Raw genomic sequence first — 72,089 nt, 5'->3', positions numbered from 1 at the left:
GTGGCAGGCTATAATGACTTTGGCTTCATCACTGTCATTTCGTATCATCTCTGGGTAGGGCTATAAAATACTTCTGGTTGGAGTCAGCATACTGTACAAACCAATTGGTAAACCAGGACCCTACTTTCTTTCCTTCTGTTCACTCCTCATAAGGCCATATGTGTGGACTGAGGGAAAGCCAGTGCAGAAGGAGCAGGTATGAGAGAATGCTGGGCTACTTGCTTATATGTTTTAATTATGCCTTCAAGACCTGCGTGGACTAGTAATGTACATACTATTTTCACTTAACTGTGAAATGCTGCTGCACCAGTCCAATCATGGAGCTTTGTGAATCAGATAACACAGTACTCCTGGGCAGCTCAGGTTGCATAGTCAATTCGAGTCCTCAGAACACGGCCCAGTAGCAACCTAGGAGCTTCTTCTCTAATGGAGAACACGTGTTAGCAAAGGAGGACATGGTGCTAGGGGCTTTGCTAGGATTCTCCTAAAAGATGTTTGTGAGAGGCTACAGACAGCACTGAAACTCCCTGTATCACTGGGCTTGCAGGGCCACTAGGCCCGAGGGGCAGGGCAGCTTGCACCACAGCCTGGGCCTGCTGGGGAACTTTCTCTTGCCTGGGGCCTCACAGAGATCTGGAGTCCTGTGAGTTATGATATAAACTGCTTAGGACAGCACATCCAGAGACCTATCAAATATCATGCCTCTTTGTGGTGGTGTCCAAGCTCATACTGCTTGCTGCATGACAGGCCAATAAATTGAGAGATGAGGTGTTGGGGCAAGGAATAGCAACTTTATTTAGAAAGCCAGCAGACTGAGAAGATGGTGAACTACAGTCCCAAAGAAACATCTTACCCGAGTTAGAATTCAGACTTCTTTTATATTAAAAGGGGAGGGAGTATGGCTGGTTGTTGCAGACTTCTTGGTGCAGACCAGACCCCGGAAGGGACGTGATAATCCTTTGTTCTTGCAGCTATCCACATAGGTCTGGTCACCATGTTCCTGTAAACCTCCAACAAGACAAATGTTATTCTGTTCTGCAACTTTTTATCTCCATATGAATGAAAAGTATTATACCTTTAAAGGTCAAGCCTGGGAGGCAGAGTCTTGAAAATGGGCTATCATGTACATTTCAGGTTATAAGCAACATTCTTTTAGACAAAGGTGCAGAGCCAGCATGACTAAGCACAGGCAACAGAGCACAAAAGTTAGAGGTAAAGGAACAGATCCAGTATGGAGTCAGGTTTGTTCTTCTCTGTAACTTGTGCAATTTGCACCAGACTACTACCAGGCCCTCAAAACGTAACTAATATGGCTGGCCCTTGAATTTTTTAAAAGGTTTATTTCACATCCTCTGGTGTGCATGTGCTTTATTAAGTCTTAGAGAATGCTTATTATTTTCTACTTGTCAGGTCCAATTAACATATCATCAAGAAAATGGACCAGTGTTCTCTAGGATGTCAATATGACAAATTTCACTCTATAACAGAAAGCAAAACACTTGAAAGCAGATGTGTAAGCTACTACCAAGTATACACATTGTTACTGGTCGATGTCATAGAAGTTGAAAGAATTAAGATCAGGAGGCTAGAGGGAAGCCAGGTGCTCAGTTAGCCCACAAGGGAACCTAGATAAGGCCTCAGACAGGCTATACTAGGTCTTATGCCTGTCTGGCAAAAGCCTGTGGGGATCCTGACTGAGAGATACACTTGGAATTTTCCACCCATCCTATAACACTATACTATCCAGTAAGGAACATATGGCCAAATAGCCACATGAACTATTTAAGTTTAAATTAAAGAGTTAAAAATTCAGTTCCTCAATAGATATATGTGGCTAGCACCTACACTGTCAGTCAGATACAGAACTACTGAACAGTACTGCTATAAAGTCAGAGTTGGAGTAGCCAGTGATATCTCCCTAATTAGCTAACCGACAAGGTTCCTATAGGCCTATCAAAACAACCCATGCACCTATGGGCAATTAATCTATGACAAAGGAGGCAAGAATGTACAATGGAGAAAAGACAGTCTCTTCAATAAGTAGTGCTGGGAAAACTGGACAGCTTCATGTAAAAGAATAAAATTAGAACATTCTCTAATACCATATACAAAAATAAACTCAAAATGGATCAAAGGCCTGGATATAAGGCCGGACATAGAACACTCTTTGACATAAATTGCAGCAATAGATTCTTTGATCCACCTCCTAGAGTAATAAAAACAAAAATAAACAAATGAGACCTAATTAAACTTAAAAGCCTCTGCACAGCAAAGGAAACCATAAACAAAATGAAAAGACAACCCACAGAATGGGAGAAAATATTTTCAAATGAAGCGACCAACAAGGGATTAATCTCCAAAATATACAGACAGCTCATGCAGCTTTTTGTCAAAAAAAAAAAAAAAAAAGCAAAAACCAGGCAGAAGATCTAAATAGACATTTCTCCAAAGAAGACATACTGATGGCCAAAAAGCACATGAAAAGATGCTCAATATCACTAATTATCAGAGAAATGCAAATCAAAACTACAGTGAGGTATCACCTCACACCAGTCAGAATGGCCATCATCAAAAAGTCTACAAACAATAAATGCTGGAGAGGGTGTGAAGAAAAGGGAACATTCCTACACTGCTGGTGGGAACGTAAACTGGTACAACCACTATGGAGAACAGTAAGGCGAGTCCTTGAAAAACTAAAAATAGAAATACCATATGACTCAGCAATCCCATTCCTGGGCATACATCCAGAGAAAACCGTAATTCAAGAAGATACACACATCCCTGGGACTTCCCTGGTGGTCCAGTGAACAAGACTCCGTGCTCCCAGGGCAGGGGCACAGGTTTGATCTGTGGTTGGGGAACTAGATTCCACATGCACGCCGCAACTAAAAAAAGATCCCATGTGCCACAACTAAAGATCCTGCATGCCACAACTAAGACCCAGTTCAGCCAAAATAAATAAATAAATAAACATACATTACACAAAGAGATAAATGCACCCCAATGTTCACTGCAGCATTATTTACAATAGCCAAGACATGGAAGCAACCTAAATGTCCAGTGATAGAGGAAGAGAAAAAGAAAATGTGGTACATATATACAATAGAATAATACTCAGCCATAAAAAAGAACTCTTCCAAAAAACTGCAGAGGAAGGAACACTCCCAAACTTGTTCTATGAGGCCACCATCACCCTGGTACCAAAACCAAATAAAGATATTACAAAAATAGAAAATTACAGACCAATATCACTGATGAACATAGATGCAAAAATCCTCAACAAAATACTACCAAACAGAATCCAACAACACATTAAAAGGATCATACACCATGATCAAGTAGGATTTATCCCAAGGATACAAGGATTCTTCAATATATGCAAATCCATCAATGTGATACACCATATTAACAAACTGAAGAATAAAAACCATATGAACATCTAGACAGAAGCAGAAAAAGCTTTTGACAAAATTCAACACCTATTTACGATAAAAACTCTCCAGAAAGTGGGCATAGAGGGAATATACCTCAACATCATAAAGGCCATATATGACAAACCCACAACAAACATTATTCTCAATGGTGAAAACTGAAAGCATTTCCTCTAAGATCAGGAACAAAACAAGGATGTCCACTCTTGCCACCATTATTCAACATAGTTTTCAAGGTCTTAGCCACAGCAATCAGAGAAGAAAAAATAAAAGGAATCCAAATAGGAAAAGAAGTAAAACTGTCACTGTTTGCAGATGACATGATACTATACATAGAAAATCCTAAAGATGCCACCAGAAAACTACTAGAACTAATCAATTAATTTGGTAAGGTTGCAGGATACAAAATTAATGCACAGAAATCTCTTGCATTCCTATACACTAACAGCAAAAGATCAGAAAGAGAAATTAAGGAAACAATCCCATTCACCACTGCAACAAAAAGAATAAAATACCTTGGAATAAATCTACCCAAGGAGGTAAAAGACCTGTACTCAGAAAACTATAAGACACTGATGAAAGGTATCAAAGATGACACCAACAGATGGAAAGATACATCATGTTGCTGGACTGGAAGAATCAATGATGTGAAAATGACTGTACTACACAAGGCAATCTACAGATTCAATGCAATCCCTATCAAATTACCAATGGCATTTTTCACTGAACTAGAACAAAAAATCTTAAAATTTGTATAAAGACACAAAAGACCCTGAATAGCCAAAGCAATCTTGAGAAAAAAAACAAAACAAAACTGGAGCTGGAGGAATCAGGCTCCTTGACTTCAGATTATACTACAAAGCTACAGTAATCAAGATAATATGGTACTGGCACAAAAACAGAAATATAGATCAATGGAACAGGATAGAAAGCCCAGAGATAAACCTATGCACCTATGGTCAACTAATCTATGACAAAGGAGTCAAGAATATACAGTGGAGTAAAGACAGTCTCATCAATAAGTGGTGCTGAGAAAACTGGACAGCTACACATAAAAGAGTGAAATCAGAACACTTCCTAACACCATACACAAAACTCCAAATGGATTAAAGACCTAAATGTAAGACCGGACACTATAAAACTCTTAGAGGAAAACAGGAAGAACACTCTTTGACATAAATCACAGCAAGATATTTATTGACCCACCTCCTAGAGTAAATAAAATAAAAACAAAAATAAACAAATGGGACCTAATGAAACTTAAAAGCTTTTGCACAGCAAAGGAAAGCATAAACAAGACAAAAAGACAACCCTCAGAAAGGGAGAAAATATTTGCAAAAGAATCAACAGACAAAGGATTAATCTCCAGAATATACAAACAGCACATGCAGCTCAATATCAAAAAAACAAACAACCCAATCCAAAAATGGGCAGAAGACCTAGACATTTCACCAAAGAAGACATACAGATGGCCAAGAGGCACATGAAAAGATGCTCAACTACTAATTATTAGAGAAATGCAAATCAAACCCACAATGAGGTATCACCTCACACCAGTTAGAATGGGCATCATCATAAAATCTACAAACAATAAACGCTTGACAGGGTGTGGAGAAAAGGGAACCCTCTTGCACTGTTGGTGGGAATGTAAATTCCCCCAAGCCACTATGGAAAACAGTATGGAGGTTCCTTAAAAAACTAAAAATAGAATTACCATATGACCCAGCAATCCCACTACTGGGCATATAGCCAGAGAAAACCATAATTCGAAAGACACATGCACCCCAATGTTCACTGCAGCACTATTTACAATAGCTAGGTCATAGAACCAACCTAAATGACCATGGACAGATGAATGGATAAAGAAGATGTGGTACATATACACAAAGGAATATTACTCAGCTATAAAAAGGAACAAAACTGGGTCATTTACAGAGACGTGGGTGGACCTAGAGACTGTCGTACAGAGTGAAGTAAGTCAGAAGAAAAACAAATATCATATATTAACGCATATATATGGAATCTAGAAAAATGGTACAGATGAGCCGGTTTGCAAGGCAGAAATAGAGACAAAGATGTAGAGAACAAACGCATGGACACCAAGGGGGAAAGGGGTGGGGTGGGATGAATTGGGAGATTGGGATTGACATATATACACTAATATGTATAAAATAGATGACTAATGAGAACCTGCTGTATAGCACAGGGAACTCCACTTCGTTGTACAGTAGAAATGAACACAACATTGTAAAACAACTATACCCTAATTAAAAAAAAAAAAATGAAATAATGCCACTTGCAGCCACATGGATGGAACTAGAGATTATCACACTGAATGAAGTCAGACAAAGAATGACAAATATCATATGATATCACTCATACGTGGAATCTAATTTTAAAAAAATGATAACAATGAACTTATTTATAAAACATTAACACACTCAGATTTTGAAAACAAACTTATGGTTACTAAAGGTGAAACATTGCGGGGGAGGGGATAAAGTAGGAGTTTGGGATTAACATATATACACTACTATATATAAAATGGGTAATCAAAAAGGACCTACTGTACAGCACAGGGAACTCTACTCAACATTCTGAAATAATCTGTATGGGAAAAGAAAGGATATATGTATATGTATAACTGAATCTCTTTGCTGTACACCTGAAACTAACACAACGTTGTAAATCAACTATATTCCAATAAAATTATTTTTTGAGAAAGTTAAAGTAGAAAAAGGTTTATCGGGCTTCCCTGGTGGCGCAGTGGTTGAGAATCTGCCTGCTAACGCAGGGACACAGGTTCGAGCCCTGGTCTGGGAGGATCCCACATGCTGCGGAGCAACTAGGCCCATGAGCCACAAGTACTGAGCCTGCGCGTCTGGAGCCTGTGCTCCACAACAAGAGAGACCGCGATAGTGAGAGGCCCGCACACCGTGATGAAGAGTGGCCCCCGCTTGCCACGACTAGAGAAAGCCCTCGCACAGAAACGAAGACCCAACACAGCAAAATTTAATTAATTAATTAATAAACTCCTACCCCCAACATCTAAAAAAACATTAGGTGAATCATTATTCAGACATGCTGATTTCTTAAAAAAAAAAAAAAAAGGCGTATCAAAGCAGATAGGCAATCCCTACACAGTTTCTGCTGGTAACTTAGTCTTGGTTTTGGCTGTCCAGATTATGCCTGTTTGTAGCTGCTACACAGGTGAATGAACCAGCCCTCTCTCTCTCTGCTTCATATTTAATTACACTCAAGAATTTATTTTGCTCATAAAAGTGCTGTGGGGTTTTGCACTATTAGTAACTCAAAGGCTATTTAAAAGAGTTATTCTCTTTCTAGTGGTAGGATATAATGAGGTTGGTTGCAATAAGAATTCAGTTTTTACTAGTCACATGCCATACCACAAGTACCTCTTAATATTTATTTTTGAATAACCTCACTTTTAAACATGTTCTGACGCTTAAACATTTTCTGATTCAACAAGCGCTTCACATAAGTGCTACATGATGGATTCTTATATTTGTGGCTGTATTTCATGTCCTTGTTAATGTGCTAGTTTTTAATTAACATATCAGTTCTTTCATCTGTCTGTAGAGGAAGCAGAGAGGAGAGTGAAGAGCTCTGGAGTCAAGTCAGAGCTGGGCTTGAATCCTGGTTCTATTACTCACTTAACACAAGTTATCTAACCTTTTTAAGCCCAAATGTTCACTCCTCAATAGTCATTTACTTAGTCATAAAATAAATAATTACTAAGAAAATAGGGATTTCCCTGGTGAAGCAGTGGTTAAGAATCTGCCTACCAATGCAGGGGACACAGGTTCAAGCCCTTGTCCAGGAAGATCCCACATGCCACAGAGCAAGTAAGCCTGTGTGTCACAGCTACTGAGCCTGTGCTCTAGAATCCGCGAGCCACAACTACTGAACCTGCATGCCACAACTACTGAAGCCTGCGCACCTAGAGCCCATGCTCTGCAACAAGAGAAGCCACCGCAACGAGAAGCCCGTGCACTGCAACAAAGAGTAGCTTCCGCTCGCTGCAACTAGAGAAAGCCCGTGTGCAGCAACGAAGACCCAAGGCATCCAAAAATAAAAATAAATTAAAAAAATAAGCTAGGAATTGGGTACACAATGATGAAGAAAACAAGTGTTTTCCGGTTTCACACTGGGGATAATGATACCTGCATCTCTAGGTGGTGTGTGTATTAAATAAGATAATATGAGCGATCGATCGGCAGAGCACTTGACAAATCCTCAAAACGTGAGGACCTCCTATGTACCTACAGACACTTGAGCAACTTTTATGTGCTGGCCTGTGCTGTCCAATTAGTGGCCACAAGTGGCTATTAAGAATCTGAAATGCGGCTTCCTTGGTGGTGCAGTGGTTAAGAACCCGCCTGCCAATGCAGGGGACATGGGTTCTAGTCCTGGCCCAGGAAGACCCTACATGCCGCGGAGCAACTAAGTCTGTGTGCCACAACTACTGAGTCTGCACTCTAGAGCTCGCATGCCACAACCACTGAGCCCACGTGCCACACTACTGAAGCCAGCGTGCCTAGAGCCTGCGCTCCGCAACAAGAGAAGCCACTGCAATGAGAAGCCCATGCACCACAACGAAGAGTAGCCCCTGCTCTCCACAACCAGAGAAAGCCCATGCACAGCAACAAAGACCCAACACAGCCCCCCCAAAAAAAAAGAACCTGAAATGCTAATCTAAAATAGGATGCGCTGTACATGTAAAATACACACCAGAATTCAAAATCTCAGTACCAAGAAGAGAAAAAAAAAAGATGTAAAATATCTCATTAATAATTTTTATATCAATACATGATGACAATATCTTTTTTTTTTTTTGGCTACGCCATGCAGCATGTGGGATCTTCATTACCTGACCAGGGATCAAACCCATGCCCTCTGCATTGGAAGTATGGAGTCTTAACCACTGGACCACCAGGGAAGTCCCCTGACAATACATTTTAAATATACTGACTTAGATAAAATATATTATTAAAATTAATTTCACCAATTTCTTTTTAATGTGATAACTAGAAAAAAATTTTAAATTTTTAAAATTTATTTATTTATTATTATTATATATTTTTTTGCAGTACGCAGGCCTCTCACTGTTGTGGCCTCTCCCGTTGCGGAGCACAGGCTCCAGACGCGCAGGCTCAGCGGCCATGGCTCACTGGCCCAGCCGCTCCACGGCATGTGGGATCTTCCCGGACCGGGGCATGAACCCGTGTCCCCTGCATCGGCAGGCGGACTCTCAACCACTGCGCCACCAGGGAAGCCCTATTTTTATTTTTGGCTGCGTTGGGTCTTCGTTGCTGTGTGCAGGCTTTCTCTAGTTGTGGAGAGCAGGGGCTACTCTTCATCGCGGTGTGTGGGCTTCTCATTGCGGTGGCTTGTCTTGTTGCGGAGCACGGGCTCTCAGGGAAGGGGCTCCAGTCGTTGTGGCATGCAGGCTCAGCGGTGGTGGCTCGTGGGCTCTAGAGTGCAGGCTGAGTAGTTGTGGCGCACGGGCTTTGTTGCTCCATGGCATGTGGGATATTCCCGGACCATGGATCGAACCCGTGTCCCCAGCACTGGCAGGCAGATTCTTAACCACTGCACCACCAGGGAAGTCCCAACAACTAGAAAATTTAACATTACATATGTGGCTCACATTTCATTTCTACTGGACAGCACTGTGCTAGACAATAGGCACTATAAGACAAATATAACTAATTCAGGGTCCCTGCACTCAAGGAGCTCCTAATTTCTCCAGGAATTGAGAGTAATTGTAATATAATACAATAAGCACTCCTACAGCAGTAGAAAACTCAGCAAGCTGGTACTGTACAAAGAAAGAAGCAATGGGAGAGAATGGCATGGAAAGCAGTGCAGAAAGAGGTCTAACCCTAAAAGAAAACTGACTTTAGGGAACGGCATTTAATGAGGTTCTTTGCAGCCCCATGGATGATTTGACTGATGCTAGCAGAGTTTCCAAAGCCCCTTCAATACCAGTGGAATTTAGACACAGTGGCTATATGCGAAGTGCACACAGTGTGGTAATAGTACTGCCCAACTGCAGCAATTCCATGCGACTGGATCATTCAAAGGGTTCCTGTGACTTCGCAGGATATTCTTAAGTAATTTTAAAATAAATGTATGTAGTACAGCATAAGAAAAAAAGCATAGACAGCCATAGAGAAATCTGAGGCTTCTGGACACAGCTCCCAGGGCCCTTTCTTAGTCTTTGGACTATGAACCACCAAGACAGGAGTGAGATACTGCAATATCAGGGATGCCGAGGCACAAGTCTACCCAGGGGTCTTTTATACTCTGCACCAGGTAGCTAAAACCTGTCTAGGCAACTGGTTAACCAGGTGTATCACTGTCTATCCTTATCTTGGCCAAGGAGCCTGACTTCCAGGCTTCCCTAGAATAAGCATAGAGCTACTCGAATCAAACAAAGTTCACATGTCCATTCAGGCCTTCCATTCCCATATGAAGAAGGAACAATTTAGGATTTAATTTAGGAAAAGACTGTTAGGCAGCTTCCAGGATGGTCCCTAGTGATCCCTACCCCTTCATATTTATACCCTCGGATTACCCCCTCACCTTGAGTGTAGGCTGGACCTTTGTGACTCACTGCTAACAAACAGAATATAGCACAAATGATAGGATGTCACTTCTGAGATCGTCACAGAAAGATTGTGACTTTCATCCTGCCTCTTTCTCACACTCATGTTCTATCGCTTTGAGGAAAGTCAGCTGCCTTATGAAGAGACCTGCACCGCAAAGAACTGAAAGAGCCTCCAGGCCAATGCCTATAAGGAAATGAAGCCCTCAGTCTAACAGTTTGAGAAGCCTGAATCCTGCCAAGAATCACATGAGTGAACTTGGAAGTGGATCCTTCCAAGTCAAGCCTTCAGATGAGAACACGATCCCAGCCAATGACAGACTTATGACAGACCTTGAAGAGGAGCACCCAGTTAAGCCATATCAGACTTCTGACCCACAGAAACTGTGACATAGTAAATGCTTGTTGTTTCAAGCCCTAAACTATGACAGTAACAGATACAGGGAGCTAACAATGAGCTTCATTCTGCAACAGGAGAAGCACATGATAGTATATTCCAAATATACGAAGTTGGTAGGTGGTACTAAGTCAGAAATGAAGAAAAGGGAGGCAGTTAGCAAAGTTAAGGTCACACTGACACAGGAAGAAGTTACGACAGAAAAAGCACAAGGCCACTAGAAATTTTAAGTGCAAAGCCAAATACAAGTGGAAGCTGAAGGGCAGTCTGTGTGAGTCCTATGCTGGGATTACTTAGAACACATATTCTGGCAAATTATTCCAGTACTTCTATTCATGGAGAAAGGGCAGGTGTTGATATGCATCATGTAATGGAAATGCTCCTTGGTAACTGTACTGTAATTGTTGATTTTAGTATTTGGGGTCAAATTATAAGTTGTTTGATGATTATATTAATTCTTAGGTAAGCTTAAAAGCTGTTTGACCTTAAGTTAATTTTCTGTAGCTCAATGTTCTCCTATGTATAAAACAAGGACAATGTAACTTCCTGGTTTACTGTGAATATTAACTTATCATTAATGAGAGGAAATGAGTAAGGGTTCATTAATAAAGGGTGTACTTGAATCTGAAGAGAAAAATTAACTATCCACACATTTTGTTTCCTACAAGATCCTTTGAAGCATCTAAAAGGAACTGAACTGAGTTAAGATAATTCTCACCAAGCCTAACTTGATATTTTGCTCAGGCCACGCAACCATGAGTAAGTATAGGATTTACATTTGATATATTGATGTCTTAAAAATAGAGTTTGGACCCCAGGAAATTATAGTATTACAAGGTAGGAGCCACATTTTGGATATGTAGTTCAAAGCAATCAGAGCATGCAAATTCCCAGTGACCAATGGAATGTAACATACCTAAAATGCAGCTGTGATGGCAGCAGTTCACTGATCACTGGGTCCCCACAATTTCAACAGCCTGGAATCTCAAGCAAATCATCAACTTGGAGTTGATCAACAGAGAGATCAGAGAATAAAAGACAGGAGGAAAGCAACTAAAAGGACTTAGAAGAAAAGGAAAGGCTAAATTTCCTTTCCTTCCCTTCTAACTCTTTCCATTCAGGTCAATAGTCCAGGTTTCTAGCTATTTTTTTTAAAAATTCTATTATCTCATAGACAAATCGATTCTAATTAGGCAAAGCAAAAGTTAGGATAAATTATAAAAATCTCATATTAAACCACAGACATTCCTTCCATTAAAATGTATCCTGAAATACCATCTATGAAAATAATGCTGCTGGGAAGATGGTGCCCCGGGTACAAGTTCATGACTCCATTCCTTTCTAGAATCTATACTGGGTGACTCAACCACAAAGAGGTTAGGGTTAACTCATTTAAGATTGTTGCCTTCCATCATGGCCTGCAAGAAAAGGAGATGGCCATTGCAAAAGCTCCATTGAAACTGGCCACATGCTTAACACAATCAATCCTCAGTCCCAAGACACCTGTTCCCACAGGCAAGGCAGACCTCTCCACCCACTCAGTGGCACCCACACCACGGCACAATCCAGAAACAAGATTCCTCCCTCTTCTTCTCCCTTATCCAATCCACCATCAAGTCCTATTGGCTCTCCCTCCAGAACAATGTCACCGTTCAGATGGATATTTTCACTCTATATTTCTCCTCTAAAATTAGTCTTATTATCACTTTCTTTCTGTGGTCAGTTCTTTACATGGATGTCTACTGATTTGTTTGATCTTTCACTCTTGCATCTCACTTTCTATTTTTTATTCCCTTCTTCCTGAAGGACCTCTTCTTTAATCCTTTCTTTCATTGAGGGTTTGTTTGTCTTTTTCATATTATGCATAAAGGAATATTCTACACACAATTCCCCAGAGCCTCAAACACTTAAAAGATCGAATTTCTTTTTACTAATTTTAAGTCAAAGCAGTCTTCTTTCATTCTCTGCTGAAATTAACCACTGAAATTAGATGTTATAAAATCTTCATTGGTACCTGTAAGGTGCAAGCCTCAACAAGTAAACACCATGCCTAAAGTGAAAACATTAACTATTAAAAAATTAAAGAATAATGATAGCAGCCAATTCAACATTGTTAAATATACATGTGCAACTCTAAATGACTTATCTGATTTAAGTATTTGAAATTTAATGTTGACTTTTTGGTAATAAGGCAAGACTGAACATATCCACCTAATTGTGCTTGTGCCTCAGTGGTTAAGGTGCTTTAATCACCACTTTAACACTGAGATTTTTTTTTACAATCTTAAAAACTGAGGAAACTCAAAAGATACTTATCAAAATTTATTCCATGAGAAATTGAAACACATTTTTAAAGCATTTTTCATTTAAAATTAAACCCATTATGGGACTTCCCTGGCAGTCCAGTGGTTAAGACTCAATGCTTTTAGTGCAGGGGGAGGGGATTCCATCCCTGGTCAGAGAATTAAGATCCCACATGCCATGTGGTGTGGCCAAAAAGAAAAAAAAATTTTTAATGAAAAATAATTATCAAAACATTTGATAAAAGTCTACCATTGTTCTACATTTTTGCAAATTTCTAATATCTAAGTTTATGGTGGACCCCTGAATTCTTTTTGTTACATCTTTATTGGAGTATAATTGCTTTACAATGCTGTATTAGTTTATGCTGTACAACAATGTGAATCAGCTATATGTATACATATATCCCCATATCCCCTCCCTCTTGAGCCTACCCTCCCTATCCTACCCCTCTAGGTCATCACAAAGCACTGAGCTGAATTCTTACTTTTGCCTTCTGTTGTTGAGCTATGTTGTCTTGAAGTATGTCAAAAAAAATCCGATCTCACATAGACATACTTTTTATGTGAACAAAGAGTGTGTTCATAGCCTTTTCAGATAATCATGCATTATTCTTCTTTGATACTGTGCCAAAAGTTGACAAGCAATTGTTTCCTGAAGATTTAGTTGCAATGTAGAAGCTGTCACCACAAAGAAATTTTCAGTTTTATTAAAATCCATTGGTCTACGTGGCATTTTGAAAGGCTCTTATCTCTTCGCACTGGTCATCAGAAATATTGGTTCACTAAGGTATAGAGATCTTCCAAATATTGACACTTCTTACCACACAACATCAAAAATAATTGTGTTCATTAATATTCTCATTGAGTTGACTAGAGATCCAGGTAATGGGATGCTATCAAGCTCAGTGTCTTGGATACAAAATTTCCAAAATCCTAATTTCTCTTCAAAAGCTCAAATTATCATTTGACAACAAGTATTTTTATTCCCCTTGAAATATCAGGATGACATAGTTCAAGACAAACGAGTCCATGATTCCTTCAAGTAAATGTGATGTTCCATGGGACTACTTCTCAATGACCATCACACAACCATTGCTTCTGTATCTCTCTTGGTTCAAATCATTTGGGAATGCATACATTTCTTTATGTGTACCTGCTAGTTCATCACTTAGGATATTTAAAAGATGTATATTCAGGGGTTGAGATTTAACAACCTAAACAACTTTCACCACTTTATCAAAGACATTCTTAAGGGAAACTTTTTTTTTTAATTGAAAGATTCCAGCACTAAAGAACACAATTACCATTTTTCTAAGATGGTGGAGTAGAAGGATGTGTCCTCACCCCTTCTTACAAGAATCACAACTAACTGCTGAACAACCATCAATAAAAAAACGCTGGAACCTACCAAAAAAAGATACCCTACATCCAATGACAACGGAGAGGCCACAACGAGAGGGCAGGAGGGGTGCAATCACGATAAAATCAAATCCCATACGCACCAGGTGGGCGACCCACAAACTGGAAAACAATTATACCACAGAAGATCTCCCACTAGAGTGAAAGTTTTGAGCCCCAAGTCAGGCTTCCCAGCCTCAGGGTCCTGCAACAGGAGGAGGGATACCCAGATAATCTGGCTTTGAAGGCCACTGGGATTTGACTGCAGGACTTCCACAGGACTAGGGGAAACAGAAACTCCATTCTTAAAGGGCACACACAAAGTCTTGCACACATAGGATCCAGGGGAGAAAAAGCAGTGCCAGACTTACCTGCTAGTATTGGAAGGTCTCCTGCAGAGGTGGGGGGTGGCTGTGGCTCACGGAGGGGACAAAGACATTGGCAGCACCAGTTCTGGGAAGTACTAACTGTGTGAGCCCTCCCAGAGGCTACCATTAGTCCCACCAGCCTGTAGGCTCCAATGCTGGGTTGCTCAGACCTAATAACCAAATGGGAGGGAACACAGCCCCACCCATCAGCAGACAAGCAGATTAAAGTTCTACTGAGCACTGCCCAGTCCAGAGGGACAAGACCCAGCTCTATCCAACACCAGTCCCTCCCATCAGGAATCTTGCACAAGTCTCTTAGATAGCCTCATTCACCAGAGGGCGGACAGCAGAAGCAAGAACTTCAGTCCTACAGCCTGTGGAACAAAAACCACAATCACAGAAAGTTTGACAAAATGAAATGGTAGAGGTTTACATCCCAAATGAAGGAACGAGATAAAATCCCAGAACTAAGTGAATGGGAGATAGGCAATCTTCTGGAAAAAGAATTCAGAATGAGAGTGAAGATGATCCAGGACCACAGAAAAGAATGGAGGCAAAGATCGAGAAGATGCAAGAAATGTTTAACAAACACCTAGAAGAACTAAAGAACAAACAAACAGAGAGGAACAATACAATAACTGAAATGAAAAATACACTAGAAGGAATCAAAAGCAGAATAACTGAGACAGAAGAATGGATAAGTGACCTGGAAGACAGAATGCGGGAAATCACTGCCATGGAACAGAATAAAGAAGAAAAGAAATGAAAACAGTCTAAGAGCACTATGGGACAACATTAAATGCACCAACAGGGACTTCCCTGGTGGTCCAGTGGGTAAGACTCTGCGCTCACAATGCAGGGCCCCTGGGTTTGATCCATGGTCAGGGAACTAGATCCCGCATGCACGCCATGCAACTAAGATTTTACATGCCACAACTAAGAAGTCTGCACGCCATAAATATGAAGTCTACATGCCACAACTAAAGATCCCACGTGCTGCAACTAAGACCCGGTGCAACCAAAATAAATGAATAAATATTTTTTAAAAAATGCACCAACATTCTCATTATAGGGGTCCCAGAAGGAGAAGAGAGAAAGAACATGAGAAAATATCTGAAGAGATAATAGATGAAAATTCCCCTAACATGGGAAAGGAAACAGTCACCTAAGTCCAGAAAGCGCAGAGTCCCAGGCAGGATAAACCCAAGGAGGAACACGCTGAGACACATACTAATCAAATTTACAAAAACTAAAGAAAATGAAAAAGTATTAAAAGCAACAGAAAAATGACAAATAACATACAAGGGAACTCCCATAAGGTTATCAGCTGATTTCTCAGCACAGACTCTGCAGGCCAGAAAGAAGGGATTGGCACGATATATTTTAAGTGATGAAAGAGAAGAACCTACAACCAAGAATACTCTACCCAGCAAGGCTCTCATTCAGATATGATGGAGAAATAAAAAACATTATAGACAAGCAAAAGCTAAAGAGAATTCAGCACCACAAGAGCAGCTTTGCAACAAATGCTAAAGGAACTCCTCTAGGTGAGAAAGAGAGACCAGCAACTTAAAACAACCTGAACATATAGACTGCTATATCAAAACCACATGGGAATAGCAAACCCAAGAACTACAATACACACACACACACACACACACACAAGCAACCCAAAGACAACACTAAAGATGGTCATCAAACCACAGAAGAGAACAAAAGATGCAGGGAAGAAAAAAGACCTACAAAAACAAACCCAAAACAATTAAGAAAATGACAATAGGAACATACATATAAATAATTACCTTAAATGTAAATGGATTAAATGCGCCAACCAAAAGACAGACTGGCTGAATGGATACAAAAACAATACCCATATATATATGCTGTCTACAAGAGGCCCACTTCAGACTTACTGACACATACAAACTGAAAGAGAGGGGATGAGAAGGTATTCCATGCAAATGGAAATCAAAAGAAAGTGGGAGTAGCAATACTCATATCAGACAAAATAGATGTTAAAATAAAGACTAAGAGACAAACAAGGACACTACAAAATGATAAAGGGATAATCCAAGAAGATGATACGATTGTAAATATGTATGTACCCAATAGGAGCACTTCAATACATAAGGCAAATACTAACAGCCATAAAGGGAGAAATCAACAGTAACACAATAATATTAGTGGACTTTAACATCCCACTTACACCAATGGACAGACAATCCAGACAGAAAATCAATAAGGAAACACAGGCCTGAAATGACACATTAGATCAGATGGACTTAATTGATATTTATAGAGCATTCCATCCAAATGCAGCAGAATACACATTCTTCTCAAGTGCACATGAACATTCTCCAGGATTGACCACATGCTGGGCCACAAAGCAAGCCTTGGTAAATTTAAGAAAATTAAAATCATATCAAGCATCTTTTCTGACCACAACGCTATGAGATTAGAAATAAACTACAGGAAAAAAACTATAAAAAACACAAACACGTGGAGGCTAAACAATAGGCTACTAAACAACCCATGGATTACTGAAAAAAATCAAAAGGAAAATCAAAAAATACCTACAGACAAATGAAAATGAAAGCACAATGATCCAAAATCTATTGGATGCAGCAAAAGCAGTTCTAAGAGGAAAGTTTATAGCAGTACAACCTTACCTCAGGAAACAAGAAAAATCTCAAATAAATCACCTAACCTTACATCTAAAGCAACAAGAGAAAGAAAAACAAACAAAATCTAGTTACGAGAAGGAAAGAAATCATAAAGATCGGAGAAATAAATGAAATAGAGACAAAAAAAACAACAGCAAATTTCAATGAAACTAAAAAGCAGGTTCTGGGACAAGACTCCATGCTCACAATGCAGGGGGCCCGGGTCCGATCCCTGGTCAGGGAACTAGATCCCACATGCCACAACTAAGAGTTCGCATGCCATAACTAATGAGCCTGCACGCGGCAACAAAAATCCTGCACGTGCCAAGATCCTGCATGCCACAAGTATGACCCGATGCAGTCAAATAATTTTTTTTAACTAACTAAATAAAAGCTGGTTCTTTGAAAAGATAAACAAATTGATAAACCTTTAGCCAGACTCAAGAAAAAAAAGGGAGAGGACTCAAATCAAGAAAAAGGAAAAATTACAACTGACACCATAGAAATACAAAGAATCATAAGAGACTAATACAAGCAACTGTATGCCAATAAAATGGACAACCTGGAAGAAATGGACAAATTCTTTGAAAGGTACAATCTCCCAAGACTGAACCAGGAAAAAATAGAAAATATGAACAGACCAATCACAAACACTGAAATTGAGACTGTGATTAAAAAGCGCCCAATAAACAAGTCAAGGACCTGATGGCTTCACAGGTGAATTCTATCAAACATTTAGAGAAGAGCTAACACCTATCCTTCCGAAACTGTTCCAAAAAATTGCAGAGGAAGGAACACTCCCAAACTCATTCTATGAGGTCACCATCACCCTGATACCAAAACCAGAAAAAGATAACACAAAAAAAGAAAATTACAGGCCAATTATCACTGATGAACATAGATGCAAAAATCCTCAACAAAATACCAGCAATCCAAATCCAACAGTACATTAAAAATATCATACACCATGATTAAGTGGGATTTATCGCAGGGATGCAAGGATTTTTCAATATCCACAAATCAGTGTGATACACCACACCAACAAATTGAAGAATAAAATCCATACGATCATCTTGATAGATGCAAAAAAGCTTTTGACAAAATTCAACACCCATTTATGATAAAAACTCTCCAGAAAGTGAGGGAACCTACCTCAACATAATAAAGTCCATATAAGACAAACCTACAGCTAACACCATACTCAACAGTAAAAAGCTGAAAGCATTTCCTCTAAGATCAGGAACAAGACAAGGATGTCCACTCTTGCCACTTTTATTCAACATAGTTTTGGAAGTCCTAGTGACGGCAATCAGAGAAGAAAAAGAAATAAAAGGAATTCAAATTGCAAAAGAAGGAAAACTGTCACTGTTTGCACGTGACATGACACTATACATAGAGAATCCTAAAGATACTACCAGAAAACTACTAGGGCTCATCAATGAATTTGGTAAAGTTGCCGGTTTCAAAATTAATACACAGAAATCTGTTGCATTTCTATACACTAACAACACCCTATTTACCACTGCATCAAACAGAATAAAATACTGATACCTAGGAATAACCCTACCTAAGGAGACAAAAGACTTGTACTCTGAAAACTATAAGACACTGATGAAAGAAATCAAAGATGACACAGATGGAAAGATATATCATGTTGGACTGGAAGAATCAATAATGTGAAAATGACTATACTACACAAGTCAATCTACAGATTCAAGGCAATCCCTATCAAATGACCAATGGCATTTTTCACCAAACTAGAACAAAAAATCTTTTTTAAAAAATTTATTTATTTTTGGCTGAGTTGGGTCTTCCTTGCTGCACGTGGGCTTTCTCTAGTTGCGGTGAGTGGGGGCTACTCTTCTTTACAGTGGGCGGGCTTCTCTTGTTGCGGAGTATGGGCTCTAGGCACGCGAGCTTCAGTAGTTGTGGCTCACGGGCTCTGGAGTGCAGGCTCAGTAGTTGTGGTGCACAGGCTTAGCTGCTCCACAGCATCTTCTCGGACCAGGGATCAAACCCATGTCCCCTGCATTGGCAGGCAGATTCTCAAGCACTGCACCACCAGGGAAGCCCAGAACAAAAAATCTTAAAATTTGTATGGAGACACAAAAGACCCCAAATAGCCAAAGCGATCTTGAGATAGAAAAATGGAGCTGGAGGAATCAGGTTCCCTGACTTCACGCTATACTACAAAGCTATAGTCATTCAAACAGTATGGTACTGGCACAAAAACAGAAATATAGATTAATGGGTCCATTGATAGAAAGAGATTAGAAAGTCCAGCAATAAACCCAGGCACCTATGGTCAATCTATGACAAAGGAAGCAAGATTATGCAATGGTGGAAAGGCAGCCTCTTCAACAAATGGTGCTGGGAAAACAGGGCAACTACATGTAAAAAAATGAAATTAGAACATTCTTTAACATGATACACAAAAATAAACTCAAAATGGATCAGACCTAAATGTAAGACCAGACACTATAAAACTCTTAGAGGAAAACATACGCAGAACAATCTTTGACATAAATCACAGCAATATTGTCTTTGATCCACCTCCTAGAGTAATGAAAATAAAAATAAACAAATGGGACCGAATTAAAAGCTTCTGCAGAGCAAAGCAAACCATAAACAGAACGAAAAGACAACCTGCAGAATGGACAAAAATATTTGCAAATGAAGTGACCAACAAGGGAATAGTCTCCAAAATTTATAAGCAGCTCATGCAGCTTAATATCATCAAAACAAACAACCCAATCAAAAAATGGGCAGAAGACCTAAATAGACATTTCTCCAAAGAAGACATACAGATGGCCAAGAGGCACATGAAAAGATGTTCAACATTGCTAATTATTAGAGAAATGCAAATCAAAACTACAATGAGACATCACCTCACACCAGTCAAAATGGCTATCATCAAAAAATCTACAAACAATAAATGCTGGAGAGGGTGTGGAGAGAAGGGAACCCTCTTGCACTGTTGGTGGGAATGTGAATTGGTGAAGCCATTATGGAGAACAGTATGGAGGTTCCTTAAAAATCTAAAAATAGAGCTACCGTATGATCCTGCAGTCCCACTCCGGGGCATGTATCTGGAGAAACACATGGTCAGAATGGGTACATGCACGCCAATGTTCATTGCAGCATTGTTTACAATAGCCAAGATATGGAAGCAACCTGAATGTCCATCGACAGAGGAATGGATAAAGGAAAATGTGGTACACATATACAATGGAATATTACTCAGTAATTAAAAAAAATGAAATAATGCCATTTGCAGCAACATGGATGGACCTAGAGATTGTTATGCTGAGTGAAATTAAGTCAGACTGAGTGAAGTAAGAGAAATATCGTATGTTACTGCTTATATGTGGAATTTAAAAAGAACTGATACAAATGAACTTATTTAAAAAACAGACTAACAGACTTAGGGAATGAACTTATGGTTAACCAGGGGGGAAGGGATAGTTAGGGAGTTTGGGATTGGCATGTACACACTGCTATATTTAAAATGGATAACCAAACACAACATTGTAAAGCCACTATACCCCAATAAAAATATGGATAACCAAGGACCTACTGTATAGCACAGGGAACTCTGCTCAATATTATTTAAAAACCTAAATGGGAAAAAAATTTGAAGAAGTATAGATACATGTATAACTGAATCAGTTCATTGTACAACTGAAACTATCACAACACTAATCAACTATACTCCAATGTAAAATAAAGTTAAAAAAAAAAAAAGAACACAATAGCCAATATAATGACCACTAATATTCATAGTTTGGAACCATTGCATTGACTCGACTGGTGCTATGGTGCCAGTTCTACCAGCCATTGCTTTTCTAACTGATCCTTCTACTGACATTGCTCAGGATGAGCACAATGGCTTTTCCTATGGAAGCATGCTATTTAATATTTTGAGAAGCCCAGTCTGCTCAAGTCTTCAGAATGTATTTTTAAAACTTGTGATAAAATATACATAAGAGTTTACTATAGTTTTAATATGTGTGAACTATGTAGCATTAAGATTTTATGAAAACAACACATTTCTACTTCTAGTAGTCATAAAAGCCCAGAAACATCTGAAGAGTTATATTTTGCCTTCCTTGCAATTTCCTGAACCTAGTAAATTTTTGCTCTTCTAATGAATGAACCTGAAAATGTTTACTTGTGACAGCTTAATTAACATTTCTCCTTTTAATAACACCTTTCTAAAATGTGCTCTGTTGTGAGGGCAGGAAATCAAACACAAATCAAACTGTTTCGGATATACTTTTTAAAAAATAAATGTTTATTTCAAGTATGAAAAGTAATGTTTAGATGTTATCCAAAAATTATGTCAGTTTAACAAGTATAAAACAAGACTCCGACAAAAAGTTTACAATTCAGTATAAAATACTTAAGAATATACTTTGACATTCACAGTGAGGATTTCGGAAAAATAAATTTTGCTAATAAGTTTTAGAAACAAAAATACAGTCCCAGAGGAAATAAGTCCTAAGTAATGCACAGGTCTCCCTTAGGATGGATAGTTAGCATTTCAAAACAAGATTTGTGTAATAATTCATTTTAAAATAATGGTAAACTTGGTTCAATAATGTCAGAATTCAATACCTTATGGTTTCCCTGACAAATACCATCTATTTCTTATGTCTGCTACCCACAAATAAGGTTCTCAAGCCAATTTAATTAAGTAACTTCGATGATACATAACCTAAAATGGTAACCAAACTCTGAGAAATTTTATCACGGCAATCTGAGTATTTCCAGAAAAGTAATTTGAACAGAAAGTGACAGAAATTTTCTTGTGGCAATTAGAGAACCATCAGAAGAATTAAAGTCTGAAAATTATTCTAAAGGACTGCTACCAAGACTTCTGCTTCTCTTCTCCATGTACATCTTTTTGTAGGTTTGAAACATTGCTTTTGAATCTTTTACTGGGTTTTGTAGTGTCTCAAATCCATCTGCACTGAAACTTCTCTTGGAGAGTCTTGAATTAGCCAAAACATTATCATCTAAGGAAACAAAAATTGTATTTACTTTATTACTCTTAATGTTAGTGACTAGTATACAATCAATATAAATTGAGACGGAAAACATGCGTTGTTCTCTGGGATAAAAAATTAGGGAAAGAGCTAAGTGTGACAAACTATGGCTCTTTACCTACAGAATTATAAAGTAAATACACAGGACATCTTGCCTCTCCTTTGGGGGCTGTTTTCTAACGTCATCCCCATCTTTACTGCCCAGGGCTATTCTGCTCTACCTGTACGCTTGCCCAATAAAAACTCATTATTTGCATACTATTATGAACGTGACTTTCTTAACAGCCATCTAAACTAGCAATACAAAAAGCACAAATGCAAGCCAGTTCCAAAGAGTAAATGAAAGGTACAGCTTGCATATTCTGGCCTTGTTATGCACTAGGTATTCTAAGAAATATCTGTATTTTTCTGTTTCTTTAGACTATTTCAGTGCTGTTATTAGCCTCACTATCCCTTTTTTGATGGGCCCAGCCAGCCTTTCCTTTTTCTGTATATTTCTAGATGTGCCTCTATATCTCAGAAGCTGTTCCAATTCTGAATTCCCGTACTTCACATTCCTGCTCTAGCCACTCCTTTCTAAGTAAGTTTTCTTGTACCTTTTTCTGCCTGGGTGGGTCAAGCACTCTGTCCTCTTCTTTATTTATTTTTTTTGCTAACAGAGGACGGCTACTCTTAATTCTTTATCTGTTTCAAATTCCTCTCCGTGCACAGCAGCTTTCTGTTATGAATGCTGATACCTGAGGTGCAGCTCTAAGCTGCTTTCCGCTGGATTCTGTCACCTCCTCTTCTTCTACCTCACCCTGATAGCTTCACGACTTGCTCCATCTACACTCCAACCTTTGCCACCAAATTTAGGTGTTGCTTATCTAAAGTGTGCTTTTTATAGCTCTCTGGGAGTTCCAGTTCTTCAGCCTCTTCCTCTTGGTATGTTCTGTCTTTCATGATTTCCCTGAGTCTCATAAGACCTTTTTTTTTAATTATAATTTTATTTTTATTTATTTTTGGCTGCGTTGGGTCTTTGTTGCTGCACGCAGGCTCTCTCCAGTTGCAGCGAGCAGGCTCTAGGCACGTGGGCTTCAGTAGTTATGGCTTACAGGCTCTAGAGTGCAGGCTCAGCAGTTGTGGCACACGGGCTTAGTTGCTCCACAGCACATGGGGTCTTCCCGGATCGGGGCATGAACCCATGTCCCCTGCGTTGGCAGGCAGATTCTGAACCTCTGCGCTACCAGGGAAGCCCTTGTAAGACCCTTGACAGAGCTCTGGACTTGCTTCTTAGCTTTTCTCTCACCCTGCTGCATCTCTCATTGCGCCTGGGCCCTGCTTTGTGTCATTTTCATAGTGATCCTGAGTACTGATGTCCCACCTTCAGTGTTTATTGCTCATCCTGTCCGCAGGTATCTTCACATCTGTCGTTTAGCTCATGCTGCTCCCTGAGCCTCTGGTCAACCTGTGCATATATCTGTCTTCTGAGTATTTTCAGATTCAGATTCCAGTTATGCCTCTCAACTCTCTCTGAGGCAAAACTTATGGCCCTCCCTTTTTCCAAGGAACTTTCTTGCTGCAATCTCCACACCCATTTCCATCTTTCTCATATTTCACTTCCTGTGTTCCAACTTTAGGGGTGTGTTTTCTACTCTCTCACTAATTCATTTTCCCCTCTTTCAGTTGTCTTCCTGTTCTAATTAAGAGTGCACATTTCTTCTTCCTTTGATTCTTTCATTCAGGTTTCTTTTTCCCTTTATGTATCTTCAATGTATAAGACTCCATTTCTACATGCCTGCTTACATATATTCTTTATAAGCTCTTCTCAACCTTTGTCACACTTCTTCTCTTGCTTCTCTTTATTGCTACTCATGGCAAAATTCTGCTTCTCCCAATTTTCAAAAGACTCTTATGAACTCTTCGTATTTAATTAACCCAAACTAAATTTCCTGAACCCTAGGTTCCAGTTCACAATGCAAAACCCTAAAACACAAAATACATTCATTCCACTAATTAAAAATCAGATACTAAAAACTCTGGTTTTCTTGTTGGCCCTCAGCCCAAAACCCTTCCCAGTAAACAAACAAACAAAACCCCAAAAAACCCAAAACCAAACCGAAACAAAAAACTATGAGCATCAGTCTTTCGTCATCAAAATAACTCAAATTCCACACTAAATAAACTTTGAAGACAGGGATGTGGTTCAAGTCCCTATTGAGTTACTGGCTATGTAACTTTAGCCAAATGATCTAACCTCTCATTGATAAATGGGAACATCTTTGTCTCCCTGGTTTTGAGAATTTAATTAACTAACTTGCAAATAATCTAATCTACGGGTTGGCTAACAGGGTATGCCTGTGGGCCAAGCCCAGCCTCTAGCAAGTTTTGGTAAAGTTTAATTGGAACATAGCCCATGCTCATTCATATTCTACAGCCATTTCTCACTGCAATGTTAGAGTATTTAGGAGAGACATTATGATTTGCAAAACCTATCTACACAGAAGAAGCATGCCAACCCCTTGTCTTAAGTCACTGTGATGAGAATTCCCTTGTTAAAAGGAAATAGATCACTACTTCTCTGTCCACAGCATGACAGAAAAAATAGGAGAATGTCTTCCTACCACTCATACAGACACTGAACTATCTTTTAAAAGAATATGGATAAAAACCAAACTTCACGATAGTTTCCATAACTGTAATCCAGCTTATATATGATAGAGTGCCAGGTAAGTAAAATAAAAACTTAAATAGACAGTTTTACCTATTTCTTGGTTGGCTTCCGGCATCCTTTTCTCCTCAGTCAAACATTTTAACCAGTCTTCTTTTGTACTTTTTATTCCTGAAACTATTTAAATATTCATTTTCAGATCTCTAGATATTGCTATTCATCTCTTTTAGTACTATAATGAAGGAAAACCATGTAAGCCTAAATTAGATTTTAGAAGGCATCAGATATATTCACACATAACTAAAAAGGGCATGGAAAAATGCTTTCTCCCCTATGACGTGCCTGAATCTCACAATTTAAAAGTTTACCTTCATTACGTAATTATGTTTCTCCTACTTGGGCTGAACACCAACACATCTCAAGATACCTAAGGGCACATGAGACAGAATGTACCTCACACTGCTGCTGCACCCACTTCCAACCAGGCCCTCAGACTCTAAGGATCTAGTTTTAAGAACCAAGTGTAATCACCAGTACTTTACAAAATGAATTTTATACTCTATATACTCATATATCCCTACCAACTTCCAAGAAAAAGTACCTTATTTACATTGTAATTTTATGCACCCAAACAGATACTGTCTGAACACAGTACAGGAGAAACTACGATTTCCATTCAAATCCTTTAGTTTTCCAATCTGGGTTTCTCAACACAATGTTTTACATATACTATCCACAACCCATAAATGTTTCCTTCTACCACAAATAATGAGTCCTCTATTTTCTCCTTCCATCTTGCACTACATTGAGAATTCTATCCTTCGGCTAACCAACAGTCATGATTTCCATTCGGGTTTGGTAACTCAACAATGGACAACACTGCTTCCAAGATCCTCCCATTGCATACTTCATGAGTAGACTAGAAGGTACCACTTCAGTGATAACACAGTCACCAACTGCTTCAAAGATGACTATAAGGCAAACCACTTCCGTATGTACAAAAAGATTTCATTAACATTACATATCTCCTAACATTTAGACCAAAAATTCAAATTCACAGGGCTTTGAAACTGAAAGTCCCCAAAGAGAATGAACAAAGGCAAGACCTGAAATAATGTACACTTGATGCTTTTCTGACTTAGCACAAAGAGTGCTAAGTCACTTCTTGGCACAAAAGGAAATCTTTGTATTTGGCAAACCTTACAATTTTATATACCTCTTACCTTTAATGTGAATGTAATATAATTTAAAATAAGTGGGACACAAACTTAAAACAAACATTGCCCAATGAACCATCAACTTACTGAGAAAACTAAATACTAAGTAAAGGCAAAATGCATTTAAGTCTCTCCTAGGTACAGGGAAGTCAGGAGAGATGCTCTGTCACTTGCTGAACTACAGTATTACAATGTTGCAGACACCATCAAAAAAAATCATACTGGACCTTGCACAGGAGCTTGCTCCTTCCTAGGAGTAGATGGCAGATCATTCTGGTCTTTAACAGGGTTTGTATTCTTAAATAGTCCATCTGGACATAATTTAAACTCCAGCATGCTTAGTTTCTCTGTGGTATCTTTCACAGGTAAAAGGGTCTTAGGTTTATTTTCTGGTCTCTTTTCTTTATTAAGCTTCCTGGGTGAACTGTCTAATTTCGTGAGACAAATGCGCTCACGTTCAGTGCATTTAAATGCAACTCTATTCAGATACAGTTTCCTTTGATCCTTTGCTTGGGAAGCCATTTGGCTGAATTCAATGTCATTATTTACATTACTTAAATTTTTGTCTAATTTGGTTTTATCAATCCACATTTTATCAGGTTGCTTTCCACCAACTGTTCCTTTAATATTCCTTGAAATGTATGTTCTAGACTCCTTGGAATGATGGGCTTTGAGGTTTTTACCATGGCTTGTACCAGTATTTAATGATTCCTTAGAGGTCTGTACACTGCCATTGTGTCTCTCATTTGATCTCCCACAACTTCCCACTCGCGTAGAAAGTTTATTGGACCTCATATACTGAGAATCACATGGTACATTTTTCAGGTAGTTTTTCTTTAATGCTTCTTTATGCTTCTGCCTTGATAAATACTCCTTTGGTGATAGAACTCTATTAATTTTAGATGAGCTATCCATAGAGCCTGAGGACTTAACATTTGACACTGTCTTTTCTTTAATCCTGGCTCTTTCACCTGTGGTTGAGAAAAGGTTACAGAATTTAAATGCACCACCTCCCACATTCTTATTCTGCTCTTGTTTATCATATTTCTTCTTCTTTATCTCTGAATCAAGTATGCTCCCTTCATCTAACTTCTTTTCCAAAACTTTTTGTTTAGAGCCACCTGCTTTCAATTTTCTCTTTTCCGGTGATACTGACTGTACCAAAGAACCATTCTTCACATGCAAATCTTTATTTTTACTTGTCAAAAAACCCATCTTTGGTTTTAGTGGTCGTAAGTTTTGCGCCATGAGCTTCCTCTGCAGGCTCTCTTGAGAAAATTTTGCAGTTTTGTTAGTGGAGTGAAAAGTTACCTCATGAAATTGCAGTTTTCTTTTTCTTTTGTGACTCTGCAAAGAATCTGGTTTTTTATCACCTTTAGATAAAAAGTGACCAGATAATTCTTGTTCTGTCCTTAATGAGCTGTTATGCTCTGATTTGGGTTTATCTTTTACATTCCTGCCTTGCTCTGTTTCAGGAAAATATTTTTTCTCAATTGGACAAGTCAGAGGAATCTTCAGCTGATTATTTGGAGGACTGTTAAATGCAACAGGAACATCTCTGTCAGAGGTTCTCTCTTCTTGTTTATAACCGTTAGTCTCCAAAGGAGAACGTGGATCTTTCCCTTTTTCTTCCTTTGAAGTTGAGTTCTTAGTGGAATTACACTGGCATTGAGGTACTCCTTCATAAACCATAGAGAGCCACCCCAACGCACAGCAACGGACATCATCTTTTTCTGAATCCAGTATTACAGAATCACAGGTTTCTTCAACTGCATGTGCTTGTGGGTCACACTGGTTCCCTTCTTTTGTGACAGGCTTTTCTTTCTGAGGCTCTATCAGTTTGTCTACCTCGTTGGGTTGATCGTCCTGTTCAGGAAATAATTCTTTCATTTGCTCTGAATTTAATATTGTAATTTGTATCTGGTCTGTTGAGTCTTTGCAGTCACAACCAGTTTTATCACAAGTTTGAGCTTTTGAGATTTGGTGTGCCATTTGTTGGACCACAAAACCTTCAGGCATGTTCACAGGTTCAATACCATAGGGAAACTCTTTTAAAAGTTCTGACAGCTGATCATGTAGGTATAAGATTGATGTCTTATCTTCGAGATTCTCATTTGTTGTAGGATCCTGGGCTGCTTCCTGAGGGTAACTATCCCGCTGAATAGCAGCTGGTGAACACATATCATTAGCCATGCTTTCATTTTTAGTGATATGCTCCAAACTGCTTTCCTCTGGAATTCCACTCTTTGCTCCAATGTACTTCAAAGTCGATGGTTCTGGAGGTTGCAGTGACTCTGACTGATCAGTTATTTTATGTGAAACATCTGTGCACTGTACAAAATTATCTTTTTGAAAGTCAAAGTCTTTATTCCCAGTGATATTGTCAAATTGTTCATTTTGTCTACTATTCATTACTTGGTGATTGGGTAGAGGTTTCTGTGGCTCAACCTTTTGCAAAGAGGGCAAGCTGAATATCTTTGCTATTTGGGAATTATAAGAGGTATCACCTTCAACAAGAGAACAAATACTGCCAATCTGTAATACATCTCTGCCCACAATATCACTGTCCTTTGATATATATGAGGTTTGCTGATCACTCACAGGATACTGGATATCTGGTTCTAATTTGTTATGCTTTCCTTGATTGGTATTAGGTGTGACTTCTGAATTAGTATTAGTTGACTCACTTTGCTTATCCTTCTGAATCAGTGGGAAAATCTTGGTGCTTGTGGTACTTGTCACTGGTTCATTAACATTCAAAGCAGCAGTATTTTCCGAGGATTTGTTTTGTAAGCTACAAACACTGCCTTCTTTAATAACTGGATACATTGTTTCAGGTAAAGCTTCAGGTGTTATACCTTTGACAGACAATGTTTTGACATCCGAAAGAATTAAGGGTGATACTACAGCAATCCCCTTTGTAGTAGTTGCTCCTGAAGACTCATAATTCTGTGCTACCGTTGATAAAACTGTGTCGTGTGAGCTGTTTACAATTTTATTCTGAGAATTTACCACAGCTGAAAATGGACTCTTCTCACAGATGTCTGCAGGCTTTGAAATTCCAACTGCTGCTGTGGGTTTTTTTGACTCATTACACTGTTTTTCTTCTGTAGGCTCTGAAGGTTGCTTTTTCCACAAAGACAGACATGTTGCTAGCAATTCCATGGAAAAGTGAGAGTCACTTTTAGAAGACATTCCATTGAAGGATTTATGCTCAAAGCAAGAAGAGTTGTTTGATATCTTGGCATTTATATTACAAGTAGCTGGAGTACCTGGAGTTTCCATGGTTTTCAAATTCACTTGGTTACCAGTGTTCTGGATATTTGGATTCATTTCAAAACTATGCAGTTTAGAATCATGAACACGTTCATTAGTATCTTTTAATAATTTCTTCTGAGTTTTATTTCCAGATGCAAGTAAACTGAGAATTAGCCTATTTTTATTTGGATACTTTGAAACATATTCCTCAAAGGATGTAGACTGAGGAAGAGAAGTTGCTTCAGAATTTGTTGGCACATTTTGTGCAACGTTGACTAAATTTCCTGATGAAAACTGGGTGTTATTTAATATTGCCTGGGTAATCTCAACAGTTGACGTCTTTAAAGAACTCACAACTTGCGAACAGCCAGAATTTAGTAAAACAGAACTGACTTGGTTAAAATTTCTGTCCTGAAGGTTGGAATTCAATGTATTGTGTGTTCTATTTGTTTCTTCTGCAGATTCCATTACTGTTGGTGGTTTATCCTCCACAGTATCTGGAGGGCCTAGGGTTACCTGTGGTCCAGACTGGATTTTGGCAGTTTGTTTCAGAGACAACCCACAATTTTGAGCTGATTCACTGTAAGAGGTATTAGCTGTTTTAATACAACCTGCTGCCATCAAAAGATTTTTATTAATTTTAATTTTCCTTGCAAGGTCCGAAAACTTCTTTTTTATTTCTACTAATGTTTTAATATCCCTCACTAACTTTTCTTTTGTGGCACTTGTGTCCAGTACTTGATTTGAAGTTAGATTTCGAGAATCCACTCTTTTCTCTTGATTATTTTGAGTAAGAGCCTGAACACCATCCACATAAGATCTAACAGGTTCATTAAAAGGCTGATTGACATTGGTATTTACTCTCAAGTTACAGGAATTTCCCATTGTGCTGAAATTTTCATTAAGGTTTTGCCACTGCTGCTGAAAGCCTCTACAAAAGTCTTTCCTCATTTCAGGTAAGTGCATTTCTTGACTCTGAGGAACTTCCATAGAAGTGTGTTTAACAACATGCTGAGTACTTTGCAGAGGCTGGCTTGCATACCTACAGTCATAAGGAGGAGGAGGTCTTCTGTCAGTTTGAGTAACCGCATATTGATATGACGGTACAGTTGCAATCTGCTTTGACTGTAAAGTCAGGGCAGGATTTGGAGATTGACTATTTTTAACTTGTAATGATACAGATGACATAGGGGTTTGTTTCTGAAGAGTAGGCTCCTGCAAAAAGCTTCGTGATGAATAACTATATTGCTTTGGAAGTGGCCTGTAATCTGGGTAAGTCAATCCACTGGATGCACACTGCTGTGCCCAATCAACCTGTTGCTCTGATAAAGGTAGGTTAAGTCTCGGGTTTCCTTGATAAGTTATAGGAACTCTTCCGGAATTAGAAGGGATCATTTGTAGTTGCATGGAATAGGTATCTGATGTTAGAAATTGATTCTGTAGTGCACGTACATTGGGCGTATTCGTTCCTAAACCAGTCTGATGAGATATAGTTGCCCCTGTTTGAGAAAGCATAGAATTCCTCACTGGTGAGTTCAACCATACATCCTGTGTAACTCCTGAAGACATTTGCAAATCGTGATTTGGTTGTTTGGGTCCTTTAACATTTGCATATGTTATTCTTTCTACTGAAGTTTGTGAGGTCACAATGGTCCCACTATGCATATCAGAAATAGGGATTTGTTGAGGAGTTTTATAATTTCTGATGTTGAGCAGCGGCTGTGAAACTGGATTTAAATTACTGAGAAATAGGCACGGTTCTTGGTTACTTCCATGATGGTTTAAAGAACTTTGAGATGCTGTGGTAAGTGTGTTTACTAAAGCTTGCTCCAAAAAAGATGCCTGTTTTTTAGGATACTGTGGTGGTAAGGTGACACCCTCTGATTTTGCATTCCAGTTCATTGTTGATTTGATGCAGTAGCAGTGTATTAAAAGCCAGCTGTTTTGAATGTCAGGAATCTGTAGGAAATAAAGATCTTTTATTAAAAATCTGTTTTGCCAGGTCAGAATTTCTAAGATAATTTTCTTAGTTTACCTTATCACCAATGCTGACTATGTCTAGCAAAATTCCTGAAACCTCAGACTAGAGAAAGCTTCATCTTTGATTTGGATAAGAGGAACAGCAAAGGAAGATGTAATAATAAATATGGCAAATGTCAATAAAATTTTCTGGTGTGTTCAACAGAAATTCATTCCACCCAATATAGTTAGTATTTTGTTTGTTACACTTAAGAGACAATTACTTTCTGCATTTACTTATTTTAACTAGCTCTTTATTCCAAGTAACCCATGATCACTGTAAAAAATAAAATTTTTAAAAAATCAAGCATATACTAAGAAGCCCTTACTACTGTCCATCTCCAATATCTAACTAACTCCCTGTTACCTTTCTTTCAGAAAATTTCTATATATAAAAAAACACCAATACATAGATAAAACCTCATCTTTTAAGACAAATGGAGTCCTACCAAACATGCTGTCTACACAGTTAGCCTCATTTTCATTACTATACCTAGGATATCTTATCATTTCAACTACACATATATCTATCTCACTGTCTGCATAACATTCCACTTTCTGTGTATATCACCATTTAACCATTTCTCTACTGATGGACATTTGGTTTTCTTAAGTTTTTGCACTTATAAACTATCCTATACTAAGAATTCTTGTATTTATGCTTTTATATTTGTGCTGTTTCTGGAAATTCCTACAAGTGAAATCAATGTGTCAAAAGACACTAAAATTATTTTCATAAGTAGTGACAAACTGCCTTCCAAAAAGACTGAAATAATTTATACTCTCACCAACAGTACAGGGACATATCTAAAAACGGACAAATCTGTAACAATAAATGATAGGGCAAACAAACTTGACTTAAACGTATTAATAGTATACCAAACAACTGCAGAATACACATTCTTTCCAATGCACATGGAATTTTTACCGGTACTGACCATATGGCTAGGCCATAAGCAAATCTCATTTTTGAAGGATTACAATAATTCAGATTAATTCACAGTGGAATTAATCTAGAAATTGTAGAAAAAGGACCTAGGAAACTGCCAAATAATTAAGAAATAAAGAATGCAGTGAGCTCTGGTGTCTTTTCCTCTAATTATCCAATAGGATACCAGACCTATTGAATTAGACCCCACCCTTATGACCTCATTTACCTTAATTATCTCCCTAAAGGCCCCATCTCTAAAAATAGTCACACTGGAAGTCAGAGCTTCAACATATGCATTTGGTGGTGGTGGGGGGGGGGACAAGACACACAGTTCATTCAGTCCATAATGGGCTCCCAACCCCATGTTAACATATGACTTGAGGATAATTTATAACATTAAATAGACTTATTTAAAAGAAGACTGGGAAACAATCTCTGTATTTATCATACAAAGTTAAAAATAAGTTAATCCAAGGAAAAGACAGAGTGAAATAAAATGAGAACAGAGATTCAATAAGTCACAAGTTGGTAACAAATAAAAATCAATAAGCCTCTGACAACACTGATCATCATAAAAAAAAAAACAACACTGTATTGGGAAAAGAGGCTATCACTAGATCTTACAGACATTAAAATGGCAATGTATATATCTTGAGTATTTCCAAACATTTAAAATTTAGGTGGAATGGAGAAATTCCTTGAAAAAACATACCTTAACATCTATAATTAAATATCTTCACAAAGAAAACAGCAGGGCCGTGTGGCTGTACTGGAGTGTTCTACCATTTATGGAAGAGATAATCTAATATAACCTCTTTAAAAGGATAAAAGAGGGAACACTTCATAGCTTATTTACTGAGCCTATCATACCAAAGCTGAAAAGAAAGGCAATTAAGAAGCCAATCTCACAGAAACAAACACAAAAGTCCTGAACAAAATGTTAGCAAACCAAATGGGGTGATACATGAAAAGGATAACATCATGATCAAACTGAATTTATTTCAGGAATACAAAGTTTGTCATTGAAAATTAATCAAAGTAATCACATTATAATTATTTTAAAAATCATGATCATTTCAACAGATGCAAGAACTTTTGATAAAATTCATTAAAAGAACAATTGTATAAAACCAAGAATAGAAAGAAGTTTCCTTAATTTTGATAAATGGTAATTTCAAAAATTCAGACCAACAACAGTAATATTATTAATAATAATAGATAACTTAAATAAAGATCCCACTATCACCCACTTCTATTCATTGTTAGGATCTAGGAGATCCTAGAAAGTATAAGAATTGTGAAGGAAAATATAAAGCTGTCTATTAAGAGACGTTATGTAGAAAATCCAAAACAATCTGTAGATCTTTTAGATCTATTACATGATGGATCATAGTGTACTCAAACTAGATTGAAGAAGGCACATGTTACCATGTGTTTGATTTGTTGATGTGATTCCTGGGAATTATATATATATGTTTATTTATGTATTTGCTCATAAATACAGTAGAAGCGAGCCTTTTGAGGCCTGGTGTCAAGCATGAAATAAAGCTGTGACTAGAAACTGACTCCATGACTTCAGAGGTTTCATTTTTTGTCATTGCTGTACCTGAGCCAAGATTGATCTGTGCATGCTGGTAGGAAGAGGCAGAAATTCTGGGGATCTCCTGCCAAGGTGACCTAAGGTGACACAGGTGGCATTAGAAACTCTCCCCCTCCCAAACTGAACATCTGATCTTGGAGATAATGTGCTCCTGGGACTATAAAATTAGGTGAGCTGGGACTGTTTGCATTTGAGACAAGTGTTGCTGTAACCTCATCTCTTGTCGAGGATCCATTCACCAAGGCATTGGCCACCAGAGGCTTTGCCTGAATGGACAGTCTTCACCTCATCACTTGTGACCCAGCAGTAACCCAGACCTGCTTGAGTGCCTTGCTGAGGAGACTAGTGTCTTGGACCAACTGGACTTTTCTATTATGGATGCATGCATGGACTTGGTTCGTTACACGCACTTCGTGCTCAAAGTGGTTTTAACATTCATTCTGAATTTTTAGATACGTTTTTGCTTTCTATTTCTCTGCTTGCTTCTTCTCACTTATGTGAAAGTCAAAGTCATTGGTGAACTCTATGTTTGTCCTGACCTGTCATTTGATTAAGGTAGTAAAGAAACCTCCCTCTCTTTGAGAGTTTAATTTGTCGGGGAGCCAGATCACCCTTGTCCAGTATGACAGCATGCACATTTTGGTTTAAAAACAGGTCCCAAGGAGAAAGATCTGTATATTCCTCACATGCTTTCTCCCAGGAAAGCTCCTTAATAAGACAACTGATCAGGGTGAAGTATAATACAAAGTAAAAAGCAGTACTACCAAGTAGCAGTATTACAAAAGAGTCAATGATAAATTCCCAATAATTTGCCCTATTTCTTATGTGAGCTTGGGGGTGGGAGGCTGCTACAGACTGAATTCTGTTCCCTCAAAATTTATATGCTTAAGTCCAGTTCACTATATTTGGAGATAGGACCTTGAGTGAGGCAATTAAGGTTAAATGAGGTCATAAGGGTGGGGCCTTAATCCAACAGGATTAGTGTCCTTATAAGAGAGACAACCAGGTGTATACACACACAGGAAAGACCATCTGAGGAGACACAGAGAAGGTAGCTGTGTGCAAGCCAATAAGAGACCTCAGGAGAAACCAAACACATTGATCTCAAACTTCCAGACTCTAGACCTGCAGAAATTTATTGTTTAAGCCACCCAAGCTGTGGTTATTTTGTTAGGGCAGCCCTACAGACTAACACAGAGATTATGGGTAGGAAGAGAAATGCTCCTTATAAATAATTTGGGGTTGTTGGGTTTTTACCCCCTCTCTCTCCTTTGCTGGCACAGAAAAAACTGAAGCCTGGAAAACCAACCTTGAACTACTAAATTAAAAGGAGAGAATTAAGGGATCTCCGTGGCAGTCCAGTGGTTAAGACCCCACACTTCCACTGCAGGGGGCGCTGGTTTCATCCCTGGTCGGGGAACTAAGATCCCACATGCCACTTGCTGCAGCCAAAAACAAAAACAGAACAAAACAAAAAAGACCTTTTTCCTGACTGCAGCCTCTACTTTTAGATACAATGTATTCTTAGACCTTTTGAAGATATATTTTAATGGAGATAACCAGAGACAGGATTTCCATGGTCTATCATTTAAATTTTTCTTGGAAAAATTAACTCTTTTGCCCCCAAATTTGCACCCTGCCCTCTTATCTCCCCTCACCTGTGACAGCCATGGCATTTACCTAACAAACTCCAGCTACGGCTGAACTTAAGAACCTCTCTGCACAGGAGTGGCCAAAGTTTTCTGGGGGAAAAACACACAAGCCAACAAAATGAGTTTACACATTGCACATATCCACAGTGCATGACAATTCTACTTCATTTTGTTGAAATTTTATTTGTATTAAAGTAATTTAATTTTTCCATTCTTCTCACCTCCCACCACCCCAACCCATACACATGCTCCCCCTACTCAGCTGCTTATATTTCAGAGGGAAAAAAATTGCACTACCTATCATCCTCCCATCACCAAATCTATAAGACAGAGCCTTGTAAATGCAGTCTGTACTTATAGTATCAAATCGCTACATTTAAAATTCTGCTCCCAGGAATTCCCTGGTGGTCCAGTGGTTAGGACTAAGTGCTTTGACTGCTATGGGCCCGGGTTCGATGCCTGGTCAGGGAACTAAGATTCTGCAAGCCGCGCAGCACAGCCAAAAAACAAAAAAAAGAGAGATAGAGAGAGATAAAATCCTACTCCCTTTCCCTGTCTTCCCAGTATCAACCTGTCTCTAACTGGATTAAGTCAGGTACACATACACAGGCGCACACACACATGCACATACACCAGTATTACTGGTACTCAAAAAACACAACAAATAACCTCACTGGGCCCTACATTATTCAGCTCTCTACTCCCCCCACACACACCAGTGACAGTCTTTTAACTTGGTTAAAAATCACAAATATAACAAATCAGATTTTAAATGCTTAAAACCTTTAAAGGTAGAAACAAATATGATTTTTTTAAAAGTAATTTTGTGGGACTTCCCTGGTGGTCCAGTGGGTAAGACTCCAACACGCTCCCAATGCAGGGGGCGGGGGTTCAATCCCTGATTGGGGAACTAGATCCCACATGCATGGCACAGCTAAGAAGTCTACATGCCACAACTAAGACCTGGCACAGCCAAAATTAAATACATATTAAAGAAAAATAAAGGTGGGCTTCCCTGGTGGCACAGTAGTTAAGAATCCGCCTGCCAATGCAGGGGACAAAGGTTCAATCCCTGGTCTGGGAACATCCCACATGCCACGGAGCAACTAAGCCCACGTGCCACAACTACTGAGCCTGTGCTCTAGAGCCCATGAGCCAACACTACTGAAGCCCGCGTGCCTAGAGCCGTGCTCCACAACAAAAGAAGCCACTGCAATGAGAAGCCCGTGCACCGCAACAAAGAGTAGGCCCCACTCGCCACAACTAGAGAAAGCCCACACGCAGCAACAAAGACCCAATGCAGCCAAAAATAAATAAAATAAAATAAATAAAAGTAATTTGTGATTCCATAAAATAAAAAAATATACTGAAAAAATTATTAAAGAAGCTAAAATGCGACATTACAAAATATTCACTTAATGCAAAAGAAAACAGTGAGGGACAAAATGATATGAGACAGAAAATAAAAAGTACAAACAGGAGATGTAAATCCAACTATATCATAATAACATTAAAAGTGAGTGGATTAGGCTTCCCTGGTGGTGCAGTGGTTGAGAGTCCGCCTGCCGATGCAGGGGACGCGGGTTCGTGCCCCGGTCCGGGAAGATCCCACATGCCGCAGAGCGGCTGGGCCCGTGAGCCATGGCTGCTGAGCCTGCGTGTCCGGAACCTGTGCTCCGCAACGGGAGAGACCGCAACAGTGAGAGGCCCACGTACCGCAAAAAAAAAAAAAAAAAAAGTGAGTGGATTAAACAATCCAAATGACAATGTCAGATTATATTTTTAAAAAATGGCTAGCTAACTATATGCTGTCTCCAATAGGCATACCTTTGAGTCAAAGATAAAAACAGGTTGGAAATAAAAGGATAAAAAAAGAGGGACTTCCCTGGTGGTCCAGCAGTTAAGACTCTGCACTCCTAATGCAGGGGACTCAGGTCTGGTCAGAGAACTAGATCTCACATGCCACAACTAAAAGATCCTGCATGTTGCAACTAAAGATCCCACATGCCACAACAAAGATCCCTTGAACTGCAACTAGCACCCGGCACAGCCAAATAAATAAATAAATAATTTTTAAAAAAGGATTAAAAAAAAGATATTAGGCATACAATAGTCACAATAAAGGGAGAATGACTATACTAATTTTCAGAAAAAATACACTAGAACAAAAAATGTTACTAAAGAGGGACTTTTTAATAACCATAAAAGGGTCAGTCCACCAAGCAAGATATAACAACTATAAATATATATGCACTTAAGAGAGCATTAAGGGCTTCCTTGGTGGTGCAGTGGTTAAGAATATGCCTGCCAATGCAAGGGACACGGGTTCAAGCCCTGGGCCGGGAAGATCCCACATGCCTCGGAGCGACTGGGCCCATGCACCACAACTACTGAGCCTGTGACCCACAACTACTGAGCCCATGTGCTACAACTACTGAAGCCCACACACCTAGAGCTGGTGCTCCACAACAGGAGAGGCCACCACAGTGAGAAGCCCGCGTGCAGCCGCGAAGACCCAACGCAGCCAAAAGTAAAATAAATAAATAAAATTAAATTTAAAAACAGAGAGAGAGCATTAAAATACAAGAAGTAGGGACCTTCCCTGGTGGTGCAATAGTTAAGAATCCACCTGCCAATGCAGGGAACACGGGTTCGAGCCCTGATCTGGGAAGATCCCAAATGCTGCAGAGCAACTAAGCCCATGTGCCACAACTACTAAGCCTGCGCTCCAGAGCTCTCAAGCCACAACTACTGAAGCCCACACACCTAGAATCCATGCTCTGCAACAAGAGAAGCCACCACAATGAGAAGGCCGCTCACCATAACAAAGAGCAGCCCCTGCTCTCTGCAACTAGAGAAAGCCCATGCAGCAACGAAGACCCAATGCAGCCAAAAATAAATATTTTAAAAACGAATAAATTTATATAAAAAAATACAAGAAGCAAAACACAAAGTGAAAAATAGGCAATTCACCAAGAGTCAGAGACTTCAATTCCCCACTTTCAATAGTGAACAGAATTGGCGGGGGCGGGGGGGGGCGGTAAAAAAAATCTACAAGGAAATAGGAGTTTTCAACATATTATATACACCCACATTTCTAGTTTCCAGTACAGATTTAAAAAAAAAAAAATCAAAAAACTGGAGTACTTCAGGTTGCAGGTTAGTGCACAATTGTCCATTGGCTGCTTTGTAGTTTTAAGGTTCTCTCCTCTCTGGCATTTACTATGGTTTGGACCCAATAGTTCATGTACTCTTGTCAAGTGGTAAAAGGGTCAGCAAGCAGCCCAGTGACAGGTGTATGTGCCAGCAAGCTATGAAAGCACTGGACTCTTATATTCTGTTGTGGGGAATCTTCCTAACTATGAATAGGTATAGGCAAATTAGCAAACTATAAATAATGATCCTTGATATAGCCACACAAAATTTGGCTCTACTAACCCACCCATCTGGCTGTAGGCTTTATGGTTTGGAGAACAAGCAATACTAATATGTTGATGCTGATAAACTGTGGTGGCCCTCACTGGGAAGGGAGGCAAGCAGCCCGGGTGTGTTGACATTGATAAAGTGCTATGGTCTACACTGGGGGGATTTAGAGTCATAATTAATATACTCCTATTCCAAAGAAAGAATCCATAGAGGCTTCCTGTGTGTCATCACAAAAACAGTCTTTTAAAATTTTTAATTAAAAAAAAAAACCCTAAAGTCTATCTTTAGGTCTGACAGTCTCTGGATTGAAATCTTATATATATTATTACTATTACTTCCTATGAGAAAAGTGGGAAGAAACAAGTCACTAAAATCCATGGCATAGGAAGTTGTAAATAGCAAGTTGTAAACTGCGAAATTAAGATGAATTAGTGAAGCTGGAAAAAAAGGGAAGTGAATGGCTGCAGTAGACTATAAATGTAACAATGCATGTGGATTTTCACATAAAATCTTCATAAAGACCTTACTAACGTTAAGAAAAGGCTTGTGATTTTTTTATTTTAAAATATTCTATATCCATACAATGCAAATATGGTTTAACTGGAAAGCCTCCTTTATTTGATGTCAGCCTTATTACAGAAAATTACAAACCAAAAAATAACCTAAAAATCATACCTTTGAAGAATAATCATATTAATATCTATCTTCAACACAAATGCACAAGCACTTACAACCACCAACAGAAAAAAAACTCTACTGAAATGGACCTATTATATTATGGTTTGCCATGGCCAGGCTTACTTTAGGCCAGACAAAGTAGTAAGAAACAGAACATGAAAGGGCAAATTAAGCCACATCAAGAATATTTTTATATGCAAGGGTAACCATTCATTTATCAAAGAAACTGGAACATTATTATAGTGAAAGACAATGCTATTAAAAGCCAAAAGTGATAGGCTTTTAAAAAGACTGTCTTGGGGGCTTCCCTGGTGGCGCAGTGGTTGAGAGTCCGCCTGCTGATGCAGGGGACACGGGTTCGGGCCCCGGTCTGGGAAGATCCCACATGCTGTGGAGCGGCTGGGCCCGTGAGCCATGGCCATGGCCGCTGAGCCTGTGCTCCACAACAGGAGAGGCCGCAACAGTGAGAGGCCTGCGTACTACAAAAAAAAAAGACTGTCTCAGGGCAAAGCAAAAGATGCATATCTAGGGATTTCCCTGGCAGAACAGTGGTTAAGACTCTGGGTGTCCACTGCAGGGGCCACGGGTTCCATCCCTGGTCAGGGAACTAGTATGCAGCGTGGCATGGCCCGGAAATTTAAAAAAAAAAAAAAAAAAAAAAAGATGCATATCTAGACAGTTGTCTAGCAGGCTTCAATAAATGTTTGTCAAATGAATAAACGTTATCTATAACTGTTGAACACCAAGTTCAAGAAGTCCCTATTTAAACCTGCAAATGGGAAAAAGTCTCCACCCCTCCCTTCACATCTGTGTCAACCATAAACATTACATCATTTCATCTGTAAGCATTTCAGTACCTCAAAAATACAAGATTTCTTAAAAAGTATAGTACTCTTCTCATACCTGAAAAAAGCATATATCTCTTCTGGTATTTTAAATTGGAACCTTCCCTTATGTCTTTAGTTCCACTTCTAATGTGTTTATTTGGAGAGTCCACTGATGTGAATAAATTGAGGAAAACCCAGTATTTTTCATTGCAAAACTCATCTCCAATGGAAAAAAGCTATAGATTCTTCTTTAAAATCAACAAAACCACAAATACCAACACGTAAGTGGTAAAACCCACTTCTGAGGAATTCCTAAAGTATCAAGATTTACTCAACCTATTCCAGCTCTGACTTTTTGTGTCCTTAGTCCTAAGAGAAATAAGGCTTTTATCAGTCCTTGAATTAGGCTTTCAAGAATAGACTACCCTAAATTTTACCTTTATAACACAACTTATAAATAGTAACAGCTAATACTTGAAAATTTATGTCAAGAACTGTATTGAATAAATACATTTAATGGTCACAACAAATGCACGAAGCCAAGCAGTCCTAAGCAGGAGCGCCGCGGCTGGCAAGGCCACTATCCCAGCTGTTAGGTCGGCTCTCTACACTGCTGCAGATAGAAAGGAGACAAGACTGAATGGATTCCTATGTAGTTTTTTACCCACTCAAACAGCAAAACCAACTTCAGTGTCCCTAGTCCCACAAAGTAATACCAAGGCGGATGAGAACTGTAACTGCAGTCATTTCATAGCCTGCACTTGTACCCCAAGGGAAGGGAGGCTGTCAAGTCTTGAGTGCAAGTGGAACTAGGGAGAAAGAGAAACCACACTATGGCATTTCTCAGGAGGCTGCCAGGAGGACCTGTGGGGTGTCCTGCCAAGGTGTGGGTCAGACTGAGATTAAGCTAAGCTTTGCCTGTGAGACTTTTAAAGGAAAAGAAAGGTCATCAGAGCCCCATGGTGAAGTTGTTCACCTACATGTCTACTCTCCAATCTTTCAGGTACCTAGCTCCAAATTCGATACAGAAGCACAGGCCAACACAATCAGATACCCTACTTAACTATACTTCCTCTTAGGTAACACTGGGTAAGAGTGACTAGACAGTGACTCTCAGCAGGATGACCAGGCCACAGCCAGGTTCCCCATATGTCCCAGATGCCATCAAGGTTCACCAGTCAGAGCAACATGGCTTTCTCCTGGGAGAAGGGAGAAGCGGGAATAAATCGCTCTCCTTTCCCTGATTGATTAATCTCAGTACAGCATGAGGTGTTGGCACTCATCATGATGGGCAGCAGGCAATTCAGAGCAATGCGATGATCACTGGGGCTAGAAAGTTTACACTAGCTTGTTGTGTCTTATATAGTAGAGGTCAGACAAATTGCAGATCACCTTTTCTAGGCGTATTATTCCCTAAAGTGGGAACTAAAGATCACAGAGCACACACAGGAAGAAGTCAGTTATCCTTCCTTGGAGTTCTGCCAAGCAACTCATTTGGACCCTCTAGGTTCCTACCTCAAGGAAACACGACCCATTAGAGGGGTAGTGGTCTCAAGTATCTGGAAATCCCTGACAACTGCCTCAAGTATAGATGATTAATATTTGGTAGGCAAGTATAAGCCACTTAACAATATTCTATTGGGGTACAAACTGCATTAGGAAAAAGGCATCACTTATTACAATAGGAATGAGGCAATTCTGTGCCTCTTGAGGTAGACAAACTCCCTGAGTAGAAGTGAACAGTTCCCATAAAGTATGCTGAAATGCCTCTGAAGAGAAATCTGATAAAAATCTTCTCCTCCCTGTTAGTTACCACTGTCATAATAGGCGCATTATAGTGTTTGCTCTGGTAGTCCCAGGTTGTTGACAGGATTCCAAGAACTACAACAGAGGCATTTTGTTGTCATGGGGTTAAGATTCAGATTCTGTAAAACTGGAGGTTAAGATTAATGATGCAAAGAGACCTCAAGTACCAGAAGAAACATATAGGACAGAATCTACCTTCTTGTCAGCAGGGTCAAGTAAAGGATGACAGATCCAGCAAGCAGTTAAATTCTGAGCCATAACTACAGTCTAAAAAATGTACACAAGAGGGTTCTAATCAGGAAACCATGAGAAATCATGACTAATAGGATGAGGTATTCAGGCCTTTGCCCAAGGACACAGCTCCAAGGACATCCACTCCCAAAGTGAGCAGCTGCTGAGTTTCTAAGTGTCCTTAGATTAAGATCTTCCATTGGCCTGTAGTTATACTGAAGATGGTGGCAACAGTCTGGAGTAAATTAGATTAATGGTTTCTGAGCGCCCCCTACCCCCATGATCAGTACTGTCTTCCTTCCCCACCAGCATAGGGGAGCCATTCAAGTTTTGCTGGATGAGAAGGAATGCCAATCACTCAGTTATAAAGTAAATAATCCCGTGCTCTAAGCCACCCTAGCCACAACACTTTGCCCAATGACATGATCATATAGAAGGAAAATGTAAAAACTGATAGAAATTGTAGCAGTGAATCTTTAGGAGCATAATGAAACAGTGACCTACTGAAGATGAATTTCTGTCATCCAATAAACATCCTTCAACTACTTCAACTAAAGTAACATGTAGCAAGAAACTGAATGCAGAAGCAGATGTAAGAATCCAACTATTAACCAGACATTAAAGAGATTTGCAAAAACACAAAACAATGCCACTCTTTTCACTAGTGTTTTGTGTTGTTTTGGAAAACATTTATATTAACATGTAAGGATTTACTGTGGTTTTTAAAATTATTATTCATTTATTTATTTTTGGCTGCATTGGGTCTTTGTTGCTGAGCGCGGGCTTTCTCTAGTTGCGGCAAGTGGGGGGTACTCTTCATTGCAGTGCGCAGGCTTCTCATTGTGGTGGCTTCTCTTGTTGCGGAACACGGGCTCTACGCGCGCAGGCTTCAGTAGTTGTGGCACATGGGCTCAGTAGTTGTGGCTCGCGGGCTCTAGAGCGCCCGCTCAGTAGTTGTGGCACATGGGCTTAGTTGCTCCACAGCATGTGGGATCTTCCCGGACCAGGGCTCGAACCCATGGTTCCTGCATTGGCAGGCGGATTCTTAACCACTGCGCCACCAGGGAAGTCCTACTGTTATTTTTAAATACGATAGTTTTTAAAAATTCCTGTTTCAGTTTTTAATGCAGTAAATATTGATGTAACCTACATAAACAAATGTTCTTTAGGGTCTTTAAGAATTTTTACTGTATATAATTGCTTCCTGAGACCATGTGTTCCTGCAGTCTCCAGCTGCAGAGAAAGCATGTCCATGCAGCTCCCAATGGAGGGAGAATCTGGAAGCACACACCTGACTTCTATGGGCTTTGCCTATGCACATCTTTTTGCCGTCGGTCCTATATTGTATCCTTTGTGATCATAAACTTTAGCCACAAGAATACAAAAAGAGAGAACATTAAACTCAGGAATAAGGACATTACTACCAACCTTACATTTAAAAAGAGATACTATGAACAACTGTATGCCAATATATTCAGATAATTTGGATGAAAAGGACAAACCCCTGTGATACTGTAATTTATAAAAAGAAATACATTATTAGGTCTTCATCCCCATTTCTGGCACAAAGCTCCTAAAACCCTCGGATTTTCCTTAGTGAGAGTGATAAAGGTGTCTTGTTATGTCACTGAGGTGACTTTCTGACTGCACCTAAGGATGGAGGCTGGTTGCCAGGAGAACCAACCAGATGATTTTGTAACACAGCAGGACCCTATGGGGCCTTCCTGCAACAGGCCTTCCCCCATATCCTCTGCTTTAGCTCCTCTCTGAAGTACCTAGATAATATAGTATTTGACGCAAATTTCCTGAGTTGTTGGACAAACTACATGATGATCATGAGCACGTATCTCCAGGCCTTCTGGAACCGAGGGACTGTTAAGGTTAACCCCTGTGACACCACCCTGCTGCCTCACCATCAGCCAATCAGAGAACTGTGTGCAAGCTGATCACATACCCTGAGAGCCCCGCCCCAGTCACCTGGCCTTTAAAAATGCTTTGCTGAAACCCTTCAGGGAGCTCAAGACTTTTCAGGGCACGAGCCTCCTCATCTCCTTGCATGGCCTTGCAATAAACCTTTCTCTGCTGCAAACTCTGACAGCTCCAGGAGAGGAGAGGAGCTGGAGGTTGAATCAATCACCAATGGCCAGTGATTTAATCAATCATGACTGTGTAAAGAGGTCTCCATAACAACCACAAAGTACAGGGTTGGGGAGCTTCAGGGCTGATGAACACATGATCTGGGGAGAAGTGGCATGGAAGCTCCACATCCCTTCCTCCCATGTACTTCACCCTACACATCTCTTCCATCTGGTTGATGATTCCTATTGTTAAAAAAAAAAAAAAAAACAGGCCCTAGGTTGGAGCCACTTGCCCCCAGGACAGCAAACTAAGATTTAATTGCAGTTTCAAAATCTCCCAGGACTTAAATTTCTGGAATTTCCTGGTCAGAACTAGTGAGGTAACCTTGCCTGAAACAATACTTTCTTTTCTTTTGCTAATAACCTCCTTCTCTGCCCCGGTTTCTATAAAAGGCTTCCATTCTGTACAGCTCCTCGAGCTCCAATTTACTCTCAATTCATGAATTGTTGAAAAAAGCCAATTAGTTCCTCAAATTTACTCAGTTGAGTACTGTGTAACAGTATCCTTTAATATCCTTTGCAATAAACCAGTAATCTAGTAAGTAAAATGTTGCTCTGAGTTCTGTAAGCCTCTCTAGCAAATTAATTGAACAGAGGGGGGGGTCTTAGAACCTCTTACCAATCAATCAGAAATACAGGTATCAACCTGGGCTTGAGACTGGTGTCTGAAGTTCAAGGAGAGGGTTGGGGACAGACTCTGGGAGGGCTCACACCAAACAGTACTTCCCAGAACTTCTGCTGCCAGTGTCCTTTTCCCCACGGCGAAACAGCGCCACCCCCAGCCTCTGCAGGACACCCTCCAATACTAGCAGACATTGAGGAGCTGCAGGGTTCCTGTTGAATTTCCTGAACACAGTGGACCAGCCAGTGGCTGTGGGGTCCAGAGTGGACAGGGGATTAAGAGCGCTACTTAAAGGAGCTCCAGAGATGGGCGCGAGCCGCGGCAATCAGCGAGGACCCCAGAGACGGGCATGAGACGCTAAGACTGCTGCTGCTGCCACCAAGAAGCCTGTGTACGAGCACGGGTCACTATCCCTACCTCCCCTCCCGGGAGCCTGTGCAGCCCGCCACTGCCAGGGTCCCGGGATCCAGGAACAACTTCCCTGGGAGAATGCACAGCGCGCCTCAGGCTGGTGCAACGTCCCGCTGGCCTCTGCAGCCGCAGGCTCGCCCCGCATCCTAACCACCACCCCCTGGGCTGAGCAAGCCAGAGCCCGCGAATCAGCTGCTCCTTTAACCCTGTCCTGTCTGAGCGAAGAACAGATGCCCTCCGGCGACCTACACGCAGAGGCGGGGCCAAATCCAAAGCTGAACCCCCGGGAGCTGTGAAAGAAGAGAAAGGGAAATTTCTCCCAGCAGCCTCAGGAGCAGCGGATTAAATATCCACAGTCAACTCGATGCACCCTGCATCTGTGGAATACCCAAATAGACAACGAATCATCCCAAATTGAGGAGGAGGACTTTGAGTGCAAGATTTATTATTTTTTCCCCTTTTCTCTTTTTGTGATGTGAGCCGTGTGGATGAAAGGCTCTTGGTGCTGCAGCCAGGAGTCAGTGCTGTGCCTCTGAGGTGGGAGAGCCAACTTCAGAACACTGGTCCACAAGAGACCTCCCAGCTCCACATAATATCAAACAGAAAAAATCTCCCAGAGATCTCCATCTCAACACCAGCAGCCAGCTTCACTCAACGACCAGCAAGCTACAGTGCTGGACATCCTATGCCAAACAACTAGAAAGAGAGGAACACAAACCCACCCATTAGCAGAGAGGCTGCCTAAACTCAAAAGAAATCCACAGACACCCCAAAACACACGAACAGACGTGGAATTGCCCACCAGAAAGACAAGATCCAGCCTCATCCACCAGAACACAGGCACTAGTCCCCTCCACCAGGAAGCCTACACAACCCGCTGAACCAACCTTAGCCACTGGGGACAGACACCAAAAACAACGGGAACTACGAACCTGCAGCCTGCAAAAAGGAGACCCCAAACACAGTAAGATAAGCAAAATGAGAAGACAGAAAAACACACAACAGATGAAGGAGCAAGGTAAAAACCCACCAGACCTAACAAATGAAGAGGAAATAGGCAGTCTACCTGAAAAAGAATTCAGAATAATGGTAGTAAAGATGATCCAAAATCTTGGAAACAGAATGGACAAAATGCAAGAAACATTTAACAAGGACCTAGAAGAAATAAAGATGAACAACACAATAAATGAAATGAAAAATACTCTAGAAGGGATCAATAGCAGAATAACTGAGGCAGAAGAACGGATAAGTGACCTGGAAGATAAAATAGTGGAAAGAACTACTGCAGAGCAGAATAAAGAAAAATGAAAAGAACTAAGGACTGTCTCAGAGACCTCTGGGACAACATTAAACGCACCAAAATTCGAATTATAGGGGCTCCAGAAGAAGAGAAAAAGAAAGGGTCTGAGAAGATATTTGAAGAGATTATAGTTGAAAACTTCCCTAATATGGGAAAGGAAAGAGTTAATCAAGTTAATCCAAGGAGAAACACGCCAAGACACATATTAATCAAACTGTCAAAAATTATATACAAAGAAAACATATTAAAAGCAGCAAGGGAAAAACAACAAATAACACACAAGGGAATCCCCATAAGGTTAACAGCTGATCTCTCAGCAGAAACTCTGCAAGCCAGAAGGGACTGGCAGGACATATTTAAAGTGATGAAGGAGAAAACCCTACAACCAAGATTACTCTACCAAGCAAGGATCTCATTTAGAGTTGATGGAGAAATTAAAACCTTTACAGACAAGCAAAAGCTGAGAGAGTTCAGCACCACCAAACCAGCTTTACAACAAATGCTAAAGGAACTTCTCTAGGCAAGAAACACAAAAGGAGGAAAAGACCTACAATAAATAACCCAAAACAATTAAGAAAATGGGAATAGGAACATACATATTGATAATTACCTTACATATAAATGGATTAAATGCTCCCACCAAAAGACACAGACTAGCTGAAAGGATACAAAAACAAGACCCATATATATGCTGCCTACGAGAGACCCACTTCAGACCTAGGGACACATATAGACTGAAAGTGAGGGGATGGAAAAAGATATTCCATGCAAATGGAAATCAGAAGAAAGCTGGAGTAGCAATTCTCATAGCAGACAAAACAGACTTTTAAAAAAAAGGCTATTACAAGAGACAAAGAAGGACACTACATAATGATCAAGGGATCGATCCAAGAAGAAGATATAACAATTGTAAATATTAATGCAGCCAACATAGGAGCACCTCAATACATAAGGCAAATACTAACAGCCATAAAAGGGGAAATCGACAGTAACACATTCATAGTAGGAGACTTTAACACCCCACTTTCACCAATGGACACATCATCCAAAATGAAAATAAATAAGGAAACACAAGCTTTAAATGATACATTAAACAATATAGACTTAATTGGTATTTATAGGACATTCCATCCAAAAACAGAATACACATTTTTCTCAAGTGCTCATGGAACATTCTCCAGGATAGATCATATCTTGGATCACAAATCAAGCCTTGTTAAGTTTAAGAAAATTGAAATTGTATCAAGTATCTTTTCCGACCACAACGCTATGAGACTAGATATCAATTACAGGAAAAGATCTGTAAAAAATACAAACACATGGAGGCTAAACAATACACTACTTAATAACGAAGTGATCACTGAAGAAATAAAAGAGGAAATCAAAAAATACCTAGAAACAAATGACAATGGAGACACGATGACCCAAAACCTATGGGATGGAGCAAAAGCATTTCTAAGAGGGAAGTTTATAGCAATACAATCCTACCTTAAGAAACAGGAAACATCTCGAATAAACAACCTAACCTTGCACCTAAAGCAATTAGAGAAAGAAGAACAAAAAAACCCCAAAGTTAGCGGAAGGAAAGAAATCATAAAAATCAGATCAGAAATAAGTGAAAAAGAAATGAAGGAAACGATAGCAAAGATCAATAAAACTAAAAGCTGGTTCTTTGAGAAGATAAACAAAATGGATAAACCATTAGCCAGACTCATCAAGAAAAAAAGTGAGAAGACTCAAATCAATAAAATTAGAAATGAAAAAGGAGAAGTAACAAGTGACACTGCAGAAATACAAAAGATCATGAGAGATTACTACAAGCAACTCTATGCCAATAAAATGGACAACCTGGAAGAAATGGACAAATTCTTAGAAATGCACAACCTGCCAAGACTGAATCAGGAAGAAATAGAAAATATGAACAGACCAATCACAAGCACTGAAATTGAAATCTTCCAACAAACAAAAGCCCAGGACCAGATGGCTTCACAGGCGAATTCTGTCAAACATTTAGAGAAGAGCTAACACCTATCCTTCTCAAACTCTTCCAAAATACAGCAGAGGGAGAAACACTCCCAAACTCATTCTACGAGGCCACCATCACCTTGATACCAAAACCAGACAAGGATGTCACAAAGAAAGAAAACTACAGGCCAATATCACTGATAAACATAGATGCAAAAATCCTCAACAAAATACTACCAAACAGAATCCAACAGCACATTAAAAGGATCATACACCATGATCGAGTGGGGTTTATTCCAGGAATGCAAGGATTCTTCAATATACGCAAATCAATCAGTGTGAGACACCATATTAACAAATTGAAGGAGAAAAACCATATGATCATCTCAATAGATGCAGAAAAAGCTTTCAACAAAATTCAACACCCATTTATGATAAAAACCCTGCAGAAAGTAGGCACAGAGGGAACTTTCCTCAACATAATAAAGGCCATATATGACAAACCCACAGCCAATATCGTCCTCAATGCTGAAAAACTGAAACCATTTCCACTAAGATCAGGAACAAGACAAGGTTGCCCACTCTCACCACTCTTATTCAACATAGTTTTGGAAGTTTTAGCCACAGCAGTCAGAGAAGAAAAGGAAATAAAAGGAATGCAAATTGGAAAAGAAGAAGTAAAGCTGTCACTGTTTGCAGATGACATGATACTATACATAGAGAAACCTAAAGATGCTACCAGAAAACTACTAGAGCTAATCAATTAATCTGGTAAAGTAGCAGGATACAAAATTAATGCACAGAAATCTCTGGCATTCTTATACACTAATGATGAAAAATCTGAAAGTGAAATCAAGAAAACACTCCCATTTACCATTGCAACAAAAAGAATAAAATATCTAGGAATAAACCTACCTAAGGAGACACAAGACCTGTATGCAGAAAATTATAAGACACTGATGAAAGAAATTAAAGATGATACAAATAGATGGAGAGATATACCATGTTCTTGGATTGGAAGAATCAACATGTGAAAATGACTCTACTACCCAAAGCAATCTACAGATTCAATGCAATCCCTATCAAACTACCACTGGCATTTTTCACAGAACTAGAACAAAAAATTTCACAATTCGTATGGGAACACAAAAGACCCTGAATAGCCAAAGCAATCTTGAGAACGAAAAACAGAGCTGGAGGAATCAGGCTCCCTGACTTCACACTATACTACAAAGCTACAGTAATCAAGACAGTATGGTACTGGCACAAAAACAGAAATACAGATCAATGGAACAGGATAGAAAGCCCAGAGATAAACCCAGGAACATATGGTCACCTTATCTTTGATAAAGGAGGCAGGAATGTACAGTGGAGAAAGGACAGCCTCTTCAATAAGTGGTGCTGGGAAAACTGGATAGGTACATGTAAAAGTATGAGATTAGAACACTCCATAACACCATACACAAAAATAAGCTCAAAATGGATTAAAGACTAAATGTAAGGCCAGAAACTATCAAACTCTTAGAGGAAAACATAGGCAGAACACTCTATGACATAAATCACAGCAAGATCCTTTTTGACCCACCTCCTAGAGAAATGGAAATAAAAACAAAATAAACAAATGGGACCTAATGAAACTTCAAAGCTTTTGCACAGCAAAGGAAACCATAAACAAGACCAAAAGACAACCCTCAGAATGGGAGAAAATATTTGCAAATGAAGCAACTGACAACGGATTAATCTCCAAAATTAAAAGCAGCTCATGCAGCTCAACAAAAAAACAAACAACTCAATCCAAAAATGGGCAGAAGACCTAAATAGACATTTCTCCAAAGAAGATATACAGTTTGCCAACAAACACATGAAAGAATGCTCAACATCATTAATCATTAGAGAAATGCAAATCAAAACTACAATGAGGTATCATCTCACACCTGTCAGAATGGCCATCATCAAAAAATCTAGAAACAATAAATGCTGGAGAGGGTGTTGAGAAAAGGGAACACTCTTGCATTGCTGGTGGGAATGTGAATTGGTACAGCCACTATGGAGAACAGTATGGAGGTTCCTTAAAAACTACAAATAGAACTACCATATGACCCAGCAATCCCACTACTGGGCATATACCCTGAGAAAACCATAATTTAGAGTCATGTACCGCAATGTTCATTGCAGCACTATTTACAATAGCCAGGACATGGAAGCAACCTAAGTGTCCATCATCGGATGAATGGAAATAGAAGATGTGGCGCATATATACAATGGAATATTACTCAGCCATAAAAAGAAACGAAATTGAGTTATTTGTAATGAGGTGGATGAACCTAGAATCTGTCATACAGAGTGAAGTAAGTCAGAAAGAGAAAGACAAATACTGTATGCTAACACATATACATGGAATCTAAGAAAATAAAAAACGTCATTAAGAACCTAGGGGTAAGATGGGAATAAAGACACACACCTACTAGAAAATGGACTTGAGGATATGGGGAGGGGAAAGGGTAAGCTGTGACAAAGTTAGAGAGTGGCAGGGACATATATACACTACCAAACGTAAAACAGATAGCTAGTGGGAAGCAGCCGCATAGCACAGGGAGATCAGCTTGGTGCTTTGTGACCACCTAGAGGGGTGGGATAGGGAGGGTGGGAGGGAGGGAGATGAAAGAGGGAAGAGATATGGGAACATATGTATATGTATAACTGATTCACTTTGTTATAAAGCAGAAACTAACACACCATTGTAAAGCAATTATACTCCAATAAAGACGTAAAGAAAAAAAAAGGAGAGGGTTGGTCCTAGGAACCCCCAATCTGTACCCAGTCAGAAGCACACGTGACAATATAGGCTTGTGCATGTGAAGTGGGGGGTGAGGCAACTTGTGGGACTGAGGCTTCAACCTGTGGAATCTGCTGGCATTTCTGGGTAGATAGTGTCAGAACTGAGTTTGTAACAGGTAAGAGCCAAATCTAACTACATGTTGGATCTGGTTCTTTTACTTTATTTAACCTTTGCCTTCCACTGCTTTTTTTCACTAAAAGGATAATGTCCATACATAATGGCCTGTCTCAGGGAACCCTACCCCTGAATATTAAGTGTCCAGACCCTGTCCACCTGTGGATGACTGCAAGAAAGAAGAAATTAACACATCCCCTCCCTGAGGCTCACCATTCCAGGGGATATTTGCATAACTTATGGCCTTTTTACTTCACTTCCTCATCTCCCCGTCTCTGTTCTATGAAAGAAACTGGCATCCAAACACCGATAAGATGGTTCTTTTGAGACACTAGTCTGCCATCTTTTCCGTCTGCCGGCTTTCGGAATTAAGTCATATTCCTTGCCTCAACACCTCGTCTCCCGATTTACTGGCCTGTCGTGCAGCAAGTAGAGGGAGTCTGGACTTGGTAACAAGTTGAATTGTAGAACACCCAACTGATGTCCCCAGAGAACTGCTTGTTGGTAGTACGGTGGGGATCTCCCCCCCACACACACACACACACTGGAATTGGGTGCAGAGAATCCCAAAAGACACACTGACCAAAACTGACTCAAGAAGATACAGGAAATCAGAACAGACCCATAAAGAAATTGAATTAGTAACCAAAAAACAACCCAAAAAGAAATGGTTAGGCCCAGGTGGCTTTCTGGTGATTCATGCCAAAAATTTAAACATTTAAAACCCACTCTACAAGCTCTTCTAAAACATAAAAGAGGAAATACTTCCCAAATCAATTTTGAGGCCAATACTAAAATCAGAAAATAAATAAATACATAAAATCACAATAAAACTACAGACCATGGGCTTCCCTTGTGGCGCAGTGGTTGAGAGTCCGCCTGCAGATGCAGGGGACATGGGTTCGTGCCCCAGTCCGGGAGGATCCCACATGCCCCGGAGCGGCTGGGCCCATGAGCCATGGCCGCTGAGCCTGTGCGTCCAGAGCCTGTGCTCCGCGATGCGAGAAGCCATAGCAGTGAGAGGCCCGCGTACCGCAAAAAAAAAAAGAAAAGAAAAAAAAGAACAAAAGAACTACCGAACAATCTGTTATGAATATAGATGCAAAAATCTTCAACAAAATACTAGCGAACCAAATATAACAGCATATAAAAATAAGTATATGCCATGACCAACTGGTACTTTCCCAGAAATGCAAGATTGATTTTTTAATTTTTTATGTTGAACCAATGTCATATAACACATCAATAGAATAAAGGACACAAACAACATGATCATCTCAAGCACATGTAGAAAAAGCATCTACTATGACTGAAATTAAATGCATCCTAAAATCCAACACCCTTTCAGATAAGAACGCTAAAACTAGAAACAAAGGGGAACTTCCTCAACTGGATAAAAGACATCTACAAAAAAGCCACAGCTTTAAAGCCTGTTTTTCCCTTTACAAGATCCGGAACAAGACAAGGATATCTGCTCTTGCCACTTCCATTCAACATTGTAGGAGGGGTTCTAGCCATGGCACTTGGCAAAAAGAAAAAAAATAAAAGACATCCAGATTGGAAATTAAGAAATAAAACTACCTCTACTTACAGATGGCATCATCTTGTATATAGGAAGTTGTAAAGAATCCAACTAATAAAAAACTAATAGAACTAGTTTGACTAGGTCGCCTAGTACAAGCTCAATATACAAAAACCAAATTTATTTCTATACAACAATTTAGAAAACAAGTCCATTTACAGTAACAGCAAAAAGAAAGAAATACGTTGGAATAAATTTAACGAAAAGTGAAAATTGTACACTCTGAATATTTCAAAACATTGCCAAAAGAAATTAAAGACCTAAATAAATGGAAACACATCCCACATTCATAGACTGGAAGATATGATACTCTCAAGGTGGCACTACTCCTCAAATTGGTCTACAGATCCATTACAACCCTTACCAAAGTCCCAGATGTCTTCTTTGCAGAAATTGAGAACCTGACCCTAAAATTCATTTTGAGAAAGAGTATAAAGTTGAAGGACTCACACTTCCCAATTTCAAAACTTTAAACTACAAAGCTAGAGTAAACTGCTACAGGCTCTTTGGTGGGGCCTTATGCTAACGGGTATTTCCCAGAACTGCTACTGCCAAGGTCCTTGTCCCCATGAGCCACAGCACGCCCCCCCCCCACATCTGCAGGAGAACCTCCACTACCAGCAGACCTTAAAATAGTAATTGCAAATTAATAAGAAGAGCTACCACTGAGCAAGGCCGCACATCACACTGGGAGGCTTTTTAGTTTTGCACTCTCTCTAATGGTACTGATGATCTCACAAGCTTCCTTCCTTGTACCTTGAACCTCTGTGGTTTCCAATGATGCTGCTGCCCATCTGAAAGGACCTGATGAGAAGGGGAAGAGCCAGCAGTCACACCATTGGGACACTCAGGCAAAATATGGAGATACTCACATGGCAAAAAACTACAGCCTCCTTCCAACAGCTATGTGAGTAAGCCATCTTGGAAGCAAATCCCTGAGCCTCAGTCAAGCCTTCAAAAACTGTATGCAGCTCCTGCCAATATCTTGACAGCAGCCTCATGAAAAGCCCTGAGCCAGAACCACTCAGCTAAGCCATTCCCTGATCCCTGACCCATAGTAGTAACTATATGAAATAATAACTATTTGCTGTTTTAAGCCACTAATATTTGGGGTAATTATGCAACAACTAATTATAATAACTAATACCAATGGCTAAAAAAAACCCCAAAAACTAGAGTAAACAAAGTCATGTGGGGCTGAACTAGGATAGACAATGATCAATGGAATAGAATCCAAAAACAAACCCTCATATATATGATCACGAGGAAGAAACTAGAATCCAGAATATATAAAGAACTTTTACACCTCAATAATATAAAAACAACTTGAATTTTAAGTTAACAGAGGTTTTGAATAGACAGTTTTTCCAAAGATATACAAATAGGCAATATGCACAAAAAGATGTTCAACATCATTAATAAAATCACAGGATGCCACTTAATGCTCACTATGATAGCTACAATCAAAAAGACAAGTGTTAATAAGGATGTGGACAAACTGGAACTCCTATGCATTGCTGTTACTACTGAGAATGTATATGGTTCATCAAAAGCAGTCTGGCAATTTCTCAAAAGGTCAAAAATAGTTACCATATGATATGACAGAAAAATATAACTCTTAGATATATACATACACGAATTGAAAATGTATGCCCATACAAACACTTGTACATGAATGCTCACAGCAACATTATTCAGAGTAGCCAAAAAGTGGAAACAATCCAATGTGTGTTAACTGATGAAAGGAAAACAAAATGTGGCATAACCATACAATGGAATTATTACTTGCTAATAAAAAGGAATGAAATACATACATGCTTACCATGAATCAATCTTGAAAACATCACGCTAGGTGAGAAAAGAGTCATAAAAGATCACATATGACATCATCTATAAGAAGTGTTCAGAATACACAAATCTAGAGACAAACTAGATTAACGGTTGCCTGGAGATGTGTGGGTTGGGGGAGAATGGAGAGTATAGAGAATATATGGAGAGTATAATGAGTAGAGATTCTTTTGGGGGGCAAGGATATGTTCTAAAAGTGATTGTGGTAATGCTTGCACACTATGTGAATATATGCAAAACCACTGTACACTGTAAGTGAATAAACTGAATTATATATGATATATGAATTATATCTGTAAACTACAGTTTAAAAAAACAAAACATTTCCCAGTTGTTAGCACAGACACGGGCACATGACACGATGAGCACTAATATAATTATAGACCTGGCAGAGCAACCAGACAAAAGACATGCTCTGTGCAAGTTGAAGCTGACTGGCTATATACCTGGAGATGTTAGGGCTACCCAATGAAGGGGGAGCTGTGCCTGAGAACGAAGTCAATGCCAAAGAAGACAGCAGAACTCAAAGACAGTGTCTCAAGTCTAACTTTCTTTCAGATTCAAATGTTGGATCCAGCCAAACCTGAAAGTCAAGCCACATGAACTTTTTTTTTTTAACACCTTTATTGGAGTACAATTGCTTTACAATGGTGTATTAGTTTCTGCTTTATAACAAAGTGAATCAGCTACACGTATACATATATCCCCATCTCTTCCCTCTTGGTGTCTCCCTCCCATCCTCCCTATCCCACCCCTCTAGGTGGTCACAAAGCACTTTGCTGATCTCCCTGAGCTATGCGGCTGCTTCCCACTAGCTATCTATTTTACATTTGGTAGTGTATAAAAGTCAATTGTTACTCTCTCACTTCTTCCCAGCTTACCCTTCCCCCTCCCTGTGTCATCAAGTCCATTCTCTATGTCTGCGTCTTTATTCCTGTCCTGCCCTTAGGTTCTTCAGAACCATTTTTTTTTTAGATTCCATATATATGTGTTAGCATACTCTTTGACTTATTTCACTCTGTATGAGACTCCAGGTCCATCCACCTCACTACAAACAACTCAATTTCATGTCTTTTTATGGCTGAGTAATATTCCATTGTATATATGTGCCACATTTTCTTTATCCATTCATCTGTCAATGGACACTTAGGTTGCTTCCATGTCCTGGCTATCGTAAATAGCGCTGCAATGAACATTGTTGTACATGACTCTTTTTGAATTATGGTTTTCTCAGGGTAAATGCCCAGTAGTGGGATTGCTGGGTGGGATGGCAGTTCTATCTTTAGTTTTTTAAGGAACCTCCATACTGTTCTCCATAGTGGCTGTATCAATTTACATTCCACCAACAGTGCAAGAGGGTTCCCTTTTCTCCACACCCTCTCCAGCATTTATTGTTTGTCGATTTTTTGATGGCCATTCTGACTGGTGTGAGGTGATACCTCATTGTAAGTATCACCTACACTTGCATTTCTCTAATGATTAGTGATGTTGAGCATCCCTTCTTGTGTTTGTTGGCAATCTGTATATCTTCCTCACATGAACTCTTAAGTTATGTGATCCAATAAATTCTCTTTGGGGGCTTAAAAAAATTTGCGTATGATTTTTTGTTTCTTGAAACCTAAGTGGACAATATAATTTCTTTAACCACAATTTTAACCACAAGTTAAGATTTTATTTACAAATGAAGTCTTGTAATTTAACACATCTCAAGAAAATCTTAGTGACTGTCATTAAATCTCTGCAATCACTTGAGACATTTATCTCAACAGGCTAGGCTCTAACACTGCCCTTCAATTTACAAGCACACTTAGGATATCAAGCATAGACACACTACATAGCTGTCTGTCAACAAAGCACTCAGAATTCTTCAAAGGTCCACAAGATTACATTTCTTTCTTTAAGATTGTACCTTTAGGGCTTCCCTGGTGTGGCAGTGGTTAAGAATCCTCCTGCCAATGCAGGGGACACGGCTTTGAGCCCCGGTCCAGGAAGATCCCACATGCCGCGGAGCAACTGAGTCCGTGCGCCACAACTACTGAGCATGCGCTCTAGAGCCCGCGAGCCACAACTACTGAGCCCGTGTGCTATAACTACTGAAGTCCACGAGCCTAGAGCCTGTGCTCTGCGACAAGAGAAGCCAGCGCAATGAGAAGCCCTAGCCGCAACTAGAGAAAGCCTGCACGAAGCAACGAAGACCCAACACAGCCAAAAATTAACTAATTAACTAATTTTAAAAAATATGGCTAAAAAAAAAAAATAAAACAAAACAAAAAAAAAAAAAATATGGCTGCAGGTAAAAAACAGAGTTGTGTCTGGTACTTCCTTACAAAAACAGAACCTCCAACATGATCTACAGTCAAGGGTTTAATCAACACAAACTCGATAAACTGATTTAGCGCTTAAATGAGCAAACTGAATCTCCTGTAAGACACTGTTAATTTTCTTAGGCCATAAAATATATTTCTTCTCATGACAACAGCTAAGATTTATTAAGCACTTACCATTTACCAGGAGCTCTTCCAAGTGTGTTCTATCTACCAAACTCATTAACTTATCACAACAATCCTGCGACCTAGGTACTATGGTTACCCCCATTTCACAGAAGATGAGAAAACTGAGGCAGAGAAGTTAAATAATTCTCCCAAGGTTGCAGAGATGGCAAGTGGTAGAGCCAAAATCTGACGCTCAGCAGTCTGACTGCAGGGACCATGGTCTTAATCATTACAGATTTCCTAACACTACTTGGAGTTTACAGGATGGAAGCCCTGAAATGACCTCTTTGGCTTTATAGGTTTATATTTCAGGGAATGGTTCTCCCAGAGTTCTGCTCTGTGCTGCCTTCCTCCAACCCCATGTGCCACATATGATGAATTTAAAAAATAAAATAAGAAACAAACCATGTAGAGAATAATGTTAAGTAGACCTCTTCCTCAGTAACTTAGACCACAGTCACCTCACCATCATCTTCTATTCCTTTTCTTGCAAAGATGAACAGCTGAATTCTCCATGCTACGCCAACCATATTTCTCAAGCTTTGACGTCAAATCCACAGCATCCTATAGTTTAATATTTAACCAATGCTGATTCAACTTAATAATTTTGTTCCACAACAGATAAATTAGAGTAGACTACTTAGAGGACACACGCTTACCTTTAAATATGATATTACTCATTCATTACTGTATATGTTCCCATTTCCTTCCAAACGTGTCAGTACCACTCTCCACAGTGTTTACTTCTTTGGTCCTAGGAACAGCAAGAAACATTTTATAACTGATAATAATTTAATATAAAACTTAAATATATAATATATAACAATACGAAATTTATAGTTGAATTTTATTTATATAAAGTTCACATTAAGTTTATAATAAAAATACACACTAATCTGTTTACTTGATAAGACATTGCTGTGCAAACTGTTCCTTAAGGTTGCACCAAAAGCAAACTGAGTTTACTGAATTCTTATTAAGAAGGCAAAGTAACAGAAACAAACTGGGTCTGCCTTAAAATACCATTCACTTTTTAAGTGATAATTCACGTGCGCTCCTCCTGGGCCACTATTATTTTATCACGCTAAACAACACTTTAACTTAATTCTTTATTGGATTAGTAAACAAGAAGCCAACTGTACAGTAAAAAAAAAAATAAGTAAAACCTTAACTCATGCATAATAATACTAAAACTTAACTGTGGTTTACAGCTAACGCATTAATCAGAAAAATCCCCAAACAAGCTCTGCGACCCGCCTATTTAAATGCACCCAAGCTCATCCCCATCACTTGCTGTTCTCTTTATTTTGATTACAGGCACTAGAAGTATTACAAATTGTTTTCAGTGAAACGATTCTCCGGAAGCTTGCTGAACTCAGGATCCTAAGGTCATCTGCTTAGGGAATTCGCGTCCCTCGAGAACATCTAAAATCTGTACGCATTTGTGCATTTAAAAATGCCTCGAGGGACTAACTATTGAAGAGGAACAGAAAACGTCTCCGGCACAAGCGCGTTCGCGGGCCACTTGGAGATGCAAGCGAAGCAATTCTGTTTCGGGAGGTTCTGCATAGTGGGGGTGGGGAGGAAGAAAACCCTAGAAAAATAAATGCAAAACAAAGATCTTTTTTTCAAGCCAGCGACAGGAAATCAATAACAACATAAGCCACTCTCACATCCAGCCTAACCAATTGCCTTGGAATTTAACAAAATGCGTCCTCGCAGTCTGCACCCGCGACCTCTACCGTGAAGAGTAAGGCGATCCACAGAAAACACACGGCGAGGCGCCGCCCTCTGGGTTAGGCTCTGAGTCCGCGGCTCCTCCGGGCCGGCCCTGCGCCGTGGGAGGGCAGCGAGCCGAGCCCAGCGGGCCCGCCCAGCTCTGGGCGGCGGCCAGCGGGGCGCGTTCACCGCGGGCCCGAGGCCCGAGCCCCCGGAGCCCCCGCAGCCGCCACTCTGTCCCCGCCACAGAACAAAAGCGCTCACCGCCGCACGCCCAGCCCCGCCCGCAGACACCTGGACTCCCGATGCCCCCAGCCCAGCCAAGACCAGAGAAGACGTGCGACTGCCGGCCGGGAACCAAGCCCCCCCCCCCCCCCCGCCACTTACCAACGGGCACACAACCCAGCCAGGGCGAGCGGAGGAAAACGCAGCGCCTGGCGGCCCCAGAGTTTAAGTCAACTCGGGTCCGCCTCCAGGGGCGGGTCGAGTTGGAGGCCCCGCTCCCGGAACAGCACAACCCCGCCCCGAGCGCAACGGCAGCTGCGAGACCCGGTCCCCGGCGTCGGGGTCCTAGTGCCGATCGGATGAAGTAGCGTCCGGGGCCAGCCCCGCCCCCCAGTCATCTCCCAAACTTGCAAAGCTAGTTCACGTATCTGAGGAAGAAAACTCCAGCAGTGGCTCTCCACCTTTAACTTGCATCAGATTCTTTCGAAGGATTTGTTAAAAAGGGACTGAAGAGCACCACCTGCAAAATTGCCAATTCAGTAAGTCTAACTCTGGGCTGAAAATTTCTAACAATGGGGAACATCCATTAACGCAGAGAAACCTCCTCAAAGAAAAGGAAATAGACTTTTTTTGCTGGGGGATTTCTACAGGAGAAAGTTGTGAAAATTAATAAAGGGAAACCTCACCAAAATAGAGTTGGGAGGCCAGAAGGGGGAGCTCTCATGAAGTACAGTACCACTCCCAGTCAATTACAGAAGGAATTGTCAATTACAGGCCCCAAAGAGCAAAGATGTACATTGCAGTTCATACAAGAAACAGACTACCCCAGCAACTCAGCCAATGAGAAATTGTCATCACCCTCAGTTTTCACCATGCACTTTCCTTCATAAGAACCCCCCCCAAATTCCTCCATTTTCTTTATAAAGTAACTTTCCTTTGTTGGACTTGCCTATGGCTTTTGCTATAGTTTGCTTGACCCAAATTGCAATTCGGTCACCAAGTGCAAACTGATACTGCTTGCCCCATGACAGGCCAATAAATCGAGAGACCAGGTGTTGGGGCAAGGAATAGCGACTTTATTCAGAAAGACAGCAGTCGGAGAAGATGGCAGACCAGTGTCCCAAAGAAACATCTTACCGGAGCTAGAATTCAAGCTTCTTTTAATACTAAAGGGGGAGGGGGTGTGGTTGGTTGTTGCAGACTTCTTGGTGCAGGCCAGACCCTGGAGGGGATGTGAGCATCCTTTCTTCTTGTATCTGTCCACAAAGGTCTGGTCACCATGTTCCTGTAAACCTCCAACAAGACAAATGTTATTCTTTGTCTGCAACTGTTTATCTCTATGTAAATGAAAAGTCTTATACCTTTAGAGGTCAAACCCAGAAGGCAGAGCCTTGAGAATGGCTATCAAGTACATTTCAGACTCTAGGCAACATTTTTTTGGACAAAGGTGCAGAACCAGCATGACTAAGCACAGGCAATGTGGCAACAGAGCGCAAAGGTTAGAGCTAAAGGTATCAGGTTTGTTCCTCTCTGTTACAATTCCTCTGCTATTCCCGAATAAACCGATTTTTGCTGGTAAAATAACTTTTATTTTTAAAGTCAACAAAGTAAACAAGGGAATCCAGTCTGAGTGAATAAGAATGAGAAAGGGCAGAGTTGGTTAGTTCTTGTAGTTAGTTCTTGTAGGGTTAGTTCTTGTAGGGTGGGGTAGTCCTTTGCCCTCTTGAGGTGGAGATCATGGCTCTGCACTCACTAGACATACAACTTTGGGGAAATCACTTAACCTGTCTCTGCTCAGTTTTCTCATCTGTAAATTGAAAATAACACTAACACTTACCTCATAGGATCGTTGAGATAGTTACATGAACTAATACATAACTAAAAGCAGCTCCCAGAACATGGGGTGGTGTCCTTGGCTCAGATATGGGGTTTTCCAGAGCCTAAGCCACACAGGTCAGCAAACAGAAGTGGACGCAAGAAACAGGGAGTTTTGTTGCAAGAAAGTCTGACATGGACCCCACTCCTATATAGCCTAAGGATGGCTTAATGCCCAGCAAGATTTAATGCCCAGGAAGCTACAACTCATTCTGAAATGAAGCAGCTGATCTCTCTGCTGTGTATCGTTGCCCCTGTTTGTGCTGACTTTCTCCTGTCTCCTTTAGATGAATAAAGCTTGTCTGATTTTCCAAAAGTGTGGTCTTTCCACCACCCTAAAGTACAACTGACATTTGTCAATATAGCAGGCCTGAAGGGTCACCAGCAAGGAGACTTGCAAGGGGAGGACACAATCTCTAGAACCTGAAAGTTGTTTAATCAGGGGCTGGACTTTAAGTTGCCTTCTCTTTAAGGTATGTATAATTCAATATGCTAAACAAAGAAACTTGTTATCCAACTGGTCAGGCTGGGGGAAGATTCCCCAAAAGATTAGATTGTTCTATGCTATGTCCCCTATCATAAATTACAGATCCTCTCTCTGTGTTTCACAATATTCAAAAGAAAGTCTCTCTTTAGTCAAATTACTTTGGCTATAGATGCTATCTCAATCTTTCAAGAGCATAATACTTAGCCTCAAGGCTTGTTAACTCCTAAACTTATAAAACATGTTTTAGAAAATTGCATGACAACATTAGCATGTCTATAGTAAGAAATTTGTACAAAAGATGCCTAGTATTCATTTAAGAGGTAAATGAGGTCATTGGTTTTCTTTTTCTTTTCTTGGTTGTCCCCTATATTCTGTTCCTCCTTCCTTCTAGGTACAAGGTCAGTTAACTGGAGAATACATTCCCCAAGCCTCCCTTGCAGCTAAGTATTGCCACATTTCAGTTCTTACAATGACATATGAGCAAAAATGTTGTATGCAACTTCTGCCTGAAGGAATGTCTTACCCTGAAATTCGTCTTTCTCTACTTGTTTATATTGGAATATAGAAATGGCAGTAACCTGATTTCAACCTTAGAAAGGAAAACTATTCCTGAAGGCAAGAATTTTTTTTTTTTTTCTGGTGCTTTAAATCTCTTTGGCAGTTTGGTGGAGCCCATAGACCCCTTCTTAGAATAATGTTTTGGAATGCTTAAAATAAAATATATAAGATTACAAAGGAAATTAATTCAGTATGAAAGTTATAAAATATTTTAAAAACAAATGTGTGATATGATAATATGTGTTTCTTTATTAACAAAATAAATAAGATCTAGTAGCAGATCTAATAACAACTGTGATTTTGGAAGTGATGGACATAAATGACATTTCAAGATTATCTGCATAATATAAGAATACCTTACCTGTGATTTTTATGGTGAAAAATTTATTGTTAATACTGCTATATTTCTGTGTCTTTGTTGCCAACATTTATAATTGAAGGAAATGGTACATTTCAAAAAAATGTTAGTGAAAATAGAGTTAATTGTTTTGCCATCCAAATTCATGGTATTCTTGAATTCTATCCATGGATATGGTAGGCATAAGTTTGGCCCCTGTGACCTTCACCTCCGGGTGTTACTCCATGGTTATGTTACTTACATACAAAAGGGACTTTGCAGATATAACTAAGATCACTAATCAGCTGACCTTAAAATAGGCAATTTAGCCTGAATTATCTGGGTCTTGGTGGGCCCAGCATAATCATAGGAACCTTAAAACCCAGAAGATGAAGACAGGAGAGGAAGCCAGAGAGATGTGGCACAGGGGATAGTCTGAGAACAAAAGCATGAGAAGGGCTCAACTGTCGCTGGCTTAAATATAGAGAGGGCCACATGGAAAAGCATGAGAAGGAAATAAATTATGCCAACAACCTGAATGAGCTTGAAAATGAAATTCTGTGAGATAATAAGGACGTGTTGTTCAAGCAGCTCAGTTTGTAGTAATTTGTTGTGTCAGCAACAGAAAACCAATATAATGGACTCCAGGTTATAACCTCTGCCCAAGGGAATGTTTAAGGAACAAAACAGAAGTAAACCGGGTCCTGAAAGTTCTGTAAAGAAGAGCTCTCCACCAGCAGGGACCACCTAGACTATTACTGAGAGAGAAGTAAAATTCTATCTTTTATAAGTTGATTAAAGCTCTGGTTATGAAACAGTACTCGTTATGTGAAGTGTAGAATGAGGAACGATCCAGACCAAGTCTAGAAAATCTCCAATGTTTAATGGCAAGGGAGGAAGATACACCTTAAAGGGACATGGGAATAGCCAGAAAGACAGAAGAAAAACTAGGAGAATGATATCACAGAGGCAGAGAAAGAGAGCCGTTCATGTGAGTAGAAAACCTTCAGTCCTGTTAAAGATCAGGTAAGAATAAACTGGAAAATACCCTTTGGATTTGACAAGAAGGGGAATAATTGGAGACCGGAACCTGGAAATGCAGGTTCAGAAAGGACAATGAAAACAATCCTGAAGAAGAACAGTTAAAAAGGACTTTCACAACCTGATCTAAAGATGTACTATATAATAATCAAGAAGTGTGATATTGGTGTAAGGATAAACCACTAATTCCCCCTAATCCATGTGTACTTTAGTACTTTTCTCCATGCTCATTTAACCATATATTAATATACGTATAGAGAGATCTTACTCACCATTTTATTAAATAGAATCTTGTTCACACTTCTCTGATTCTTACTTTATTCAACAAGCCATAGCAGTCCCTCCAGGTTACAGTAATAGCTCTAAGTCATTTTTAATAATTACCTAAAATTCATCATTACCTAACGAAACTCGCTTCATTTCCAATTTTTGCCACTTGTGAACAATCAATAAGCATTGGAAGGATTCCCAGGAGGAAAATTGCTAGGCTGAACTGTAATTTCAACATAACAGATATTGCCAGATTACATCCTTTTAAGGCTATAACTATTTTCAGTAATGCCAATGAAGTTATTCTTTCTCTATCATTGACAATGGGCATTAGCTTCTCAATCTATGTAAAGTGATCTCATTGTTGTGATTATTTGAACAGTCAAAAAGATCTGGTGTATTGAATTACCAACTAGAAAACAAAATTCAAGGTCAATTTGGAAAACAAAGAACAAAAAGTGAGAAGGTAGCCACAGGGTTCTGCAATCAAAAAGAAAAATAGCTCAGCAATTCAGGTGCTAAAAGCTTTGAGTTTTGGGAACTGATACTGCTAATCAATCATTCTTTGTTGAAGCTACTATTCTTTTCAGATTCAAGGTTAAGGGGGATGAATTCAACTGGCTTTTAAAGACTGCCCAGTTGTGTCAGGTCTGTTCATTCTCAGTAGGACATCCAAGGTGATACTGAAGGTTGTGAGAGACTGAAGGACCTGAGTGGTCCTCTGATGTCCTTGTCTCCACAGCGGTTCCTCCTCACCCCTTCTTGCACATGACCATAGCCGTTACCTATCTCCCCCCATTCCTCTTGACCAAACAATGGCTACCAATCCACAAGAATTATTCCTCTCTTTCCCAAGGAACCCTCTTCGTCCATCTATTCCCCAAATTGGCCACACTTCAACGGACCCCTCCTGCTAAAATGCCATCCTTTCACAGGTTAGACTGCTCATATCCAGCCTTCTCCAATAAATTCCAATCAGGACTGAACCCTCTGCTGCTCAGCCCCCAGCCACATCAAGGAGAATAGAACATGCCCGAGACCCCTTTTCATGTCCCCTCAAGTTGCAAGGACTGGTTGCTTCAGTGAGCCCTGCTCCTGACTTGCTCTCTGTGTTGAAGAGCCACCTAAACATTTATTCTTTTTATTGTCTGTGGTGCAAGCCTCTTGATTTGTTTTCACTATTCTGGGTTCTCCCAGATGAACTGGGCTCATAGTTCCAAGACACTTTCCTGGCCCACTTATTCTTGTCTGCTCTTGTCATTTGAAAATGGGATTAAAGTTGTGGGGGTGAATAGCACTAAACGTTGGAAGCTCTCGCACAATCTTACCAAGGACACTTTAGGTCTTCAGTGGTTATTCTCGGGAACTTGGGATATGAATAAGATAATTCATTTGCTTGCCACCTTAGACACAAATGGTTGAAAGATTCCAAAAATTCAATCACCTGCATTTTCAAATGGGCATTGTTAGTAAGACAGTAGTAAGGAAGCGAATGGGGTTAAACCAGATTATATCATATCTTGCAGAAGTAGAATACCAGGCAATAAGAGAAATTGTAACATGCACTGGACAAGTTTATTTCAGAACCCCTCTGTGTTCTGTTTACTGATGACTGGGGGAAAGGTAAACTATGGTTTCCTAGGTCTTCCTGTGGAAACAAAGAATATGTCTCAGAAATTAATGATTTCAAAAGGAACAAAGAATGTAGGAACAAACGACTATTATCAAGAAAGAGAAGCAACCATAGCAAAGATAATAAATCAGTCATAAAGACTCCCAGTTCTGTTTCAAAGGTAAAGATCAGCCTGAAGCACATTCTTGAGCTGTTTTTCAGGATCCAAACCCCCTGGAGCACTCAACCACCAGACTAAGTGGAGCCTAAGAATTGATGATGCTGACCTTTGCTGACCCTCTTGACTTCACTCAATTAGGTGCCTGGATTTTGTCAACCTAGAGTAACCTCTGCCTCATTTTAATGCTAAAATCTCCGCCCTAAGGGTGGGGATTGCCACCATGTTTTGAACAGCAACGTATGCCTATGGTCGCACTGGCAAGGGCATCTAGAACTTCATCTCTACTTAGAAGATTGCACTCATCTTTTCCTGAATATGCATGTACCCTTAGCTTAAAATTCCCTGATCTTGCTGTTCAGAGAGACAGTGCTTTGAGAGCTATCTATCTCCCTGACTCCTTACTTGTCACAAGTAATAAATGCTTCTGCTTTGATCAAAAGTACTTGGCACGTTCGTTGACTATGCACCCCAACTGATGGACCCATTGAGTCCGGCAACGGCATGAAGAGCCCTCTAAAAGAAAACTCTAAAGTTCCTGCCATTAATGATGCCTCAGGAAAGGCTAATAACAATGTGGAGGATATAAAATCCAACCTTAAAATCTCTTCTCCCTCTCCTGATCCAACCCTAGCTTGACTTTCCTCCTTGACCCCTGTACCTTACCTTCCTCCTCCTCCTTATTCTGTTCATCCTCTTCTTCCTGTACCTTCCCTAGATCCTCTTCCCTTTTCTCCATTGCTCCTTCTTAAACATACCCCTTTCACTAAGCAGTGTCCCTTCATAATGTCTTATAACATAGGTAAAAGTGATGACCAAGCTTGCTGGACTTATACCTTTAAACTTTGGTCAAGGAGTTCCCTGGCACTCCAGTGGTTGACTCCCTGCTTGCACTGCAGGGGGCGCAGTTTGGATCCCTTGCCAGGGAACTAAGATCCCACAGGCCACAAGGTGTGGCCAAAAACAAAATTTTTTTTAAATAAATAAATACATAGACTTTGGTCAAGATCAGGTTTGCATAATGTAGTTAAGAACTTTATAAATCCTCCTAAGGAAAGAGGGAAATTTATTGAAGAATTTACAGTCATCTTAGAAATTTATAGTATGGAATCTCTGATCTCTACCAGTTAGTTCATCTCTTTATGAGACACAGAGACGGGAAAACGCTAATATTGGGTTGGCCAAAAAGTTTGGCCAATATACTGTGTATGTCTTTTGTTATGCTCTCTAGATAGAAAGTCTTGAAGAATTGACTCCCTCCACCTGCTGACGGTATTAGCAAATGAGGGACATAACTTTTCAAAGGATAAACTCCAATTTTCAGACCAAAGTGCATTATTTTGGTCATGACATCGTCATACAAAATGGAAAGTCTCTTTCCCTTCTGAGAGCGGAAGTTCTTCATAACTTTACCTGGCTAACAACCAAAGCATAATTTAGAAGAGTTCTTGACTCATGGGATATTGTAGACATTGGATTCCTAACTTTCTGTACTGGCTGCCCCTTTGTATGATCTTAACTAGTTGACACACCTGAATCCTTGCCCTGAATAGATTCACTACTCTTGGACTCCATAATTATCATAAATATTTCTTTCTATTTGTATAAAAAAATCAGGACAAACTCTAGGAGTCTTAACAACAGCATATTGGAATCAGAGACCCATTGATTATATCCCCTCATTTTGACCCCATAGCAAAAGCCCATCTACCTTGTTTGGGTACAATGGCAGCAGCTGGTTACTTAGCCTTAGTAGCTGCATTTAACCTCATGGACCCTGGTGCTGTTCAGACCTTGCTTTTGATGAAAATACGTAGCATTTTTCTGCCTCTAGTTTGACTTCTGAAAAAATCATCTCCTCTCCCCCTGCACATGTTTCATCCATTGCAGGAATACTTTAGACCCCACCACTGTTCTGCCTCATTCAATGGAAGGCAAACCTCATAACTGTCATAGGCTTATTTGGGAATTTACCTGCCTCACTCTGACTTCTTAGAAACTCCTTTAAATGTCCATAATTAAAGCCATCTGTGGATGGGAACTAGTTGAGTACCAAAGAAGGAGGCAATCAAGCTAGATATGCTGACACAACCCACTCAGATTTGCTTGGATCCAACCCTCTTCCAGAGGCCAAATCTGCACAAGAGTTTGACAGTCCTTTGCTAATGTGATGTGATACATAAATAACATTAAAAGTTACATGTTTAGGGAGTTCCCTGGTGGCTTAGTGGTTAGGACTCCGGGCTTGTACTGGTGGGGCCTGTGTTCAATCCCTGGTCAGGGGACATCCCATAAGTCACTCAGCATGACTAAAAAAAAAAAAGAAAGAAAGAAAAAGAAAACTTACATTTTTTGAAATAAATAATATTTGTTTTCTTCACTATAAATTCATTAAATAGAACAGAGAAGATAACTGATCTTGCTATTAGAAGACCCCAAATTTCAAAATAAAAGAATTCTGAATGCTATGGTGTGTTTTTTCCTCCAAGTTTTCAGTTTCAGACTAAAGTAGACAGGATCATAAACCATACAAGTAGTATGATGTCTTTGTAGTATGTCAGCATAGCTAAATTCAAACTAACTTTCCCAGAATTTCTTTTCCTGCATGATTCTGAGTTACAGTTGGCCACAGGAGAAGTATGAGCATTTTTTGGAAGGCCTAAGTGAAGCAGCTCTCATTTTTTTCACACTGAAAGTCAGTATAGGGTGTCAGGCATTGTCATAATGAGCACATATTGTCACTGATCTGCTAACACACCTTCTGGGGGTACAGTGGTACCAATCCATAGTTCCCCAAGCACACCCCATATCTCCTCATTCAGCTTTTCCTAGTCCTGGGTCAAATGCATGGGTAGTTCCATGGTGAAGGGCACCAACTTCTCCTGTAGTTCACTCAACATCATGGTTTATCCTTGTGGTTTCTAGTTTATCCTTATGGATTCTAGTTCTTGCTCGTCCTTACTTTACATCCAGCCTCCCTTATTACCAGCCTGGATGACTTCAGGCCCTACACAGTAGAGAGCCAATAGCCTTGCACAGACTTCTCAATCAGCTACCATAATTGTCTGAGGTCTAATGCCTATAACAAATTTCTTATTCAATTATTCATGGTGTTTCTGCTTCTCTCATCAAACGCTGCTTGATACAAGAAGTCAGTACACTTATGAAAAAAGCATCTTCTAAGGAGGAACATAAAATTATATTTGCTGCATTCATTGTTTGCTATGTGCCAGACGTTTCTCTAAGTGTGCCTTATCTCTTTTGATCTTTACTACAACACTGTTTTCCAGGTGAACAAATTGAGCTCAAAGAGATTAATAAATTTGCCCAAAGCATGCTACTAGAATACGAAAAGCTGGGCAATTGAGAGTTTCTACTCATAACTGCTGGGTCATCCTACCTCCCCGAAGAGCATAAACTTTGCACAGCAATAAATTCTTTGTGCAGAATGGTGATTTTTTTTTACCCCATAAGTATTTTGACTATTCATTTTTGTTTTCTGAAACAGAATAAAGGAAACCTCATTTAAAATGGAATTAAGAGGCCAGAATGAAAAAAAAAAAAAAAAAAAAGAGGCCAGAATGGGGAGGCCTCATGCACTACCACTTGTCATCAGTTACAACCCAACAGGAAGCATCAATTACAGACCTCAACAGGAAGATTTCTTTTGCCCAGCAACAAGCCCGACCAATAGGAAAAGCTGGGTCACCCTGACTCTCACTTTCCTCCAATGGACTTCTGGTCAAAACAACGCCTCCTGGGACTTCCCTGGTGGTCCAGTGGTAAAGAATCCACTTTACAATGCAGGGGACACAGGTTCAATCCCTGGTCAGGGAACTAAGATCCCACATGCCGCGGGGCAACTAAGCCCACGCACCACAACCACTGAGCTCTTGCGCCTCAGCTAGAGCCTGCGAGCTGCAAACTACAGAGCCCACGCGCCCTGGAACCCATGTGCCACAACTAGAGAGAAGCCCGCACACCACAACGAAGAGTCCACACACCACAACAAAAGATCCCTCAAAGCCTCAGTGAAGATCCTGTGTACCACAACTAAGACCCGATGCAGCCAAAAATAAGTTAAATAAATAAATAATAAATCTTAAAAAAAAATGCCTCCCAACTTCTTCTTTCTCTAGAAAGTAACTTTCCCCTCCTTTGCTAATTGGGCTTGTCTAGGTTTTTTGTTACAGCTTTCTTTTCTCTAATTGCAATTCCTCTGCTATTCCTGAATAAACTCATTATACCGGTAAAATAACTGGTTGTTTTATTTTGCAGGACAACAGTTTGAAAGGGATCAGAATATGCCACCTCCAAATATGCCACATTGACAGAAGGATTATTTTGAGCTGAGGCATTAAGAATCACTTCCACACACACCCCCACCCCAAGAGGGAGGGAACTGTCAATTTGCATAAACAAATTCTTGCGGAAATAGCCCTTATGTTCCATTAGTTTCACTTCCCTACCATTTTTGTCCCTTGAAGCCCAAACCCCCTTTCTTTTGTTGAAAGGGCATATAAGCTTTTCTTCTTTGAGTTGCACTTCTTTTCTGTGAAGTCCTATGCACACTAAAAAAACAAACAAAAAAAGAGTGCCTTTTCGACTGTTAATCTGTCTTTTGTTAATTAGCACACCTCCAGGCAATAAACCTAAGAGGGTAGGGTTCTTCCTCTCGCTGTCTAAGTTAAAATGGATTGTTTTCCACATAGACCATCTGAAGAAGTTGCTTTGCTTAACAACACAGTACAGAAATGTTGTCTTCCTAGTTAGAACTTGCAAGAGACCTACTGTCTATGTAATTCAATCACAGTTTAAAGTGTTAACTTGACCTCCTTTACAAAACACAACTATCAAATACTCATTATGTGAGGTATAATTCTTAGGTATGGGGAGGAACACAAACTACAAGTTTTTGGAAAAGCCACGAGAGGCCAACTTATTGCATCACACATCTTAAAAGAAGAGTCAGGGCATGCTGAAATATGCTGTGTTTTGTTTGTACCAACATTTTCCTCATTATAAAAATAATAAATGCTCGTTAGACAATGAGGAAAATCCTGAAAAATAAAATAAAGTATTATTAATAACCTATTACTCAAAGATAATCATTAATATACTGGTTGATGGAATAAAATTCATGTTATAAGACAGGATAAGAAAATTTAAGCAGAACATATTCCCTACCTGCCTTGGACCCCCGCTAATGTGCAACGTGCATCTGCATTATACATTAACCAGACCTCCTCAAAGGTGGGAATGTCTGCTCAACCATAAAGATCTTTTTTTTGTTTCCTTCTCTGACTCCAGAAACATATCTCCTTAGAAGGTAACATTCTTTTCCTAATGCTGTGAGGAGTCATGGTGACCTATTGTACTCTTGGTACCTATAGATCTAGACTATGTATCCTTGGAGACCTTTATGTAAAATGTCAGTGTGTCATTTTGATAGCCAATCCTTTGTGTCCAAAATGTATATAATTGTGACTTCTACTTCTAACAAGTGGAACCGTCCTCAGAGTTTTCTGAAAGACCGTCTGTCTCCTGGGTTATAATCTTCAGGTTGGCTTGAATATAATTCTCTATTTCTTCCATAGAGAAATTCATTAATTTTTCTTCAATGAGATGTTTTTGCTCTTACGCTCTCTTTTCTATGCATAGTTTTTGTTTTCTTTAAAAAATAGTTTTAGGGAATTCCCTGGCCGCCCAGTGGTTAGGACTCTGCGCTTTCACTGCCGAGAGCCCAGGTTCAGTCCCTGGTTGGGGAACTAAGATCCCACAAGCCACGTGGTATGGCCACACAAAAAAAATAGTTTTACATGTTATAATATAGTCTTCAAAATCATAATTTTAATGATGGAATCTTTTTTTTTTTTTTTAAATGATGGAATCTTTTTCCAAGGAATAGAGGTAATATAGTTTGCTAAATCATTTCTCCAGTG

At 39.8% G+C, this 72,089-nt stretch overlaps 1 protein-coding gene across 6 annotated transcripts; it reads right to left on the bottom strand.

Annotated features, from left to right (window-relative positions):
- Positions 1-21,464: 21,464 nt before the first annotated feature.
- On the bottom strand, positions 21,465-60,067 carry RESF1 (retroelement silencing factor 1). 6 transcript variants are annotated; one of them, XR_016394893.1, is made up of 6 exons: positions 58,505-59,817; positions 58,251-58,409; positions 35,573-35,656; positions 26,334-31,323; positions 24,983-25,121; positions 22,170-22,209 (listed from the first exon to the last, which is right to left on the bottom strand). XR_016394893.1 is itself a non-coding variant. In XM_022577912.3 (5 exons), the coding sequence occupies exons 3-5, from the start codon at positions 31,264-31,266 to the stop codon at positions 22,043-22,045; spliced, it is 5,184 nt and encodes a 1,727-aa protein (XP_022433620.1). In that variant the 5' UTR covers positions 31,267-31,323; positions 58,505-58,599; positions 59,952-60,067; the 3' UTR covers positions 21,465-22,042. The 6 variants fall into 6 exon arrangements, 5 of the variants coding, with proteins under 5 accessions (XP_022433620.1, XP_089776601.1, XP_022433618.1 ...); XM_022577912.3 differs by lacking the exons at positions 35,573-35,656; positions 58,251-58,409 and adding an exon at positions 59,952-60,067 and having other exon boundaries at positions 21,465-22,209; positions 24,983-25,066; positions 58,505-58,599; XM_089920475.1 differs by lacking the exon at positions 24,983-25,121 and having other exon boundaries at positions 21,465-22,209; positions 58,505-59,815.
- Positions 60,068-72,089: the final 12,022 nt, after the last annotated feature.

Source organism: Delphinapterus leucas, chromosome 11, assembly GCF_059928025.1.
Source record: "Delphinapterus leucas isolate spDelLeu-1000000601 "Yukka" chromosome 11, BTC_Dleu_Yukka2, whole genome shotgun sequence".
In the NCBI taxonomy this organism is placed as follows: domain Eukaryota; kingdom Metazoa; phylum Chordata; class Mammalia; order Artiodactyla; family Monodontidae; genus Delphinapterus; species Delphinapterus leucas.
Note: the sequence above shows the minus strand (reverse complement) of the source record. Positions and strands in the feature narration are given on the sequence as shown.

Excerpts from the sequence above, each read along its gene's own strand:
- RESF1 (XM_089920473.1), bottom strand. Across the intron at positions 25,067-26,333 it reads GGAGCAAGCTCCTGTGCAAG|TTTCAGGAATAAAAAGTACA; the intron begins GTCCAGTATGAT and ends ATATTTAAATAG. Across the intron at positions 22,210-24,982 it reads GGAAGCCAACCAAGAAATAG|ATGATAATGTTTTGGCTAAT; the intron begins GTAAAACTGTCT and ends TTGTTTCCTTAG.